Raw genomic sequence first — 60,948 nt, forward strand, 5'->3', positions numbered from 1 at the left:
GCACATGACTGAGTGACTGAACTGAACTGAACAGTTGCTGTTAGAACACCTGGAGCAGATTTTTATTTCAAGGGAAATCTAGTCTTCTTTCCACGGTCCTGTGACTTTCCTCATGCATATTTGATCTCATGAGCCTTTTTAGGGTTCCCTGGAGAAACTTGGGCACTCAAAAGTTGGTAGAATGATGTTTTTGGCTGTTGGCTGCAAGTTTCACAAAATCTATGAGGTATTAAAAATTAAATGAGATATTAAGATATTCAAAGTAATACTTGTCTCATTCTAGGGTTATGTGAGAATGCAAGATTCCTTCAAGTCACAAAGCATTTAAAACTTAAAATTTTAAATGGAAAAAAACATATCCTTGTGTTCCCTCAAATCCAATGGTTTTAATAATTAGGAAGAAATGACATATACATATTCAAAAGCCCTGGAAATGCAAAATTCAATCAACTAATTGAAGAAGGAAAGATTAGGAAATGTTCATATTTAACATAGGCTTGTTATCATACTCCACTTGAGGTTAATGAGTGCTGATTTAACAATTTTAAGGAGAGTTCAGTATTTCTGTGGTCATTCATAACTTCTGTAAATGTCTCCCTTTCTGGTCTGCATCTTCTCTCTCTCTCTCTCTCTTTTTTTATCCTAGTGGCATGCTGGATCCTGTTTCCCAGACTAGGGATCAAACCTGCCACCCCTTCAGTGGAAGTGCAGTCTTAATCACTGGACCACCAGAAAGCCCCTGCATTTTCTAAGTCTGGGACGTTTTAGAATTTAATATGGGAACGTGTAAGAGACTCAAACTGTGTTATTACCGTTTGTGAGTTAAGAAAGACCATACACCCAATTGATAGTTTATATACTTCTACGTTAAGAGAAATTAACTCTAGATTGAAAAAGCCTACCAAATGAATAAAAGAGGCTCACCTTAAAGCATATATTCTTAAAAAATCTCAGGTTACAGGGACTTTCCTGGTGGTCCAGTGGTTAAGATCCCGACCTCCCAATACAGGGGTCATGGGTTCAATTCCTGGTTGAGGAACTAAGATCCTGAATGCTGCATGGCATGGCCTAAAAAAAAAAAGAAAGAAAAAAAGAAGAAGAACTCAGATTACAGGCTATAAAAAGGAATTTCTAAAAGTTTCCAGAGAGAGGAGGAAAACAGATGACATTCTGAAATCATGATGTAACAGTGGAAGCTAGAAGATGATGGAGCAAGACTTTCCAAATTCTGAGAGGAAAAAAATGGAGTATCAACCTTGTTTTCTTCACCTTACCATACTGTGAAACATAATAATAAAATTAAGACATTTACAAGCTTTCAGTAGATTTTCCTTAAATGTCCCCTTAATAGAGAAACTACCGGAGGATGTGTTCCAGTAAAATAAGGGGATAAATCTAATGAAATAGATTTATTTTATTTCTAACGAAATAAGATGGAGGAAACAGAAGATGCAATACAGCAAAATGGTGGAAAAGAGTGCTATGGAAATAGTCTGTGTCAGATCTAGAAATCTTTGTCTTGTTTTTTTTTTTGGAAGTGCTGGGTATACATTGCTGAACAAAATTTTTTCTCCAGTTGTGGTGAGTGGGGCCTACTCTCTAGTCGTGGCACATGGGCTTCTCATTGTGGTGTCTTCTCTTGTTGCAGAGCATAGACTCTGTGACTTGCAGGCCTTCAGGAGTTGTGGTTCTCTGGCTCTAAAGCACAGACTCAATAACTGTGCTTCAGGGGCTAATTGCTCCGCAGCACGTGGGATCTTCCTGGACCGGGGATAGAACCGTGTCTTTTACATTGGCAGGTGGACCCTTTACCACTGAGCTACTAGGGAAGCCCCTAGAAATCCTGATCTTACTCCTGTACAGAGCAACAGAAATGAGGCTCTAGTAATGAGGTGTCTGGCGGAAAAAAATGAAGTTGGTAGAATATCTGATATGTTTGACCAGTTGAAAAATAATATTGATGGACATGTAGCAGACTCCATGGAACACTCAAAACAAGCTAATTTTATGACTATTGAAAGCTAAACAAATGTAAAAATGAAGCAATAACTGCAGGAAGAAACAACAGAAGAACAAGAGTATTCCCTAGTGGTCCAGTGGTTAGGCCTCAGTATTTTTGCTGCCGTGGCCTGGGTTCAATCCCTGGTTGGGGAATTAAGATCTTGCAAGCAGTACACCATGGCCAAAAAAAATAATAATAATTTAAATTTCAACCATTTATTATTCACTTCTGTTCCCCGAGGTGAATGGAGTGAGATCCAATAAATCATTTTCCCCAGTCTAGACCTCCACCATCATCAGATTTTCTTCTTTCAAGATTGCGCCCCCAACAAAATCAGTTTAACTAGACTTTTGCATATTTGCTGGAGCCAACCTGTAAGCAAAGACCATGGGAGCAAAGATTAGCACTTTGTCCTATAAGGAAAGAAGGAAGGAAATAAGATTTATCGTGAAGTTAATGAGGCTTTTTGGAGAAGGAAATGGCAACCCACTCCAGTATTCTTGCCTGGAGCATCCCAGGGACAGAAGAGCTTGATGGGCTGCTGTCTGTGGGGTTGCACAGAGCTGGACACGACTGAAGCGACTTAGCAGCAGCAGAAGCAATGAGGCTTAAGTTTCAGGGTCCCTCACTTGCAGAAGCCCCTATGAGAGGTGGGAGTTGCTGGGAACTGTAGCCTGAAAGTTGAGGAGGGGAAGTGGCTTGCAGTCAAGAAGCATTTCTGAAAAATTGCCTAAAGACCTCAGAAAAGAGGGATCTAAAACTGAGTCTTCAATAATTTGTCTTGACTTCTTTTCTCATTCTAAACAAACATTCACTTTCATACTTAATACTGTACTCATAATTTTGTATTCTTGGAGAGGGTCTTTGGGACTGTAGAAACTCATCTCCTACAAAACCTGGATCCACTGCTCATATAGACACACATCCTTCCCAAGCTAGATAATAGCTAGTGATCTGACTTCTTCACAGGAAGCAGAAGAGAAATAGCTCTCTTGCTTCCTTATCTTTGATCAGCATATCCAGGAAGGCATGCTCCACTACAGTAAAACAGAGCACATGGGTGACCAGCGACTCCTGCGTAGTCCCAGGTTATTGCAGCTATCTCACTGGGGACCCTGAGAGTCTCTGTAACTGATCATTCAAATAATTTATCAATTTCTTCTTTTGACCGTTGTTTTCAAATCTCTCTCTCCCCAGTTGTTTGCCTTCCTTTCTAATACATTTCAAAAGCAATGTGTTGGCTTTTCTATGCCTGGCACATTGAAAAGCATGCAATAAATAATTGCTAAATGAATAATTTAGAAGAACAAATCCTAGGCCTTCTGGTTCTCAGTCTCTGAGAAGAGTGCAAACAAGCTATAAAATTACAAAAATATGGGCAGGTGTAGGAAGGAGGAGTGTTTATTCACTGAACCAGTGACTTGGAAATTCAGTGTGTTTTACAGAGTCTTATTTTAAATGCAGATTCCAGGACTGTGGCCCTGGGGGTTGGAATCAGTAGTTTGGGAAGAGATTCAGGAGGGCACATTTTGATTAAGGACCCCTGGTGATTCTGATGTAGCCTACATCTTGAGAAATGCCACAAAAGGGACTGGGCCTGGCTAGTATAGAATTTAATTATCTCCTGCAACCACTCCCTACATTGCTAATTCTGGTCCAAGATCTGTCTGGAGATAGTTTCTGAGATTTGGCCCATGGAATTATGGTAATCCTTAATTTGTATTCTTCAGGCAAATATTCACAGCTACTATAGTGAAAACAATGCAGATTTGGGAATTTGGACAGATCTGGATTCCAATTGTGATACCTCTCTGAGCCTGATTTATCCATACAATAGGGATACTATTGCTATTCACAGTTAACATGAAGATTAAATACACCGATATATGTGAAAGTGGTGTATACAATGCCTAGTGTGGACCAGTTTTTCAGTAAAAGTTTGTTTTGTCTTATTTCTTTTTGCTGTCAAGGATTTAGAGTTTCCCCTGAGAACTGAGATACCCGGAATTCTCCCATTAAGAGATCCCTGGCTCAGATGGTAAAGTGTCTGCCTGCAATGCGGGAGACCAGGGTTTGATCCCTGGATCGGGAAGATCCCCTGGAGAAGAAAATGGCAACACACTTCTGTATTCTTTTTTTTTTTTTTGTCAGTGCTACTTTACATTTTTTTTTCCATTTATTTTTATTAGTTGGAGGCTAATTACTTTACAATATTGTAGTGGTTTTTGTCATACATTGACATGAATCAGCCATGGATTTACATGTGTTCCCCATCCCGATCTCCCCTCCCGCCTCCCTCCCCACCCCATCCTTCTGGGTCTTCCCAGTGCACCAGCCCCGAGCATTTGTCTCATGCATCCAACCTGGGCTGGTGATCTCTTTCACCCTAGATAATATACATGTTTTGAGGCTGTTCTCTCAAAACATTCCACCCCTGCCTTCTCCCACAGAGTCCAAAAGTCTGTTCTGTACATCTGTGTCTCTTTTTCTGTTTTGCATATAGGGTTATTGTTACCATCTTTCTAAATTCCATATATATGCATTAGTATACTGTATTGGTCTTTATCTTTCTGGCTTACTTCACTCTGTATAATGGGCTCCAGTTTCATCCATTTCATTAGAACTGATTCAAATGAATTCTTTTTAATGGCTGAGTAATATTCCATGGTGTATATGTACCATAGCTTCCTTATCCATTCGTCTGCTGATGGGCATCTAGGTTGCTTCCATGTCCTGGATATTATAAACAGTGCTGTGATGAACATTGGGGTGCACTTCTGTACTCTTGCCTGGAAAATTCCATAGACAGAGGAGCCTGGTAGACTACAGTCCATGGGGTCGTGAAGAGATGGACACAACTGAGAGACTTCACTTTCACTTTCTTAGGCTTCAGCCTTTAGTCCTTGTCTTCTTGGGGCTTCCTTGGTGGCTCAGATGGTAAAGAATCCGCCTGCAATGTGGGAGACCTGAGTTTGATCAGGGTTGGAAAGAACCCCTAGAAAAGGGAATGGCTACCTACTCCATTATTCTTGCCTGGAGAATTCCACAGACAGAGGAGCCTGGTAGGCTACAGTACGTGGGGTCACAAAGACTTGGACATGACCAAGCAACTAACACTACTACACTTAAATGAAAATAACCATGGAATTAGTAACTAGATGCCCTGCTCTTATTTATGACATAGTCAAAGTGGTTCATGAATTGTTTTGGGAAAGCAAAGGCAGGAGGACCTCTTGGGGGGTGACATGAAGGAAAAGGAAGGAGGGGGAAGAGAGTAGAGAAAAGGTAACTGAAAACAAATTTTTCCAACATTACAGTCTTATATGGGGCCAGGAAGCTGACTGAGAACAATGGTTTTCAGCTAATACTTCTGACTGTCATGTGAAGAAATGTTCAAAGAGTGCTAGACACAAAGGAATTTTATCTCATCTTTTGGTGAAAAGGATGTTCTTAGTGTAAAGGTGCGAAAATTTTTAACAGCTTTTCTAAGCAAAAGTTTTCTTTGAAAAAAAATCTTGATAATCCTCTTAAAGTAGAAGGTGAACCCCTAAGGGATGACTATGGCTGGATAAACCACTTCAAGCAAACTGGGGCGTTTGGTTTCACTCTTGAGAGGGAGAGGAAAGAAGAATGGGATGGGACAGAGAAATACGGAAATGGCACGAGGTTGGAAAGTATGTGGAGTAAAAATGGCTGGTATAAATTCCTTAGTGGTGGGGTAACCAAATGACATTAGAAAAAGGAATATCTGGTGTTCTCACTGAAATTTTTGGTGGTAATGTAATGAAGATGACAATGAATAGCCACTAAAGTATTGGATTTTCCCAGATCCATCATCTACTCTTAGGATGGTTGCACCCCATCTTTGGCAGAGACTGCTGATGGTCTTCCCCAAATCCAGCCTTCTCTTCTTTAATCTTTGTAGAAACTTTAGCTGAGCACAGAGCTGTCTACTATGAGACTACACTTCCCAGCCTCCCTTGCAGCTAGGTATGGCCACGTGACTAGGTTCTGGCCAATGGAATGTGAGCAGAATGAATGAAATGTGCAACTTCTAAGTATGTCTTAAAGAAAGAGTGTACTATCCTCTTTCTACTGAATGTGGATGCTGTGGCAGCCTCTAGAGCACCCATCTTAGTCATACAACAACCAAAACTTCCATTGTAGCCATGATGGCTACTTGTTAAATACAACTATCAGACAGAAGGAATCTGGGTCTTTTACCAACCTTGTAAAGCAAACTGCCCCATCAGCTCTGGACTGCTCTGTCTAGACCTTTTTGAGAGAAAGAAATTAATTTCTATCATGTTTTAATATTTTCATTTCTGTTATAACAGCAAAACTTACATCCTTAACAAATATATAAAAATGCATTGTTTGTTCTTAGAACTTTAAAAAGCATATTACTTTTTATTATAAAAATAACATACCAAACTCCAGGAGATAGTGAAAGACAGGGAAGCCTGGTGTCCTGCACCCCTGGCGTTACAAAGAATCGGACACAACTTAGCTACTGAACAACATACCAAGAAGTGATTAAGTACTCTTGAGGTGATAAGAATGGTACTCTATTTCTCTGCTCTTTCCTAAAACCTATAACTTCAGTTTAATTGGGAGAAAAACATCAAACAAAACTTATGAAACAACTGACTATCCCCTAAACTATCAAAGTCATCAAAAACAAGGAAAGGAGCCTGAGGAGACATAATGACCAAAACTATAGACAGCCCTCCATATCCATGGGTTTCATATTCACAGAGTCAACCAACTGCAGATCAAAAATATTTTTTAAAAATTAGAGAAAGTTCCTAAATAAATAAATAAAATAAAAATTAGAGAAAGTTCCAAAAAGCAAAACTTGAATTTGCTGTGCACTGGCAACTGATTACATAACATTTACTAATACATTGGATTAGGTATTATGAGTAATCTAGAGATGATTTAAAGTACATAGGAGGATATGTAGAGGTTATACATAAACACTACACCACTTTATGTAAGGGACTTGAGCATTGCTGGATTTTGGTATCTGTGGGAGTCCTGGACTATAGTATGTGGTATCCTGGATAGGATCCTAGAACAGAAAAAGGTAAAAACTAATGTCCTTTTAGTATGGAGCTAAATAAAATATAATTAAAGCATGAATAATACTTCATTTAAAGAAAGTATGAACTTTAATTCATAATAATGATCAATATTGGTTCATTAGTTGTGACAAATAATGTTAATAATAGGTGAAACTATGTCGAGTATAAGAGAACCATTTTTTTTCTGGCTGCGCTGGGTCTTCATTGTTGTACACAGGCTTTCTCTAGTTGCAGCGATGGTGGGGGCGACTCTCCGTTGTGATATGCAGGCTTCTCACTGTGGTGGTTTCTCTTGTCGCTGGGCACAGGCACTAACGTACAGGCTTCAGCAGTTGCAGAGCATGGGCTTCGTTGCTCAGCAACATGTGGGGTCTTCCTGGACCAAGGATAGTACCCGTGTCCTTTGCATTGGCAGATGGATTCTAAAACACTAAATCATCAGGGAAGCCCTAAGAGAATTTGTCTATGTTAGCAACTTCTCTGTAATCTAAATCTACTCTAAAATAAAGCTTACTGAAAAAATAATAAAATATAATATGCCTTAAAATGTTTTTAAAAAATTACATGCTACATTTCAGAAAATTTGAAATACAAATTGAAATTTTAAATTTTAAAAATCATCCCAAATTCCCCAGCTGTCCAGGGGTTAGTACTGCATTCTCACTGTGGAGGGCCTGGGTTTAATCCCTTTTTGGGAAACTAAAATCCCACAGTCATGCAACACAGCCAAAAAAAAAAAAAAATCCCAAACAACAAGATCCTACTGTAGAGCATAGGGAAGCATATTCGGTATCCTCGGCTGAACCGTAATGGAAAAGAATGTTTAAAAGAATGTATATATATATGTATAACTGAATCACTTTGCTATACAGGAGAAATTAATGCAAAATTGTAAATCAACTATCATTCAATTAAACAAGAAAATAATCCCCCAAATTTTGCTGTGTCTGTGTTTGTGTGTGTTTTTAATGAAAACTACCATACTATATACACAGTTTTCTGTCTTGATTATTTTACTTAACATTTATCACTAAGCATTTTTATACATATTCATTTTCGAGCCCTTCAAGAGCAACAGAAGCAATGACAGTACAAGAATCCTGAATATACTTGGAACCAGGAACTCAGAAAAATGACTGATCGCTGGAACAGAATGAGCCTGCAAATGTTTTGTTGTGCCAGAAACTAAGCAGTGCTCAAAGAATGATGCGATATTCAAAAGTACACATGAGCCAGCTTAAAGGAGCTTCCCCTGGTCAAATCTAGAATAATTTGAAAATCAATACTCATTGATTAGTCAATCATTAGTGACAGCAATGAAAAATAACTCAGGGAATAAAATGAGAAAGCAGTTCTAACAGTTTCCTCTATTTCCCCATACCCTTGCCAGTACTTGATAGTAGCACTATTTTATGTTTTGCCAACCAAAGGATAAAAAGTAGTAGCTCACTATTATTATAGTTTTAGAAATCACTACTTACTAGCGAGGAATATTTACTGAACATATGTGTTCATTTCTTCAGGGAATTTTTGATTCATATTCTTTGCCAATATTTCAACTGGATTATCTGTATTTTTCTTATTGATTTTAGAAACTCTTGCTGTTGTTCAGTTGCTAAGCCATGTATGAGGCTTTGTGATACCATGGACTACAGCACACCAGGTTTCCCTGCCCTTCACTGTCTCCCGGAGCTTGCTTCAAACTCATGCCCATTGAGTTGGTGATGCCATCTAACCATCTCATTCCCTGTCGCCCCCTTCTCATCCTGCCCTCAATCTTTCCCAGCATCAGGGATTTTTCCATTGAGCCGGCTCTTCATATCAGGTGGCCAAAGTATGGGAACTTCAGCTTCATACTACCTGATCAGTCCTTCCAATAAATATTCAGGGTTGATTGCCTTTAAAATTGACTGGTTTGATCTCCTTGCTGTCCAAGGGATCCTCAAGACTCTTCTCCAACACCACAGTTCGAAAGCATCAATTCTTCAGCCCTTAGCCTTCATCTCAGTCAGTTCAGTGTCTGACTCTTTGCGACTCCATGGACTGCAGCATGCCAGGCTTCCCTGTCCATCATCAACTCCTGAGGCTACTCAGACTCATATCCATTGCGTCAGTGATGCCATCCAACCATCTCATCCTCTGTTGTCCCCTTCGCCTCCTGCCTTCAATCTTTCCAGCATCAGGGTCTTATCCAATGAGTTGGTCCATTGCATCAGGTGGCCAAAGTATTAGAATTTCAGCTTCAGCATCAGTCCTTCCAATGAATATTCAGGACTGATTTCCTTTAGGATAGACTGGTTGGATTTCCTTATAGTCCAAGGGACTCTCAAGAGTCTTCTCCAACACCACAGTTCAAAAGCATCAATTCTTCGACACTCAACTTCCTTTATATTCCAACTCTCACATTCATACGTGACTAATGGAAAAACCATAGCTTTAATTAGACAGACCTTTGTTGGTGAAGTAATGTCTCTGTTTTTTAATATGCTGTCTAGGCTGGTCACAGCTTTTCTTCCAAGGTGCAAGCATCTTTAAATTTCATGGCTGTAGTCACCATCTGCAGTGATTCTGGAGCCCTCCCCCCCAAAAATAATCTCTCACTGTTTCCATTGTTTCTCCATCTATTTGCCATGAAGTGATGGAACCAGATGCCATGATCTTAGTTTTCTGAATGTTGAGTTTTAAGCCAACTTTTTCACTCTCCTCTTTCACTTTCACCAAGAGGCTCTTTAGTTCTTCTTCACTCTCTGCCATAAGGGTGGTGTCATCTGCATATCTGAGGTTATTGATATTTCTCCCAGCAATCTTGATTCCAGCTTGTGCTGCATCCAGCCTGGCATTTCACATGATGTACTCTGCATATAAGTTAAATAAGCATTTTGAAAATACATAGCCTTGACGTACTTATTTCCTGATTTGGAACCAGTCTGTTGTTCCATGTCTAGTTCTAACTGTTGCTTCTTGACCTGCATACAGATTTCTCAGGAGACAGGTCAGGTGGTCTGGTATTTCCATCTCTTTAAGAATTTTCCACAGTTGTTGTGATCCATACAGTCAAAGGCTTTGGCATGGTCAATAAAGCAAAAGTAGATATTTTTCTTGAAGTCTCTTGCTTTTTCAACGATCCAACGGATGTCGGCAATTTGATCTCTGGTTCCTCTGCCTTTTCTAAATCCAGCTTGAACATCTGAACATTCTAAATCCAGCCTTCCTCTAGAAACTCTTAATTGTTATAAATATTAAGGCTTTGTCTGCTACATATATTGCAAAATTTTTCTCCTAGTCATTTGATTATTTTAAAAAATTTTTTACAGTATTTTTCAAGGGTAACTGTAATACAGTGGTTGAGAACATGGACCCTGGAACTAGGCTGCATGAGATCTAATCTGAGGCTCCACAATTTAGTAGCTGATCTTGAGCAAAGTATTTAATCTTGTTGAGCCTCAGTTTCATTATATGTAAAAGGGAAATGATAATAGTGCCTGCATCATAAGATTATTAGGGTGCATAAATGCATTAAGAGATATAAAATGCTTAGAACAGAAGCTAGACCAATAAAGTGACATATAAGTGCTGGTTATTATTATTTTTCAGGTGGAAAATTCTGTGTGTGTGTGTGTGTGTGTGTAGTCAGTCTTGGCTTCTTGATTTTCTTTTTTGTATAGAAAGGTTTCATGCCCTCCAAGGATTTAAAAATAAATGTTTTCCAATATTTCCTTGTATTATTTTTATAGATTGTTTTCTATGTTTAAAATCTATAACAACATACTAGGCATTGTGTTGGTTGCCATGGATACAAGGAGAAGCCAAGACTGAAGACCTGTTCCTTGCCCTCCTGGAGCTTATATTGTAGTGGAGTAATGGATGAAACCAAGAAACCAATGACTAAAAAGATAAATTAGATATGCATCAGGAAATAAACAAAAACATTATTAACTTTTCTACATATTTGAAATCTGTTACCTCCTCCACAGAAAGGTCTCTCCTCTTTGTAATGTAGTTTATACTTAGCATTAAGAAAGCAAATAGAAGAACAACAAAGACCTACTTTATAGCACAGGGAACTATATTCAATACCTTGAGATAAACCATAAAGTAAAAGAATATGAAAAAATATATAGGTATAACTGAGTCACATTGCTGTACAGCAGAAATTAACACAACATTGTAAGCCAACTATATTTCAATTGAGAAACAAACAAAAAAAATCAAGGACTGCCCTGGTGGTCCAGTGGCTAAGACTCCATGCTCTCAATGCAGGAAGCCCAGGTTCGATCCCTGGTTGGGGAACTAGATCCCACATGCTGCAATGAAGGCCCAGAGCAGCCAAATAAATAAAATAAATTTTTTAAAAAAGCAAATAGAAAAAAAAAAAGGGGGGGGGGTGGAGAAAGTAAGTCTGGCCCAGCAGCTTTTGGTAGACTTCATCCCTTTTGCTCCATCTTTTCTGGCCTATGTATTATCTCCATTGTTTTTTGTTGTAGTAAAGCTTCTTTGTAACCTTCAAAAGATTTTTTTCATTGAAATATAATTAACATATAACAGTATATTAATTTCATGTGCACATAATAATTTGATTTTTGTATCTATTGTGAGGTAGTGCTAGTGGTAAAGAACCTGCCTACCACTACAGGAGACATCAGAGACATGAGTTTCATCCCTGGGTTGGGAAGATTCCTTGGAGAAGGAAATAGCGACCCACTCCAGTATTCTTGCCCGGAGAATTTCATGGACAGAAGAGCCTAGCAGACTACAGTCCATGGGGTCACAAAGAATCGGACATGAATGAAGTGACTTTGAAAGAAAGTGAAAATGAAGTCGCTCAGTCATGTCCGATTCTTTTCGACCCCGTGGACTGTAGCCTACCATGCTCCTCTGTCCATGGGATTTTCCAGGCAAGAGTACTGGAATGGGTTGCCATTTCCTTCTTTAGAAGTGACTTTACACACACATTTATTGTGAAATGGCCACCACAATAAGTCTATCTAACATTCATTACCACACTTAGAATTTTTTTTCTTATGATGAGAACTTTTACCTTGTAACCTTTCTTTCTTTTTTTGACCTCACATTGAGGCTAGCTGTCGGGAGCCATTATGGGAGGTCCCGCCCGTGACAAGGTCATGAAGAAAATACCGGGCAGGCAAGGCCGTCCAGGACCCCATCCATGATGAGGTCATGAGGAAAGAACCTGACAGGCAAGGCCGTCTAGGATAAGGGACCCTCCAGGTTGGCCTCGGCCTCTACCTCACCCTGTATCCTCCCCCCTTTTTCTGCTGTTGTTCTTGTTTGTCCTGTTGCAGATTCTTGTGTTGCCTGCCAAGAGCTCTCCTGCTCCTCTTTCACTGAATGAAGACTAACTTAAAACCCTAATTAATAAATCTCCTGGACGCTGGTACCCTATGAAGGGGCCAGGGATGAAGGAAATGCTTCAATTCAAACCCTTTTGCTGGCATTCTGGCTTGTTTGATAAATATGTGCTCTCATTGCACAAAATGCTCATGATTGTTCTAAACATCCTAAGCACAGTACGCTAACAAAAGAAACTATTAAGCATAGGTCCCTCCGCGGGGTGAGAAAAGCCCCACAAATGTTATAGCCACATATACGCCCAATAAAAAATAGTTTAGATAGAGATTAGCTGGTGACTTCTTGCAGGTATTTAACTTTTGGACTAAGAGCCTGTTTTGTGCCATATCTGCTGTTTTTGCAATCCTTTGCATTTCTGTTCTGTGAAAATGTAATCCTATCTAGTTCCCTTGGAGATGACACCTAATAGAAAGAAAATAGATTAACCACAAAAAAGACAGGGTCGGCTACTGAAGTTGCTTAAAGTCGCACCAGGTGCAAACCATAAATTGTCAACAGGCCTGAAAGCCAAAAGATATTATACATAGAGATTAACCATAAAAAAAGGCCCTAATAGGCACAGAGCCCTTTGGGGGGTGAGGAAGCCCTATTAGAAAATACAAAAAATATTGATTTAAAAGTGGTTATTGGATCAACGTTTGATTGATGTTAATGTGCTGAGGTTGTGCAGTGGAAACTATTGTTAATATAGTTAAAGATATAGTAAAATAAGAGTTTAGCCCTAGTGTAAAAACAATAAGATAGTGCTCGCTTCGGCAGCACATATACTAAAATTGGAACGATACAGAGAAGATTAGCATGGCCCCTGCGCAAGGATGACACGCAAATTCGTGAAGCGTTCCATATTTTTTGACAACCAAAAAAAAAACAAAAAAAACAATAAGATAATTGTTAATTTTAACCAAGAGCGCTAAACAGGGGCTGTCTCATCAGAGCTGCAGAGTCTTTGTGTGTTAAACTTTTTAGATAAATTTAGCTGAGAATTTCTGCAAAAAGACTGACTTTTATGTTAACAGGATTGTATTTCTATTATGTTGCAATTTGCCGTACCATGAGACTGCCAATTTTCTGTTTTCTGCTAACCTCAAGGCCAAAAGATAATGTACAAAAAATCTATGGGAAAAGACTCTCATAAACAAAAAATACACAGAGCACACCTGGTTTTGTGAAGGACAAGCTGATGTAATGTTAAACTAAGTCTGTATGCTTATCTGCCCCTTAGAAATGTACCAACTTAGGGTATAAAGGCGATGGTAAAAAATAAAGCAACTGCCAGACTCTGCTGCACCTTCCTGGTCTGGTCTCTCTCTCTCTCTTTTTCTTTCTCTCTCTCTCTCTCTCCCTAGCAGACTTGGCCTTATCAAGGCCGGTCCTACGTGTCTCTCTCTCGCCGACGCCGTTCATCCTGAGGGTTCCCCTGGATCCTGCTGGGGCAGGACCCCGGCAGCTAGCCACTGCAGTGAAAACGCTGAGTCCTAACCACTGGACTGCCAAGGAATTCCCCCTTTCTTGTATCCTCTTGCCACGGTCCCATGGCTCGAAGGCGTTGGTGCAGACTCACAAAGAAATTACAAATACTGAAGAAGGATAAGAAGTAAAGAAAGGTGGGGACTGCCTCAAAAGGGACATCAGTGACTTTTTCAAAGTATCAGAAGCTGAATTTCAAGGCATTGAAACTCATCTTTTGTTTGTATGATTATGGATTCTGTGGATGCTTCTAATTCACAGGTCAGTCCTTTGTCTTCCTTTTGAGAGCTGCTTTTCATTCAACTCTGCTAACGATCTCATTTCCATAAATTGAAATCTCTTCAAACCTAGAAATGGAGCCACTTCAGTTTCATCAAAACAGAAGTTCTGACCTGGAGGGGTTCATTTCTCTTCTTTCAAGGGTAGAAGGTACTTGACTCTTGAAAGAACAAGCATTCAGGTGGCCAAGTAGGAGAATGGTAAAAGGTTTGTATGAATTTATGAATTGAGAATGATGGTTTGTCACAAAGTATCAGAGTGGCTGAGCATTTAAAGATCTAGAATACAAGTCCCAGTTGTCATCTATATATAACAGAGTTCAAATCTACTTTCTAGTAAAATCATAGACTATGTCTTTATAGCAGGTCTCATGTACTGTTCTATATGCTTTAAAATGTTCCCTTAATCCTCCTAATTCTAAAAATAAGTATCAATACCATTATTATCATCCCTGTATTACAGATAAGGAAATCTCCCTCAAGGCCTGGAGAGGTTAAGAGACTTGACAAACGCATGTAACTAGTGAGCAGCAGACGCAGGATTCAAACACACAGTCTGGTTTTAGAATTCTATGTACTGCTTAAAAGCTATGCTGACCTCTCAGGAGTGAGTTTTGTCTGTCCTGAAACATTGTTGGTTTTGTTGTTGTTTTTCTTTTATAAAAAAGGAATAATAAAAAAAAAAGAAACCGATTTCTTTTAAAAGACATACAAAAGACATCTAGGGTAGACAATTTCTTGTGAATTTTAAGAGAATGAGAAACAAGGGATAGAGCAATTTTCTTATGGAGTTGGACAAACCTTCCCAAGAAAAGATGCTAATATTTCAGATAAGAACTAAGAGTTTTGAACTTTTCCAAAATCACTCTTTCAGACTTGTGAGACTGAGGTAACTTTCTGAAAGAAAAAAAAAAAAAAAATTGAGTTTTTAAAATTTATCTATTTTGGCTGTGGGTGTGTGGGATCTTCAGTTTCCCAACCAGGGACTGAACTCAGGCCCCCTGCATTGGAAACATGGAGTCTTAACCACTGGTCTGCCAGGGAAGTCCCCTGAACATCTTTATAACTTTGTAAAAGACAATAAGGTAGAAGAGGCCATTCTCCCCTGAAGGGCAGTGGGAAGGCGATGGGAAAGGGAAAGGGGGTAACGGACACTGGCAGATGAGTCCCAGAATGATAACCCACAAGGGTTGGGAGAGGGTGACAGATCTAATCCAGTTTTGTGAATAAACTGGTCAGAATTTTAGCCCATTTCCTCCTAGCATCATCTCTTGCGTGACTGCTTCGTTTCCCCCCAAATAAACGGAGCCGATGGTCGAAAACAGAAGGCTGTTCGTGCAGTGGATTCCCCGGCTGCTTCAGAAGCATCCTATTCTCACTCCCGCGAGGATTCTCAAGAGGCAGCGGGCACAGCACGTGGTTCGGGGTCTAAATTCAGCAGCCGTGAAAAGGCCGTGGGGGAGGGATGGCAGGTGGGTAATGCAAGACCTGGGGAGGAGCTACCGAGCAACCTAGGGATCTGGCCTCCATGGGCACTCTGAGGAATCTCTCTCCGTTTGCCTGTCAGGCTTACTTTGCTGCTCATCTTTTATCCTCTGTCCAATAGGATTCGTGTTTATTTAAAGTCCCAGCCCTTGCAGTAGCCATTCACCAGGCCTGATGAATCTTGAGTCATATTGCCAGACTTGTTCTGGTTTAGAGAAGCCCCAGGCGGGGAGGAGGACGCGCTTACCAGGGTTTATTAGGGTATGTGAAGAGATGTTGCTGCCTGAAGTGGGGGAGTGAAGCTCCTGACCAGGCTTTCCCTCCTGAGAGGAGTGTTCCTTGAATTAACCCCAAGGAGAATGTATTTTCATCCATTATGGTAGAATAGCAGAGAAGACTTAATTAAGCTCAGTAATAACACATTAGACTCTTCTTCAGCTAAACACCCATTGTTTAGCCAGAGACATCATTGCATTACTTTACATTTATCTCATATCTCCTTACCTCATGAGAATTTTACAAATGAAGGAGACTTTAGGGTCCAGGTTTGCATTTTCATTTCTTTACTGTATTAGTGTAATTCAGTTTACAGTAGGAACTCAGATACTGAGCACCTAAAATTGGCCAGATTTTGGAGGGGGGGAGTATATTTTTTCTCACATTATTCTACTTAATCCTCACAACAATATTAGGAGGGAGTTACAGGTCACCCTTCTTTTGGGGATAAGGAAAGGGAAACTGTGAGCAAAGTAACTTACTAGGGACAAACAGCTTTATTCCCAAGGTTAGGATTCATATCCAGATCTATAAAAATTCCACAATGCATACTTTTTTCAATGTACTTTGCTTTATTTAACAGTCATGAAATATTCATAATGCATCTAAGATATGATTTCACAGGCTGAATTCACAGATAAAGGATGTAGTCTCAGACTTCAAAGAACTCACAGCCTTGTGGAGGTAATCTGCAAGTCAGCAGACCATAGAAATGCAATGCAGAGTGATCAAGCACAATGACAGACCCAGAACAGAGTGTTTAGGAACAAAAAACGAGCAAGTGACAGGCCCTGCCTGAGAAAGGCCAGGGAAGATGACCTTTAATCAACCAATGTCTGCTGCATTCAAGGTCGTGGAGCATGGGGATGCACAGGAATAACAGCCAAAATTTTGTAGTGGGCATTGTACTAAATATGCATTATCTATCTCATTTAATCCTTATAGCCTTGAGCCCGAGTTAAACTTTGAAAAACGGCAAAGGGAAATGGAGGCAGCCTCCTCCAGCTCTCTCCTGCCCATGGTACTAACTCTAGGCTGTTGGGAGAATATGAAAATCTTGAATAGTGGGACTTAACCTAGAGCAAAGGCCACATTCTGGGCTTGTCTGAGGGCAGGCAGATGAGACAAAGGCTCTTTGGCTGCTCATGCAGTTCCAGTGACTAGCAGGGGAGGGCCAGTACCCAAGCTGGCTTTCACTAGTGTCAAAAGTCCAGGAAGATATTGTGGTCTGAAATATTAAAATTCACTCCAGCTTGCCCCAGATACACCCCGGCAGTGTGTAGCATGCCTGCCAAAAACCAACCAGCCTTGATGATCTTGCCTGCTTTGTCCTACCCTTCTAGATCGTTCCTTTGCGTTCTGTTGGGGAAACGTCACTCAAGCTGTGCTTTCACTGTGCTCTTTACTCAATGAAGTACTCAAAGCCGAGAGGTTATTTTCAAAATTGTTCCTGTCTAACCAGGGTCACCACATAAGAGCCCAAGTTGGGTTCCCACAACTTAGATGTCACATAGATAATAACTAACTTCAATTGAGAACTTACCAGAAGCCAGACTCCATGTTAAGACTATGACCCACTTTACTTCATCCCGGGTGGTATTATTACCCTTATCCTTTTACAAATGAGGAAACTGAAGCTCAGAGAAGTTCAGAAACTTGCCTAGGGACAAATGACCTGAGATGGAACTGGAATGGAAACTTGAATCTGCTTCATTCCATAGCTGACCTATGCTACTTTCAGCATCTGAGAATGAAACTAGGAAATGTCAGCACATAATGGATGAGGCATCTACAGCCAATCTTTAACATGAGCTGTGGATCTGTAGCCGAGGTGACTTGGAAACACTCAAACCCATGAAAGGGAATTTGATTGGCTCCAGTGTAGTAGTATTCAGACTGGTAAGGTATACCAGTATACCAGGGTCCCCTTTAAGGAGGTAATTTAAAATTTGTCCTTTTGTAGTATATGATTTTTTTCTTTAGGTGACTTGAAGTTATTAAACAATTTATTTTAGATTAACAGATAATTAAAACTAGCACTAAACAGTTGTTTTTTATAAATTCTCAATAACACTCATAAAGTATTTTTTACATTTAGCTTCCCTTGTGGCTCAGCGGATAAAGAATCCACCTGCAATGCGGGAGACCTGGGTTCAATCCCTGGGTTGGGAAGATCCCCTGGAGAAGGGAAAGGCTACCCACTCCAATATTCTGGCCTGGAGAATTCCAAGGACTGTATAGCCCATGGGGTCCCAAAGAGTCGGACACGACTGAGCGACTTTCACTTTCACTTGGTAATGCATATTGTTTAATTCACTTTAAATTAATTAATCATGTAAGAAAAATATTATTTATCCACCGACACATGTTTTTTTTTTGCCACAAGGCATGTGGAATCTTAGTTTCCTGACCAGGGATTGAGCTGCGCCCCCTACAGTTTAAGTATGGAGTTTTAACCACTGGACCCACCAGAGAAGTTCCTCTCCCAACGCATTTAAAACAGGTATTTTAATCAGGTGTACTTAATGTGTGTTGAAATTTAAATGGAAATATAAATATATATTAAAAAGGACATTCATAACTTTGTGTTTGGAATTCTTACAGTTTATTTATAAATTTTTGCATCTTAAATTTCTAAAAAATCAACTCTTTTATAATGTGTTTCTAATTAGCGTTCTTAGAAAATATTATGTTTCTCAGAAATAAACGGAGACCTTTTGGGGCTATTATTTGTAAGCACTTTTCAAATAACATTTATGTAGGTAGTCGACATTCCCCCATAAATGAAAAACAAGCTCAGTTGAATATAGTTGTCCCTATGGGCAGGATACTGTAGTGTTTAAGGGTATGGAGATAGATTGCTTAGGTATAAATCTTGGTTCCACCGCTTGGTAAATTTGTGACTCTAAGTAAGAAATCTCTCAGTACTTCAATTGCCTCATTTCATTGTTTTTTAAAGATAGAGGGAAAAAAATTATAGGTATATCTTCCCTAGTGACTCAGATGCTAGAGACTCTGCCTGCAATTCAGGGGACCTGGCTTGCATCCCTGGGTTGGGAAGATCTGCTGGAGAAGGGAATGGCAACCTACTCCAGTATTCTTGCCTAGAGAGTCCCATGGACAGAGGAGCCTGATGGGCTACAGTCCTTAGGGTCGAAAAGAGTCAGATGCAACTGGCAACTAAGTACAAGCACACCTCGGAGATATTGCGGGCTTGGCTCCAGACCACTGCAATACACACAATACTGCAACAAAGTGAGTCACATGATTTCTCTGGTTTCCCAATGCATCTAAAAGTTATGTTCACACTAGTCTGTTGTCTATTAAGTGTGCAGTAGCATTATGTCTAAAATAAAGTACATTTTAATTTAAAAAATGCTAACTATCATCTGACAAGGCAGGGTTGCCACAAACCTTTAATCTGTGAAAAGCATAATAAAGTGAAGCACAATAAAATGAGGTATGCCTTATAAAGTTGAGAAAATTAAATGAGTTAATGCATGTAAAGCCCCATATACATAGAAGATATTTTATCTTTTCATTTTAGAAAATCCAGAAATTATGGAAAAACAGAGGCAACACCAGAGATCACCCTGTCTCAGTAACTTGATCGGCAGTGGCTAATCCTAGTGGTGCGTTTGTACAAAGTAAAAAAGCTGACCCTTCCTCAAAATACTTCACTGCCATCCGTCAGGAAGTTGTCAAAATGGGGGCACCATTTAATAATTACTCTGGGACATCAGGCATAAACCAAGAGTGTCAGGAGCAAAACAGGACATTTGGTTACATTGTCTACAGATGAAAATGTAGGATGTTTTCAATCTGAGGCTATTACTGATCATGTTGACATGAACAAAATTGCACATAAAGTTTTTTACTGTATTTAGAATTTAGGCTAGATTCCAGCGCTTAGCAGACATACAAAGGGTATTTGTTGAATAAAAATGAATGAATGAAAGAGGGGAAGGGAGCTTGGAGGAGAGGAACACTGAGATTGATGGAGGAGAAAGGAGAGGATGAATTTGCTAAATGGTATGCTACATTATTTTCCAAAAGGGTTGTATCAAAAGTGACTGTTTCAATTTGTGTTAATTTTTTAAATTTTAAATTATTTTTTATTTTATTGTTATTTTCAAAATTTTTGGCCATGTTACACGGCTTATGGGATCTTAGATCCCTGACCAGGGGTCAAACCTCTTCCAAATCTGTCAGTGGAAGCACAGAGTCCTAACCACTGGAAAGTCCACAATTTGTGTTAACTTAGATGAGAAATGGTATCTAATTTTTATCTGCATTTTTGAAATTATCAGTGAAGATGAATACTTTCCATATGTTTGTTCATTTATTTTGGCTATTTTTTACTGAGATCTTGGTGATTTTATAAAATTGTATAAATTACTTATATTAATATATTAAAGATGTTCACCACTTATAATTTTTCTTTGCAATTAAGTTTTTCAGTTTAACTTTTAATTTTTGTCTTTTTTTTTCACTTGGTGATTTCTAACCTTCATGCATAGAAATTTATTGATATTTTGTTTTTGTAATTTATTTGTATCATATTAAATCTTAGAAATTTCTCTTCCTGACAAAGATCTGATATTCATATACATTTTTTTCCTCATTATTTCTTTCAGGATTTGATTTAAAAGTGTATTTATCTCTTTAATCTACCTATCCAGAATTAGTTTGGTAATTTTTTCATAAACTAGTTATTTTAATACTATTTATTGACTATTCCTTTCTCATTGATCTCTGATGTTCTCTTGTGGTTAAAAATTCATATATATGGAACTGTATCTGAGCTATCTTCCTCCATTTGATAATTCTTTAAACTCTCAATTTTTTTGATGTTTAAAATCAATCCAGGAAAATAATATGAAAAATAATATATGTATATTATAACTCAATCATTTTGTTGTATACCAGAAATAACACAACCTTGTAAGTCAGCTATATTTCAGTTCAAAAAAATCAATCCAAGTGGTCAATTTATGGCTTCCCTGATAGCTCAGTTGGTAAAGAATCTGCCTGCAATGCAGGAGACTCTGGTTCAATTCCTGAGTCAGGAAGATCCACTGGAGAAGGGATCAGCTACTCATTCTAGTATTCTTGGGCTTTCCTGGTGGCTCAGCTTAGCTTCAGAGTGATGATACCGTCAAGTACCTGTGTGGAGAGGGCCTGGAAGGACATGTAAGTCCATTGTAGGGGTGAGAGGTGATCAAGGTCAGGTAGAACATCATAATCACTTCAAGCCAAGTCTCCTTCCTCTCCCCCAACCCATTAACAAGTAAACAGAGAGAGAAATAAATAAATAAACATTCTACCAACACAGCATGTTTTCCCTTAGCAAAGGAAAGCCATACTGAGTGAGATACTTTGGTTAATCCAATGTTTCTCTTATTGAGAGAGGCGATCTAGATTCTGATTAGATCTGCTGGAAGACTTACTCAGGTATTGAAACCAACCCTTACTATACGATATTTGCTTGAAGGTTCAGTAACAGAGTACTGGAGTTTCTGCAGCTGGCCGCTTTCCAAGGAGATGGAGGAAGTGGCATAGCCACTGAGACACCTAGTGGGGAGTATCTTTACTGCACTGTTAGAATTTGCCATTTGGGCCTACCTAGCTTCCAGTGTTTGGAGGAGGAAATGGCACCCCACTCCAGTGTTCTTGCCTGCAGAATCCCAGGGACAGAGGAGCCTGCTGGGCTGCCGTCTATGGGGTCGCAGAGTTGGACACGACTGAAGCGACTTAGCAACAGCAGCAGCAGCAGCTTCCAGTGTAGGAGAAGGCAATGGCACTCCACCCCAGTACTCTTGCCTGGAAAATCCCATGGATGGAGGAGCCTGGTAGGCTGTGGTCCATGGGGTCGCTAAGAGTCGGGCACGACTGAGCGACTTCACTTTCACTTTTCACTTTCAGGCATTGGAGAAGGAAATGGCAACCCACTCCAGTGTTCTTGCCTGGAGAATCCCAGGGACGGGGTCGCACAGAGTCGGACACGACTGAAGTGACTTAGCAGCAGCAGCAGCAGCAGCTTCCAGTGTTCTTGCCTGGAGAATCCCAGGGACGGTGGAGCCTGCTGGGCTGCCGTCTATGGGGTCGCAGAGTTGGACACGACTGAAGCGACTTCTCAGCAGCAGCAGCTTCTCAGGACAGAGGAGCCTGGTGGGCTACAGGCCATCGGGTCGCAAACAGTCAGACACAACTGAATGACTAACACTTTCTTTCACTTAGGAACCCCTTATTACTGGGAAGAGTGGGTTTGGGGACCTCAGGTGCCCTCTTTTCTGCTCTAAAATAACTTGAGGCCTCTATTGCGTTTGTGAAGCTACAGAGATAAATCTGTGCTGATAGATCTGGAAACTGAATAGCCTCTGCAAAGTTGGAACTACAAAGCTAATTAACACAAATTAAGCTGACCAACATGGCAACTCAGGCCCCGGGATACAGTTGAAGATGTAAATTTAGCCAATTCAATTAATATTCTTTCAGTTCAGTTCAGTTCAGTCGCTCAGTCGTGTCTGACTCTTTGCGACCCCATGAATCACAGCATGCCAGGCCTCCCTGTCCATCACAAACTCCTGGAGTTTACTCAAACACACGTCCATCGAGTTGGTGATGCCATCCAGCCATCTCATCCTCTGTCGCCCCCTTATTCTCCTGCCCGCAATCCCTCCCAGCATCAGGGTCTTTTCCAGTGAGTCAACTCTTCGCATCAGGTGGCCAAAGTACTGGAGTTTCAGCTTCAGCATCAGTCCTTCCAATGAACACCCAGGACTGATCTGCTTTAGGATGGACTGGTGGGATCTCCTTGCAGTCCAAGGGACTCTCAAGAGTCTTCTCCAACACCACAGTTCAAAAGCATCAATTTTTTGGCGCTCAGCTTTCTTCACAGTCCAGCTCTCACATCCATATATGACCACTGGAAAAACCATAGCCTTGACTAGATGGACCTTTGTTGGCAAAGTAATGTCTCTGCTTTTTAATATGCTATCTAGGTTGGTCATAACTTTCCTTCATTAGGGAGTGGCAATATGTTTTATCAAGCATATTATCTCCACCCCCTACTTTCTATGCCTCATAAAAAGTCAAACCAGAGAATTATTATACTTTTTATTATTGAAATTATAGTTTGAATTATAAGTTCATCCACATTCAGAGTATCATAGACTGAATATTGTTCTACATGCCATTCAGCATAATTTTCCACATATTTGAACTATGGAGTTGTGTTTAATATCAGAAATTAGTCATTTATGACTGGGGTCATTCTTCAATAGCTCAGAAAAGGGAGACTAATGGATTTGTTCATTCATTCATCCAAATATATGTTGAGTATCCACCACCAGGTTGCAGGGATTTGGTGGTTTAAGGAGAATCTCAGTCATTGCCCTCATTATCTTACAGACTAAAGAGTACAATTTAGAAAGTCTGTATAATAGAGTGAGATGAGTGTTATGAGAGTGAAAGTTCAGGATGCCAATCAAATGAAGCAACTTGGTCTTTCTTTGGGGTCACAGGAGGCCTTCAGGGAAGGGTAGGTAGAAGTTAAGTCTTAAAAGATGGGTAGGAGCTAACCAAAAAGTGGTAAGAAGGTAGCTAGAGAGAGATTATTTCAGGTGAGAGCAAGTTAAAAGAACTAAAAGGTAGCCAGTATGACTGCAGCAAAGAATGCAAGAGGGAGAGACAACTGGAGAGAAATGTGATGGGAATGGAGGTTCATCTTAGGAATTTAGGAGCTTATATTTTTTTTTCCTACAGGCAATATGAAGACAACAAGGGGTTTTAAAAAGAAGAGTAAGAAGCATCAGATTTACGTCTTTAAAAGATAATTTTGATTGCTACCTGGAAAATAGAAAGAAAGGGCAATAGTGACACCATTTTTAGGGCCCACTGCTTTGGGAGCATGGTAAACAAAATAAGTCAGAAAGAGAAAGACAAATACCATATGATATCACTTATATGTGGAATCTAAGTATGACACAAATCAACATGTCTATGAAACAAAAACAGAGTCAGGTATAGAGAGCAGACTGGTGGCAATGGGGGTGGGTGGTGGGTAGGGAGGAGGGGAGGGAAGGCATGGGTGTTGAAGATCAGCAGAGGCAAAGTATATACAGGCTGGAAGAACAACAAGGTCCTACTGTGCACGCTCAGTCTCTCAACCGCGTCCGACTCTGCAACCAGTGAACTGCAGCCTGCCAGGCTCCTCTGTCCATGGGATTTTTCTGGCAAGAATACTGGTGTAGGCTGCTATTTCCTTTTCCAGAGGGATATTCTCATCCCAGGGCTTGAACTCACCTTTCCTGTGTCTCCTGCATTGCAGGCAGATTCTTTACCCATTGAGCTATCTGGGGAGCCCCTACTGTGTAGCACAAGGAACTATATTCAGTCTTCTGTGACAAACCATAATGGAAAAGAATATGAAAGGGAATAAATATATGTATATATATGTACAATTGTTGTACAGCAGAAATTAACACAACATTGTAAATAAACTATACATCAATAAAATTTCTTAAAAAAATAAGAGCCATTACTAACCTTGCCTCTTTGAAAATACACTAACCAGACATTCGTTACTGAAGTCAATTTGTCTTCTGGCCTATAACATTCAAGAGCTTCTGATTTTTTTCAAAACAATAACTAGTATTTATTGAGCACTTAACAACTATAATAACACTTCACCTAATCTTCACAACTTCCCTAAGGAGTGTGTCAGAAAAGGACAGAACCTTGGGACAAGGCCCTGGAGATGGAACCAGAGCCTTAAAATGTTATGCTTCATTCATTCATTTAGCATAGTAAGCATTTCTGTGCTCTTGTTTGTTAGGGACCAATGGTACAGACTTAAAGAACTCTGACAGAATCTCAGTGCAATAGAGGAAACAGACAATAAACAAAAGAAAAAAACAAGATAAATACTAGAAATTGTAAAGAGAACTCTCATGTATATTACATCACATATAGAATGGCATTACAGAGAGGGGAGAAGACTTTTGAAGTGACATTCAAACCGACATAGAAGAATGAAGAAGCCATAACTGCCGAAAGTTGGGGGAAGAGCACTTTGAGCTGGGTAAACAGCAAGTCCAAATACCTTGAGGCAAAAACCATGCAGACAAAGTAACTTGATAAATCCTAAGATAGGGGCTTCCTGTGGATGGGGTTTGGGAACCAGAAAGATAAGAATGGGGAAGCAGACGTGGGCGGGGGGCACTTTTAAATCTTGGTAAGGTGTTTGGATTTTATTCTAAGAGCAACGAGAAACCACTGAGGGCTTTTAAATAGGGGAAGGAAAATGACATCTGAATTATTTTTTCCTAAAAGTTCACTCTAGCTGCTGAATGGAAAATGAACCAGGACCCAGAAAGAAAGCAAGAAGAAAAGTTATAAAGTGGTTGCAGTGAGACTTCCCTGGTAGTCCAGTGCCTAAGACTCTACACTACCAATGCAGGGGGCCAGGATTTGATCCCTGGTTAGAGAACTAGATCCTACATGCCACAACTAAGAGCCAGCATAGCTAAATAAATAAACATTTTTTTTTTTTAAAAAGGTGGTTACAGTAATTTAGGTGAGAGATGGAGGTAGAAAAGATTAGGTTGTAGTGATATTTGATATATATTTCAGAGGTAGAAATGACTTTTTAATTTCATGCAGAGGATAAATCCCTGTTATTTTTAACTCTATGATGCCATTTACTATGCTGGGGAAGACTGGAAGGAATAGGTTAGGTTGATAAAGTCAAGAGCTCCAGATTGGACATATTCAATCTGATACGTGAGCGAGACCTCTGAATGGAGATGTCTAGTAAGCAGTTGGATATATAAGCTGGGAACTCAGAAGAGAGATCTATCCTATCAAGTAAGTAAAAATGTAAAGATTATTAGTATTTAGAAGGTGTTTGAAGTTTTGAAAAGACTATCTAGATCAAAAGAGAGCCTGGTTATTAAAGTGAGTCCAAAACTGAGATGTGAACCATCTTATCATTTAGAGGTCTGAGGAGGAAGAAGTCAGCAAAGGAGACATCACTGAGGCAAGAGGAAAATCATCTGAGTGTGCTGTCACGGAGGTCAGTGAGAAAGCGTTTCATCAAAGACAGAGTACCATCTATGTTGAATGTTGCTAACAGGTAAAAAGAAATAGTATAGAAAATTTTTATTGAATTTGGCAATATGTAGCTCATTGGGGGGCTTCCCTGGTGGCTCCATGGTAAAGAATCGACATACCAGTGTAAGAGACGTGGGTTCCATCCCTGGGTCTGGAAGATGCCCTGGAGAAGGAAAGGGCAACCCACTCCAGTATTCTTGCCTGGGGAATCCCACGTGGACAGAGGAGCCTTATGGGCTACAGTCATGGGGTTGCAAAGAGTTGGACACAACTTAGCGATTAAAACAGTAGCAGCTTCTCAAAACAAAAACAAAAGCAAAAACAGCAGCAGTGGCAACAGCAGGCTCATTGGTATCCTTGGCAAGTTTAGCAGAGGGTGGACCAATTGAGGTGGATTGAAGACACAACAGAGGTAAGGAAACGGAGACCGTCAGCATAGACAAGACCTTCTAGAACTAACACCAAAAAAAGATGTCCTTTTCGTCATGGGGAACTGGAATGCAAAAGTAGGAAGTCTAGAGATACTTGGAGTAACAGGCAAGTTTAGCCTTGGAGTACAAAATGAAGCAGGGCAAAGGCTAAGAGTTTTGCCAAGAGAATGCACTGGTCATAGCAAACATCCTTTTCCAACAACACAAGAGACAACTCTACATGGACATCACCAGATGGTCAATACCAAAATCAGATTAATTATACTCTTTGCAGTAGAAGATGGAGAAGCTCTATATAGTCAGCAAAAACAAGACCTGGAGCTGATTGTGGCTCAGATCATGAACTCCTTCTTGCAAAATTAAGACTTAAATTGAAGAAAGTAGGGAAAACCACTAGACCATTCAGGTATGACCTAAATCAAATCCCTTATGATTATACAGTGGAAGTGACAAATAGATTCAAGGGATTAAATCTGATAGAGTGCCTGAAGAACTATGGAAAGAGTTTTATGACATTGTATAGGAGGCAGTGATCAAGACCATCTCCAAAAATAAGAAATGCAAACAGGCAAAATGGTTGAGGAGGGCTTACAAATAGCTGTGAAAAGAAGAAAAGCAAAAGGCAAAGGAGAAAAGGAAAGATACACCCATTTGAATGCAGAGTTCCAAAGAATAGCCTTCCTTAGTGATCAATGCAAAGATATAGAGGAAAACAATAGAATGGGAAAGACTAGAGATCTCTTCAAGAAAATTAGAGATACCAAGGGAACATTTCATGCAAAGATGGACACAATAAAAGACAGAAATGGTATGGACCTAACAGAAGCAGAAGATATTAAGAAAAGGTGGAAAGAATACACAGAAAACTATACAAAAAAGATCTTTATGACCCAGATAACCATGATGGTGTGATCACTCACCTAGAACCTGACACCCTAGAGTCTGAAGTCAAGTGAGCCTTAGGAAGCATCACTATGAACAAAGCTAGTGGAGGTGACAGAATTCCAGCTGCACTACTTCAAATCCTAGGAGATGATGCTGTTAAAGTACTGCACTCAATATGCCAGCAAATTTGGAAAACTGAGCAGCAGCCACAGGATTTGAAAAGGTCAGTTTTCATTCCAATCCCAAAGAAAGGCAATGCCTAAGAATGTTCAAACTACTGCACAATTGCACTCATTTCACAATCTAGCAACGTAATGTTCAAAATTCTCCAAGCGAGGCTTCAATAGTACGTGAACTGAGAACCTCCAGATGTTCAAGATGAATTCAGAAAAGGCAGAAGAAGCACAGATCAAATTGTCAACATCCATTGGATGATAGAAAAAGCAAGAGAGTTCCAGAAAAACATCTACTTCTGCTTTATTGACTACACCAAAGCCTTTGACTGTGTGGATCACAACTAACTGGAAAATTCTTAAAGAGAAGGGAATACCAGACCACCTTACTGCCTCCTGAGAAGTCTGTATGCAGGTCAAGAAGCAACAGTTAGAACTGGACATGGAACAACAGACTGGTTACAAATTGGGAAAGGAGTACATCAAGGCTGTATACTGTCATCCTGCTTAATTAACTTATACTCAGAGTACATCATGCAAAATGCTGGGCTGGATGAAGCACAAGCTGGAATCAAGATTGCCAGGAGAAGTGTCAGTAACTTTAGATATGCAGATGACACTACCCTTATGGCAGAAAGTGAAGAGAAACTGAAATAAGAGAGTGAAAAAGTTGCCTTAAAACTTAACATTCAAAAAACTAAGATCATGGCACCTGGTCCCATCACTTCACGGCAAATAGATGGGGAAACAATGGAAACAGTGACAGACTTTATTTTCTTGGGCTCCAAAAATCACTGCAGATGGTGACTGCAGCCATGAAATTAAAAGACGCTTGCTCCTTGGAAGAAAAGTTATGGCCAACTTAGACAGCACATTAAAAAGCAGAGACATTACTTTACCAACAAAGGTCCATCTAGTCAAAGCTATGGTTTTTCCAGCAGTCGTGTATGGATGTGAGAGTTGGACCATAAAGAAAGCTGAGCACCAAAGAACTGATGCTTTTGAACTGTGGTGTTGGAGAAGACTCTTGGGAGTCCCTTGGACAGCAAGGAGATCCAACCAGTCAATCCTAAAGAAAATCAGTTCTGAATATTCATTAGAAGGACTGATGCTGAAGCTGAAACTCCAATACTTTGGCCACCTGATGTGAAGAACTGACTCCTTGGAAAAGACCCTGATGCTGAGAAAGATTGAAGGCAAGTGGAGAAGGGGATGGCGGAGGATGAGATGGTTGGATGGCATCACTGACTCGATGGACATGAGTTTAAACAAGCTCCGCGAGTTGGTGATGGACAGGGAAGCCTGGCATGCTGCAGTCTATGGGGTCGCAAAGAGTCAGACACGACTGAGCGACTGAACTGAACTGAGCATAGACAATTTTAGTGCTGTTGCAAAGAAGAGTGGAAGAAATGAAATGATAGCGTAAAGAGAGAGTTTTGTTTAAAGATGGAAATGATTCAGTAGAAGTAACTGATGATACAGCAAAGAAAAATCCCTGAGATGGCATGGGGCGGGGGGGGGGGGGCGGGTGCAGCTTGGAATCCAAATCACTGGGGCAGGAGTAGTGGGTGGGGGCCTAGGGCTTGCCATTTGGTAGGGGCAGAGATACACTTTTCATGATATCAGGAAGGAAGTCAGAGATGATGGGTGCAGATGCAAGTAGTTTGGTGGCTTCTAGCTGGATGAGAATGTTCCTATCTAGCGATTTTTATTTTCTCAAAGAAATATGAGAAGTCATTAGTTATGGGGAAGTGACAGTAGAGTGTTGGAGTTTGAACAGAGAAAGCGTGAAATACACTATCTCTGGAAGAGAGAAAGTGAACTCACTAGGGAAATTCGGTAAGATTGACAGGAAAAGCCTAATGCCCTTTTGAGATCTGTGGTCAAAATTTAAAGTGAAAGCCTCAGCCCTTGTTAAAGAAGGTGAATTCTTTGGTCCAACCAGAAACGGAATTTTACCAGGTGAGTATAATGGAGAGAGTTATGGCGGCAATCGTAATATCTAAACTAGGTGACACAGTTATGAATGTGAAAGTGAAAATTTTGGAGTTATTTTTCTTTTTCTAGCTGTATGGCGTATGAGATCTCAGTTTCCCAACCTGGGATCAACCCTGTGAACCCTACAGTGGGAGCATGAAAGCCTAACCACTGGACTGCCAGGTAAGTCCTGGTTTAGTGGTTCTGATGAAGTCAGACTCAGAAGTTACTATGTTGACTGGGATTCCGAAGTAGAAATTTTTTTATAAGGGATGTTATTCCTGGCAATAACAAACAGGATTAACTACGATGTGGGTGGGGTGGCTAACATAGGATAGAAGGAAAGATGGCTGGAGGTGAGGAGTTAAAGGATTGACAGACTATTATTGGGTGGTCATCCATTCAGATGGTGAATGATGTACAGAATTAGAAAAGAAGACATGAGCCACAGGCTAATATTAACCAGAGGAATGATCCACCCAAAGGTCTCTGCAGTTCAGTTCAGTCGTTCAGTCGTGTACGACTCTTTGCGACCCCATGAACTGCAGCACGCCAGGCCTCCCAGTCCATCACCAACTCCTGGAGTCCACCCAAACCCATGTCCATCAAGTCGGTGATGCCATCCAGCCATCTCATCCTCTGTCGTCCCCTTCTCCTCCTGCCCTCAATCTTTCCCAGCATCATGGTCTTTTCAAATGAGTCAGCTCTTCTCATCAAGTGGCCAAAGTATTGGAATTTCAGCTTCAACATCAGTCCCTCCAATGAACACCCAGGACTGATCTCCTTTAGGATGGTCTCTAGATGACACTAATTAGGAGAGGTATTAAGGGAAATGGCTCATGCACTTCGAAATAAGAAGGTTGTCCATTGGTTGATTTCATATATATATTTTATATGGTAATTTTATATCTTATCTGCTCATCAAGTGTTTTGTGGTAGAATTAAGAAAAATGTTTAATTCCTTCTGTGTTTTGTGTTTGTAAATAGTCTATATATATACCACAAAATCAAGGCCTTTTTGAGTAAAGAGAACACTCACTTAAGCCTATTGAGACATTTATACTGCTAGAACCAATACTCCAATGAGGTTCCAAAATCAAATCAGTAAATGCTACGAAATCTGTAAAATTTTCTTTAATTCCATTGGCCCAGCACAAAGCTAATTTATGCTTTTGAACTGGAGACTACTGTTCTTTCTGGGGAAAGATACCAGTAGGCTGCTCATAAGGGCAATCAAGAAAGAAAAGGGTCTTCTAACATCTCTCCCCAGGAGCTGATAGGGCCCTGGCTATTTGCTTTCACGGGAAAATTGCTCTGGCGAACCCTTTCAAATAACTCCCAGCAAATCACGGTGGCCTACAGACAACTCCTTTTCTGCTCATTGGCCGACTGCAATCTTCAACCACTCCATTCCTCCCGCCTCTCATTGAGAGCCAATAGGAGAGATGAGATCTTCGTAACCTAGCGTCACCAAGTACAGTACTTGCAATTGGCTATTGGAGCTACATATCGAGAAGTAGGCGGGGCCATGCCAGCCGCCCTATATAAGAAGAGGACAAAGGCGGCGCGCCGCCTGTGTCATCCGCCATCTTGTGCGAAGCAAGGTGGCATCCACGTTCCCTGAACGTCTTCTCCGCTTTTGCCTCGACCGCCCCTTGATCACAGACATGTCTCGGGACCGGTTCCGAAGCCGGGGCGGTGGCGGTGGTGGCTTCCACCGACGCGGAGGAGGAGGCGGCCGCGGCGGCCTCCACGACTTCCGCTCCCCGCCGCCCGGCATGGGCCTCAATCAGAATCGCGGACCCATGGGGCCCGTGCCGGGCCAAGGTGGCCCCAAGCCTCAGATCCCGCCACCGCCTCCGCACCAGCAACAGCAGCAGCCACCGCCGCAGCAGCCGCCACCGCAGCAGCCGCCGCCGCTTCAGCCCCCGCCGCACCAGCCGCCCCATCAGCAGCCGCCGCACCAGCAGCCGCCGCCGCCGCCACAGGACTCATCTAAGTCTGTTGTTCCTCAAGGACCCGGTTCGGCTCCCGGAGTAGGCAGCGCCCCTCCAGCCACCGGCTCGGCGCCGCCCGCCACACCCCCGACCTCGGGGGCCCCCACGGGGCCAGGCCCTACCCCGACCCCGCCGCCCGCTGTCACCTCGGCGCCCCCAGGTGCGCCTCCACCGGCTCCGCCGAGCAGTGGGGTGCCCAGCACCCCCCCTCAGGCTGGGGGCCCGCCGCCTCCACCACCTGCAGGGGGCCCGGTGCCCGGGCCTAAGCAGGGCCCGGGACCCGGCGGCCCCAAGGGCGGCAAAATGCCAGGCGGGCCGAAGCCTGGCGGCGGCCCGGGCCTAACTACTCCTGGCGGCCACCCTAAGCCACCGCACCGAGGTGGCGGGGAGCCCCGCGGGGGCCGGCAACACCATCCGCCCTACCACCAGCAGCACCACCAAGGGCCGCCGCCCGGAGGGCCCGGCGGCCGCAGCGAGGAGAAGATTTCGGACTCTGAGGTGAGTATCAACCTGAGCTACGCGTCGGTTTTCCTAAGATGGCGGCGGTCCCCCTCCCCACCCTCCATTTTGTCGGAGACCGGAAAGGGCGCTTGCGCGCGGGAGGCGGGAGTGGGTGGGCGGGGCTGCGGGATTGAGGGGCGGACGGCGCGGGTCCGCAAGCCGCATCCCTGGGGAGGCCTCCGGGCTGGCAGAGGGGGGCTTGAGGAAAGTTTGATGGGCCCTGTTAAAGCTAACGGATTCTGGGGTCCAGAGTAAAGAATACAGCGTGAAATTTGGGATTGACGAGATCGGGCGATTTTTTGTCCTAACGCGTAGCCACAGGTTTCGTCGTTGACAACAGTTTTAGTCGCTTTAATAATACCCTTCCACCCTTTTAATTTTTGTCCACTGTAGTTTTGATGCTGTCAGGGACGTTAGGTACAAACGGTTGACGAGGTTCCTGATACAGAACCTACTCTCTGGAGAGACTTGTCGTCTCAAGAGTATTCTGATGGTTTAGGCTCTTTAATGTTATGAGTGATTATTTTGGAAGTTCGGTTAGGCATGTAATACGATCTTTAAATGCAACAGAAGAGCAACCCGATTGGATTGGTAACATATTCAGTTTGGGGAAAAGACTGTTGCTTTTTCCTACTTGCAGAGGTACCTTGTATTTGAAAGTCGCCTTTTTTTTATACCAGGGGTTTAAAGCCAACTTGTCACTCCTGAGGAGGCCTGGAGAGAAAACTTACACTCAGCGTTGTCGGTTGTTTGTTGGTAATCTACCTGCAGACATCACGGAGGATGAATTCAAAAGACTTTTTGCTAAATACGGAGAACCTGGAGAAGTTTTTATAAACAAAGGCAAAGGATTTGGATTTATTAAGCTTGTGAGTTTGGTTTTTGTGTTTTTCTGGTGGACTTCTGTTTTTACTACTACATAGTGTTTTTTGAACCAACAGTTTTATAAAGTTTTCATCTCTCACAGAAAAGTTGTAGCTGCTGTGTAGTGCATAATATTTAAAACGGGGGATTGTGTGGGTAAACGTCAGGGAAGACTTCTTGGAGATAAGTTGAACTGAGCTGGCAGAAGAATAGGATTGTGGGGTTAGACTTGCGGCAATTTTAGGGTGGGCATTAGCCAGTTTTGAGGTCATTAACTTTGAGTGTATATCTTGATGGTTGCAGGAATCTAGAGCGTTGGCCGAAATAGCTAAAGCTGAACTTGATGATACACCCATGAGAGGTAGACAGCTTCGGGTTCGATTTGCCACACATGCTGCTGCCCTTTCTGTTCGAAATCTTTCACCTTATGTTTCCAATGAACTGTTGGAAGAAGCCTTTAGCCAGTTTGGTCCTATTGAAAGGGCTGTTGTAATAGTGGATGATCGTGGAAGATCTACAGGGAAAGGCATTGTTGAATTTGCTTCCAAACCAGCAGCAAGAAAAGCATTTGAAAGATGCAGTGAAGGTGTTTTCTTACTGACAACGTAAGTTTTTATGTTTATCTTAGTAACTCTTATTTTATTAACATTTCGAAGAAATTGCAATAAAGCTGGAACGAAATTAAGATGAAACCATTTTTGTTGCTAGAACTCCTCGTCCAGTCATTGTGGAACCACTTGAACAGTTAGATGATGAAGACGGTCTTCCTGAAAAACTTGCCCAGAAGAATCCAATGTATCAAAAGTAAGAACAATTTCTTAAAAGTACAAAGGAGAACTTGTTCATTTTTTTTTGTTTTAAACTTTCAATTTTGTTTTGGGGTATAGCAGATTGACAGTGTTCAATAGTTCCAGGTGAATGGCACATGGACTCAGCCATACATGCAGATGTATTCATTCTCCCCCAAACTCCCCTCCCATCCTGTTTGCCGTATAGCATTGAGCAAAGTTCTCTGTGCTGTACAGTAGGTTCTTGTTGGTTATCTATTTTAACTAATAGGAATGTGTGCATGTCTTACCCAGCTCTAACTATCCTTTCCCCTTCAGCAACCATAAGTTCGGAAAACTTGATAATTTTTCAGTTTTGTTTAAAATGTACAAAAATCTTAGATATGGTTAATGAAAACTTCAGGTTTAGAAAGCTAGAGGTTTTGAAGCAGTCATTCAAATACCTAGTGTTTCTTTCTGTGGTAGGTACATTTCATATGCAGTCTTGTTTTGTTCTTAACAGTTGTTAAGATGTGTTGTAGATATCTGGTTTTTCAGAGTTGGAAAAATATTCTTTGAATTGAAACTGGCTTGGGAAGTGGGCTTAGGACAGTGAGAAAGGTAGGATTGATCTTCATTGCCCATGTTACTGTCTAGTATCATCCTGGAATGTAAAGACTACTAAGAATCAAGGTAATTTTTGCCTTCCAGTGTTTCTTAGAAGTGAGAAGCCAGTGGAAGGACCAGTGTTTTTTAGGGGACATCAGATACATATATTTCTTGTGTGCATCCATAAATTGGTTCATATTTAAATATTGTCAGGGAGAGAGAAACCCCTCCTCGTTTTGCCCAGCATGGGACATTTGAGTATGAGTATTCTCAGCGGTGGAAGTCCCTTGATGAAATGGAAAAACAGCAGCGGGAACAAGTTGAAAAAAACATGAAAGATGCAAAAGACAAATTGGAAAGTGAAATGGAAGATGCCTATCATGAGCATCAGGCAAATCTTTTGCGTCAAGGTAAAATACCTTCTGAATTTTGCCAGTAGGATCATTTGCCTTTTGAGCTTACTGGAATTTGTTAATGTGAATCTATAACAGAATTTTCCAATGTTCAGATCTAATGAGACGCCAGGAAGAATTAAGACGCATGGAAGAACTGCACAATCAAGAAATGCAGAAACGTAAAGAGATGCAATTGAGGTACAATTTTGTTAAACCTTTAAGTGTTAAGTGTACCTAAATTTTGCAGGTGAGTCGGTTGAGGTACAGAGATGTTAAATACTATGTCAGTGTTGGTTTAATGCTTAAATTGTGAAATAGAGATTTCTGTTATATGGCTCATTTACTTTGTTGGAATACATTTAGGGCTTTTTTTTGTTAAGTCGCTGTCCCAACCTTCCATTTGCTGTAATTCTCTTAAATAAACTACTAGTTTGCTTCAAGTTGAATTTTTTTAATGTGCATAAAAAACTTTTGTTTTCATACTTGATGAATATTTCCAGGCAAGAGGAAGAACGACGTAGGAGGGAAGAAGAGATGATGATTCGTCAACGTGAGATGGAAGAACAGATGAGACGCCAAAGAGAGGAAAGTTATAGTCGGATGGGCTATATGGATCCAGTAAGTAAACTTTTGCAGTGTAATCGGAGTTTTCTACAGAATTTGGATATCTAGGGTGCAGTTTTATTCAGTTAAATATGACTTTCCACATGGTAGCTGTTCTGCCTTTTTTTTTTTTTTTTTTTCCTTTTTAACCCAAGTGTTTATGATTGATGTGCCTTGAGTTTTGCCTTCTTGGGTGGGCCAAAAGATTTCATTGGTTAGGAAGAAGCTTGCTCTAGGTTTTTTGGCGTCTTTTTAAAATTGCCTAATTGGGTTTCTTTCTTTAAGTTGAAAACAATTTTTGTTAAGCTTTGGAAATTTGGTAGTTAAGAATGCTTGGTATGGGTTTAGTACAAGAGTAGTAAAGGATTTTTTTTTTAATTTCAGAGAGAAAGAGACATGAGAATGGGTGGTGGAGGAGCAATGAACATGGGAGGTAAGAATGAAAATTAAATTAGTAATACTAATGAAGGGCAGTATTTTGATTTGAGTGGTAACCAGCATTTTTGTTTCCTAGATCCCTATGGCTCAGGAGGCCAGAAATTTCCACCTCTAGGTGGTGGTGGTGGCATAGGTTATGAAGCTAATCCTGGAGTCCCACCGGCAACAATGAGTGGTTCCATGATGGGAAGCGACATGGTAATGTATCTTGTGGGACATAGTGCAAAAGGAAGTTCTCATTCTCACAACTTACGTGTGTGTGTTTTTTTTGTTTTTGTTTTTTAAGTAGGTGACTGGACTTCTTTTAGTTCCCCTATCGTGTAAATCCGTAATATTGATGAATACCTTGGCAACATAGAAGAACTCAATGTGGTAACCTCACCTGATAAGGTTGCCAACAAAAAGTCAATACTGTTAGTAGTATGTTGGGAGTTATCTTTGGCAATAAGTAGACTTAGGTGCTTTCCATTATATTGCTTGTGTACTTCTGCACAATAGCTCATGGCAAATCCAAATTCTAAATGTTAGATACTGATTATTCTACATCCAAGTGAGAGTAATCAAATGGCAAGCTGTCATTCATTAAGCTGGTATTTGCCATAAGTGTGAATCAGACTTGTTTGTAGCTTGTAGCTTTAGGCATGTTTTAGCAATGTGTAGGACTTTGACCTACATTTGGTGTGGCTTTATCCATGAAAAGGGAATTGTTTAGTCTTCGGACTCGTCGTTTCCCTCCTGTTGGGCCTGTCTTTAGGTGTACTTTCTAAAATAAACGGACATCTCTCTTTTGCTACAGAATAGCAAAAGTCAGTGTTATTTTTTAGCGTACTAGTTGTGTGCATTTGATCTGAACCTTCTTGATGGGGTCATATTTTAGCTGTACAGATAGCCTGTCAGGATCCTTTAGAACAACCAAGAGAATTGGTCTGAATGGTGATATCGGGATTTTACAGTCCTTAAAGAAGTGAATTGGCTGTAGGAGGTGGGTTTGGAGAAAAGTGCTTTGTCACAACTGACTTGAATCTAATTAGTTCATCCACAGTCTTTTGGCAAAGGGAGAGAAGCTGCAGCATATAGCTCACTAGATTCATTGTGCAAATAACAAGGATTTAGAATGGGGCCTCATCTACTTAAGGCTTTGAAGATTAGAATCATAAGTAGTTGGAGGGTTAAATGTAGCGCTGATAGCTTCAAAATGAATTTTAAAAATAATGTGGGTTATGTTTTGGTTTATATGCTTCCTAATAGTCAGATGTAGGTTATATATCAAATTTGTAACTAATTTGACACGATGTTCCCACAGTTCAGATCTACAGTCCTTGTGACATGTAGCTCCTGGATTCTAAGATGATGTGGTAACAAACCCCCAAATTTCCTTTTCACCTTTTAGAGATAATACAATGCGCTGAAAACCTAAAATTGTTAGGATTTTGAAATAGTTTGAAGGATTAGGATTTAGTCTTAAGTAGCCCCATAGTATTTTGTAGGAAGCATGTTGAAATTATTTATAATAACAGTTTTAAATCCTGATGCCTTTTTTAATTTCTGGGGGGTTTTGTTGGATTTTTGTTCTGTTTTGGGGTTTTGTTTTGTGTTTTGAGCAATATTCTTAATAATTGGTCTGCTTTATATGAATTTGCAAGATGGTTCAGGCTGCTGTGCTTGCATATCTGTAGGGTTACTCTGTTCGGGATCACAGGTTTCTAGGTCTAGAATTAACCTAAAACTAGATGGAATAAAGGCCTGCTTTATTGCAGTCACTTAAGCTTGGTGTTAATGCTGTTTGGGAGACACCCGAAACACGGAATCATAACTGTTGGGACTTTTCACAGACATAAGGGAAAATGAAAAGTTGGGCTGTTACGAGGGTGGGCTGTATGTTCAGTTAATTTGCAACTATAAAGAACAGTACTGTGAACATAATTCCTCTGGTTTTATGTAGTGATGGCTGTGAAGGTGATATACTTGGAGAGAATATGGCAACACTTTTAAATCAAAATTACTGTGCCGGTTAAGTGACTAAACCTATTAGTCTTCTATTCTTTTTCTTTTTGTAGTCTGGTAGCATTTTATTAAAAACTTTGAACCTTTTAAGATTTCTGCAACTTAGCAGATGTGTCTTAAGATCTTGAAAAGCACAAGGTTTCTTATGCAGCACATACCACTAACTGGTGAGTAGGTCTTTGTCACTTCATTGAGTGAATTGAATCTGTCTGGTTGGGCTTGTTAGGCTTACTTGGAAATTAAATTTCCTGTTCAGACCTTGAAAGCAAGAAGTTTGTAAGCTTTTCAGTGGGTTAATCTGATGTGAAATTTCTTTAAACTCATTTTGGAATGGGTTTTCACATCTGCACTAATTCTTAAATTTCTTAGCACTACAGGGAAGATCTGTTCTTTGAAACAGGTGTATGAGAATGGCTCAAGTGGGAACATACCACAAGGCATGTGTTACCGTAAACTAATTTTCAAATTACCCTTTTTTCCTTTCTATGTTCCCGGTGCCTGTGGATCGACTCATTGGTGATTGTATCGACGAACGTTGACTACGGAACCTTCTAAAATATTTACTTAACACACATGGACATCAACTACATATAATGAACTGTTGATTACTGTTCCAATAGCGTACTGAGCGCTTTGGGCAGGGAGGTGCGGGACCTGTGGGTGGACAGGGTCCTAGAGGAATGGGGCCTGGAACTCCAGCAGGATATGGTAGAGGGAGAGAAGAGTATGAAGGCCCAAACAAAAAACCCCGATTTTAGATGTGATATCTAGGCTTTCATTCCAGTTTGTTTTTGTCTTTTCTTGTTTAGATACCAATCTTTTAAATTCTTGCATTTTAGTAAGAAAGCAACCTTTTTATGGATGTTAGCAGTTTATTGACCTAATATTTGTAAATGGTCTGTTGGGGCAGGTAAAATTATGTAATGCAGTGTTTGCAACAGGGGAATTTTTTTTTTTTCCTTTTCTTTTTTTTCCTTTTTTTTTTTTTAAACTGTATAATGTCCCTCAAGTTATGGCAGTGTACCTGTGCCACTGAATTTCCAAAGTGTACCAATTTTTTTTTTACTGTGCTTCAAATAAATAGAAAAAATAGTTATGATATTGATCTTCAACTTTGCCATTCATGCTTCTATGCACATTAGGCTAGGTATTCCACTTGGAAAGCATAAGAGTGTCTAGGCCTTTGAATGGCATATGCCATTTCTGGGAAATGTTATTTGTAGGCTAAGTATTGCTTTCTACTTATAAGTACCCCCTTGTTTTAAAAAGAAGAAATGCTTATTGAAGTAGTTTCATGATTTGATTTGTTTGGCAAGGAAGCAAGCTGGTGCTAAGTATTTTTAAATGGCTATGTAAGCAAAGCTGAACTGTAAATCTTCATTCAGGAATGTGTATCAAGATTATGGAATGGGTGTAAGACTATTGATAGGGGGAGAAAGTGGGTATGACTTAAATGGATCTTTTATGGCCCTATGATCTATTCTTTCCTTGAAAGTTTCTGAAGAAAAAGTGGAAAGATCATTTTGTTGCATTCCTCCATTCTTGTTTTTTAAAAAACGAGTCCCAAGCCCTACAAACGGCTTGTATTGAACTTTCACATTTGAATTAAAGATTGTTAAACATGAAGCCTTTTCATGTATTACTTTTAAGTGATTTATAAAGGTGGAGTTTAGTGTGAATAATTCAATTAAAAAATAAGAGGTATAGTTAATCATGAAGTAGGTTAGAAGTGTATATACTTGTACTCTTTTACATCTCCTTGTGCTACTTCTATTGGGCAAAATCTGTAGGACTATGGAGAAAGCCTATTCTGTTTTCTAAGAGCTTGTAGTGACTGTTAATAACATAGGGTTGCAGAGAACCATTGTTACGAAACATTTTTGTTTTTCATAGTTTCCTTTTGATGTGGCACAAAATCTGGAGAGAGTTGCTCGTGCTACACAGTGCAGATGTTCCTTTCTCCCACCATAAAGCTTTTGGAGTGTTTCGATGGTGTTGTCAGTTTAACGTCAACTTCATTGACTCTCCTTCCATCAGAGACATTTTGACTTACTAATGAAATAGTTTGTTACTGGTGTCTGTTAGTACATTGGGAACACCTGCTTTCCCAGTGTATATATAAGCAGAGGAACAATTTCCTAAAAGTAGGAAAAGTAATTGAATGGTTTGGCTTTGATTTTCGCTATGTTTCCATTCAAATTTGTACATTATAGAACTCTTACTGTGGAATGTCTTCCTCCTTTTCACCTCTTAGTGTTAATTGGCAAAAGTAAAATTCTAAATCAAGTCTTTGTTTAAATGCTGAAGTAAGTTTAGTATTGTGCCTGAGTACAAAGGGAAACCTATAGTTGAAACCGCTCAGCCCTGTGCATAGGGAACCTGTTAATAAATACTAGTGGAGTATAAAGGCATGCCACCAAATTCTGGTTGTGTGACTGACAGGTACCTGGTGTGGTAATTAAGGGAGAGAATCTCATTAGAAAATGTTCATTATTTCTGTTCACCAAGACACTTGGAAATGAGTAGTTCTATCATAATTATATCATAGGAAGTTTTGTCCCAAGTCATTAATTGGTGATAATGTATGAGATTTTCTGTACTGGAAACAAGGGTCTTGATTTGAAAGGAGTCCATTACAATTTGAATTGTATGGTAGGGACTCCCGTTAATGATAAGAAAATAAGGGGTGTTCATGGGACACCCACAGAGGGTGAACTTGAATGTGTGGGTGGGGGCTGGTGGGGAAATGGGAAAATCTGCCTATAAAATTAATGTTTCAGTTTATTTTTCAGATTACATGCCTTTCTTTGTAAGGGATGCTGGCACAGACCCCTAAAATAAGCTTTTCGTAGTACTGTACCTTTGAAGAGTGGTGAAGGATGCTAATGGATTATCTCCTGAAAGTTGTGGTTTTGATAGCCTTATTGTGTAGAATTGCTAAACATTGTTTAGCAAGTAATGTTGCTTAGTTTTAACTACGTTTTGACTTTTATCACTGAAATAGCAGTGTATCAAGGGTTGTAAGCTACTCAGACTTTCAACAAGTCTTGCAATGTATATGATAGCCTAATGTGAATTTAAATCATCTTAAAAAGTAGATTCCTAAAAGCTGATTTACGAAACTTGGGGTGGGAAAGGGAAGGTAGTAGTTGAGAGGTATTTTGGCCATTCTTCTCATTTAAAGAAAGCACCTGCCCCCATTTCCTCTTCTCCACTTTCTCTCATAATTTTAAGAGGAACACTTGATTGTTTTAAAACTAACTGCTCCTCTTATTACTCCTTATCTTTAAAAACTGCATTCTCTACGAGATCCCAGTGTATTTAGTAGGTACTTTAGAAACTTAACCCATTGGCTCATGTTTAGTGAAACCATAATCCTCTTCGCTTAAAACACTAATTAAACTTCTAAGAAGTACTGTAAACCCCACCACTCTTTATTAGATGTATTATATCACTAATATAAATAGACAATAATTTGGGAAATTGTAATGTTACGCCTGTGCAATTTTTGTAAGTGGCATATCATGGCAGATAAAAATTTAGATACTTGGCTTTTCTTGGGCAAGCCACTACGTTTGTGGCGGAATATTCTCTGGTGTTCTTGGACTGCAATTGTGCACTATTAAAGTAGTGGCCTGCTACATAACTGCATTTAGCCAGCATTTCTGCAGTGCGTAACTGTGAGGAACGTAGTACCGCAAATGGCAATGGACATTAGGACCCGGATGTAGTATTCCTGCTTGCTCCGAGATTCTCATTGCCGACTGCATACAGGTAGGTAACAAGCAATATAATCTAACTTGGTGACTTGCTATGTACTTTTATTCCGTGGGCATTCTGACATCATACCTCTGACAATGAAATTACAGTGCAGTACCTAACACGTGTATGATAAAGCTAGCTTATATCAAAACTGTGTGGGTTTGGGTTTAGAGCTGTAATTTGTCAGGCAGAATTCAGTGCTGTTGCAGTTCTCAGATAAAAAGTGCAAACTTGAGTATTTGGTATGTATCTGATTCAGTTGTGTGGTTTTTAGTTGCATCGTAACTGAAGATAACAAACACATCAGTGGTGTGGGGGAGAGGGGACCATACCATATTTGGAAAGTAGAGTACTTTTAGCATCTTGACATAGACTGTATATAGCATGTGACAATTAGTTTCTGTTACAGCAAACTGACCTCCCCACAGGTCAGCAATATCAATTTCAGAGTGTAATCTTGGCTATTACTCCACAGGGTTGAGTGAATTAAAACTAAAAGTACAATTTGGCAATGTGATTTGAAGATTTTTTAAATGGGCTCCATGGGAACAGCTTTGTTACTAACTGGGGGCATAGATGGGATTCTAACATGAATAGTTCAAGTTCTGTGATTTGTCTAAATATGTCTATACTCTAAACCTGGGGGAAGATGGTGTGGCATGTTGACTTGCCTATTGAATACATGTTGGGAATCATTTCCCAATTGTAAGACTTCGTCGTATTCTGTAGGATAACTGCAAATGTTCAGGGTAGCTTTTTGAATTTGGTTCCCTTAGCTTTTTAGGGATGAGATGTTGCAGTCCAAACTGTTTGATTACCAAAATAAGTCTTCAAAAGCACCCTCTTTGTTGTTCAGGATTTAAGATTTGCATCGACAGTTGTTCCAGACCTCAATTCAACTGAACATTGGTCTATGAACTGACTTTTAGCTAGCATGCATGAGAAATAGCTTTCATGTATAATGTTTTCTGCTCTGTAACTGGAAAGTTTGGCTTACTTCACATAAATGTTGGCAAAACTCTTCACAATTATGAGAATTTCTTTTTGTAGCAAGAAAAATGGCTTGCTCTTTGGCAAGCAGTTCACATGGTGGGGACAGACTTGTAATTTTAATATGTAGTCCATTCAACCAAATGACTTGACTTCTGCTAGATGAAAGAACAAATGGTGACTAGTTTAGCTCTGTATCAGTAATACAATGTACATCCAACATAATGCTCAGTGTTAGTGACAACACTGTCATGAAATTGGCATGCAATTCTGACGGGGTTTTCCTATGGCATAATCCATGCAGTTGGTAGCCAACACTTGGCTCCCGTGGCTCAGTGATTGTTTAGAAATAAAAGATCAGGTTTATTTCTTAACAGTCAATAGCACTTTTGAGAGAATGTACTTGATATATGGACATCATTGGGTTGGGGGGTAATTTTGCTTCATTCTGCTTATTTCAAGATGAACAGGCTTTTGCACTTTAAATGAGAAACCTGTGACTTAAGATGATTCTTACTAGTTTTGATTTGTATGTAGCTGTAATTTGTGAATTTTAGTGCAGAGGGTCTTTTTAAAAATCAGTCAAAATGGGATAAACGGGTTTCAATAGTAACTATATCCCAGGTGCTTGCATTGTATTTCATAGTCTTTTCTTATTACAAACAAAAATTGTTTTTAATGACAGTGGTCGCAAGTTCAGAGGTGTGATGCCAGAATGCATTTTCGTACTGTTAGGCCCTTGGGAATAGATACCGGTGCTTTATGAAAGATGAAAGAAATGCAATGGGTGCTCTTCATATAAGGTTGCAAAACCTACAAAGAATGCATAATAGTCTCATTTTTCCCGATAAAGAGATGCGTGTGACTAGTTTTGGACTTTTAACCTTAATGGGGGTTGCATGTTTCTTATTGTTAATCATTGTCAGCTGCAGTGACATGATCCACAGTCCTGCATTTACTGCTTTAACAGTAATGATTTTGGATAGGTTTTAGAGAGCTGGGATGTTTGTTCTGGGCCTTTATTTGGTTTGGGCTTTAGCTGATAACGTTTCAGTGCTCTGTCAGCTAGTGCAGTTCTCAAATGGCTGCCTGTTAGGGAAAGAATTCAGAGGATTTGGCTGCTCCTAATCATCTGTCATTGCTGCTAGATAATGATTGGCAATTTCTAAGACTCAACTGTGGAAATCACACAGTTGTTGGTAAACCATCAAACATAAATGTTGCTTTTGAACACCAGTGCTGAAAAGATTTTATTCAGAGGGTGAAAGGGGGGCTGGATGCAGAATAGGATAATCTGAAGAATGGAGGAAGAATGCAAAACGATATAGTATCCCTTATGGATGGTACATGTGCAACAGGGAACTATTTCATATACCCTTGGCAGTCTCTGATAATCAGGGAGGAAGAAAAACCTGGAATTTGGATTAAGGCTGATCTTTCTGGTTTTTGTGCACTGTGGCTCTGCCAGGCATATATAGTGAAGGTGAATGTCTTCTCCCTCAGAAAAACTCAGGTTCCTTGCTGTCCTGATAAGGCATAGCTTCCCTGCCATAACTTAAAACTCAGTGAGGACTTAAGAGGGAAAGAATGAGGCAAATATATAGGATTGCAGGATAACAACTGCATTGTTGTGTACTGTGGAACGGGGAGGGCACTCTTGGAGGATTCCTGCTGAAGGTGGTCAGTCCACCTGAGAATGGAAGACATACTTGGTGGGGAGCAGGGTATGTGCTTTTCTATGAAAAGAGCCGATGTTAAAACTCATTTGGTAAGGTAAACGTTGTCACATACCTTCACATAAGGGATAGTATATTTTGGGTTGCAGTCAAACTTCATTGTGCTCAGACTGGTGAAAATGCAGTTAGGCTTTTGTAAATACAAAGAAGATACAGTTCTCATTCTAATTCAGGTGTCTACTGCTACTTCAGAATGATTTTAGATTCCACCCCCACCCCCCCCATGAAGTTTCTTCCTATTTTTTATGCTGTAACTTGCCCCCAATCTTTGTTTCTGGAATTTTACTCTTTAAATTTTGAAATTAACTAGCATTTCAAATCTTCATGCCCTTGTCTTTTATATTAACTATTTCCTATTATTCTTTAGGTAAGAATGATTGATGTTGGCTGATAACTGGAGTGCTCATTCACTTGAAGTAAGCTGCCTATTAAGGATTTGGGGGTTTGGTTTCCATTTAATGGTTAAATGATTTAACTGTGTGGGGTGAAAGCTATTTGATTTTTAAGATGTTGACCTCTTCATACCCCTGTATTTTTGTTTTTTTTTAAATAGATGTGTGTGGGTGTGTATGAGTTGGAAAGAGAAACAGCTGGGAATATTTATTACAAAAATGTTAAACAATAGAAGAAAAAGATGGTGTTAGATCAGAAAAGGCTTGAATTTATGGAGAAATGCTGTATTTTATGGTACTCTAAAATCAACTTCAGACGAATTAAAAAATCTCCTTGAGATTCCTTTTACATTATAAATTGTGAATAACAATTGTTTCATTACTGGTAGGGAGAATTCCTTAAGTACATCTGACCCTTGAACAACATGGGTTTGTGCTTTAGGGGTTCACTAAATGATGCAGATTTTTTCCAGTGGATACATACTACAATACTATGTTTTACCTAAACAGTAACAATGAAAGTGAAAGTTGCTTAGTTGTGTCCAAGTCTTTGCAACCCATGGACAGCAGTCTGCCAGGCTCCTTTGTCCCTGGAATTATCCAGGCAAGAGTACTGAAGTGGGTAGCCGTTTCCTTCTCTAGGACATTTTCCCAACCTAGGGATCGAGCTCAGGTCTTCTCCTTTGCAGGTGGATTCTTTTTACTGTCTGAGCCACAAGAGAAGCCCATAGCCAAAAAAAAAAACCAAACCACTATTGAAATCCAAACCTATGCTAAAATATATATACCTATTGATGTCAGAATAAGGTGTACATGTTAAAAATCAGTTCAAAAATGTTTAAGATATGCCAAATACGTTATCATAACAAAGTTTTATTTTAATGATAGGTGGATATAAGTTGTCAAGATGTCACACAGCATGAGCTGATCAAGAAGGAAAGCCACAACTTGTTACACTGATGCAGTATCGAGGTTAGTTGAGATTCTTAACTCTAAACTGTCCTCAGGGACTTCCCTGTCAGTCCAGTGGTTAAGACTTTCCAATGCAGGTGGTGAGGGTTCAATCCCTGGCAGGGAGTTAAGATCCCACATGCCTTGGGGCTAAAAAACTAAAGCATAGAACAGAAGCAGTTTTGTAACAGATTCAATAAAGACTTTAAAAATGGTCCACATCGAAAAACATCTTAAAAATTGTCTTCAGAAGGAATCTTGGGTGGTGTAAGATAACTACTTATGTGGATATCATTTTAATTTCTTCTATGTTAAAACTTTTTTGTAGCAAGTATGTTTTATAACATTTACTTAAATATTTAATTTTTTTTTTTTTCAAGTCTTCTGAGGTGTGGTAGGTCTTAACTTTAGTCTTGTTTGGCTAAAATCTCAGGAAAGACAGGTGCTTAAGTTTTTAATAAAAATATATATAGCTATATTTATCTTTGCATCCATACAACAATGCAGAGGAAGATGCAGAAGATTTGAAGTTCTATTTTTCATCCAGATAGTTAAATGGTGGAGTCACTGATAGAATAAATGGAAAACAAAATCCTAGAGGGTTGGCAATTTTAAAGGGCAATTCAACTCTGCTTTTCTGGCTAAAAAGCAGTCATAGACATTATATAGACAAATGGACAATGACTGACTGTGTTCCAATAAAGCTTTTTTTACAAAATGGTCTGTAGACAGTAGCTTACCTGTCTCATGTAATAAAAATTGCATTTGTTCATGGTATCACATAGGTATAAAGGGCTATCATAATCAGTTGAATTTTATTTTAATTCAGTTGAATTTTAAGCGGAAATGGGAGAATTGAGAGCTATGTCTTAAACCTTTGAAAAGTATTAGTTGCTCAGTTGTGTCTGATTCTTTGCAACCCCATGGACTGTAGCCCACCAGGCTCCTTTGTCCATGGGATTTCTCAGGCCAGGAATACTGGAGTGGGTTGCTATTGCCTTCTGCAGGAGATCTTCCTGACCCAGGGATCAAACTTGGGTCTCCTGCATTGGGGGTGGATTCTTCAGTGCCCGAGCCACCAGAGGGTGCCAGTTAATGGGAGTGTCTTGAAGAGATCTTCCTTTTAAGAGTTTGGTTGTAACTAAAAGTTCTTGTAGAAGATGGAAATAAAATTTAATAAACTTGCTAGGTGAGTCTGGAATTATTTGTGCTGTTTAACCCTTACTTATCTAAAGATAATGAAATACTTCTGCTACCACATTCTTTGATTAACGTTTACTTGATTGTTGCTGATAAATATTTGAGACCTTGATACCTAATTATGATTTTTGGAATAATTGTTTCCTTTTAATTGGCAGGATCACGTGAACTGTGTCCTGAAAACCAGTGAGGAAAAGAGCAAAGAGAGGAATCAACCTGTTGAATAAAAATGTTTTAAGATGGGATTTTGTTTTGATTTTGTTTTTAAGTAGGATTCTTCTATTTTGTAGAATTTTCCATAAGTGTCAGCAACTTATTTCTCGGTGGCATTGAAGAAGTCATTTCATATTATAAGTTTAAAACAAATTGCATAATTCAGGACTTCTATTTCTTGAGGCCTTTTTGGCAGAGCTGCTTCAGCCTCCTTCCCCCCCCCCCCCCCACCTCTTAATAACTAATCAACCTGATGGCCTTATTTATTCACGGGTTTAGCTGTCAGTATCTTAAAAATGGCCTTTAGGGATTTCTCTGGCTGTCCAGTGGACCAACGTAGGGGGCACAGGTTTGAGCCCTGATGGGGGAATTAAGATCTCATAGGCTGCCTGGTGTGGCCTTAAAAAGAAAAAATTGCCTTCAGTCTTCATAAGTTTTAGTCTTGGAGTTACCATGTGATTGGCAATTGTTACTTGCTACAGAGGTGGCATAGGATGAGATAGCATCACTGATTTAGATGGACATGAATTTGAGCAAGCTACAGAAGATGGTGGAAAGACAGGACCTTGGTGTGCTATATAGTCCATGAGATAGCAGTCACAAAAGATTCTAATGTGACTTAGTGACTAAACATCAAAGCAATTGTTAAATAGAATTTTGTATAACACTTGTGTATTACAAAAATTACCAAATTATGGTTATGAATAATTGGGTGTTATTTCACTCACAGACTGAATTGCGTGTTGCCAAATATTTTGGTTGTCCTGAGTAGCCATTTCTGTAAAATAGAGTTGAATTTTATATACAGTGTAATGGGCAAATTCTCAGATTACCTATAAGTGTAAGGGAAATACTGCTGTAATTTACTATAAAGTCTGCTTATCCCCTTCATTCTTGAACCTCATTACAATTTGACAAGCTGTTAAAGGACTCTTTCATACCAAATTAATGAGGTATATATTCAACAATAATTTTTAACTTCTTTTGACAAGTTACATATTCAGTTAAGTGATGTCCCAACTCTGCAACCCATGGGCTGCAGCACACCAGGCTTCTCTGTCCTTCACTGTTTCCTGAAGTTTGCTTAAAAAAAACTCATGTTGATGCCATCCAACCGTCTCATTTTCTTGCCCCCCTCTACCCTTTTAGCTTCCTAGCATCAGGGTCTTTCCCAGTGAGTTGGCTCTTCATATCAGGTGGCCACAGTATTAGAGCTTCAGCATCAGTCCTTTCAATGAATATTCAGGATTTATTTCCTTTAGGATTGACTGGTTAAATCTTGCTGTCCAAGAGACTCAAGAGTCTACAGCACCACAGTTTGAAAGAATCAGTTCATCAGCACGGTTCAACTCACATTCATATATGACTACTGGAAAAACAGCTTTGACTGAACCTTTGTGAAGTGTCTGCTTTTTAATATGCTATTGTATTTGACAAGTTGTTTAACCTCATGCTGTAAAAGGTTCAATAAGAATCCCTGCCTTGCAAGGTGTACTGATAAGTTGCTATTTTTAAGTGTGTATGTAGGGAAGTGAGGGGGAGCTCAAGTTTAGAACAAGTCAGCGAGGTATTGAACAAATTGTGTATGAGGCATGTAATTTGCACACCTTGCATCTTTGATGTTAAAATGGATTGGGAGACTTGCCCGGTGACCCAGGGTCTTAGTCCATCTTCCAGTGCAGGGAATGTATTGATTCCATATGAGCGACTACCTGTGAGCTGTAGCACCCGTGTGCAGCAACAGGAGAAGCTCATACCTGTGCCACAGTGGAGACCCAACCCAGCCAGATTTTAAAAAGTTCCAGACATACTTGAGGTCAGAGTGAGAGGAAGAAAAGAGTTCAGTTGCTCAGTTGTGTCTGACTGCAACCCCGTGGACTGCAGCACGCCAGGCTTCCCTGTCCATCACCAACTCCCAGACCCTACTTAAACGTATGTCCATAGAATCGGTGATGCCATCCAACCATCTCATCCTCTGTCTTCCCTCTCTCCTACCTTCAATCTTTCCCAGCATCAGGATCTTTTTTAGATGAGTCAGTTCTTCGCATCAGGAGGCCAAAGTGTTGGGAGTTTCAGCTTCGGTGTCAGTCCTTCCAATGAATACTTGGGATGGACCTCCTTGCAATCCAAGAGTCTTCACCACCACAGCTCACAAGCATCAATTCTTTGGCGCGCAGCTTTCTTTATAGTTCAACTCATATATCCATACAGGACTGCTGGAAAAACCACAGCTTTGACTAGATGGACTTCTGTTGGTTGAGTAATGTCTCTGCTTTTTAATATGCTGCCTAAGTTGATCATAGCTTTTTTTCCCAAGGAGCTAGCATCTTTTAATTTCATGACTACAGTCACCATCTGCAGTGATTTTGGAGCCCCCAGAAATAGTCTCATTGTTTCTGTTTCCCCATCTATTTGCCAGAAAGTAATGGGGCTGATTCTGAAGCTGAGGCTTCCAATACTTTGGCCACCTCATGTGAAGAGTTAACTCGTTGGAAAAGACCCTGGTGCTGGGAGGGATTGGGGGCAGGAGGAGAAGGGGACGACGGAGCATGAGATGGCTGGATGGCATCACCAACTCGATGGACATGTTGGTGATGGACAGGGAGGCCTGGCGTGCTGTGCTTCACTGGGTTGTAAAGAGTCGGACATGACTGAGCAACTCAACTGAACTGAATGGGACTGAATGCTATGATCTTAGTTTTCTGAATGTTGAGTTTTAAGCCAGCTTTTTCACTCTCCTCTTTCATTTTCAACAAGAGACTCTAGTTCTTTGCCTTCTTCCATAAGGGTGGTGTCATCTTCATAACTGAGGTTACTGATACTTCAATCTTGGTTCCATCTTATGCTTCATCCAGGCCAGCATTTCTCACGATATACTCTGTGTATAAGTTAACTAAGGGTGAATATATGCAGCATTGATGTATTCCTTTCCCGATTTGGAACCAGTCTGTTCCATGTCCAGTTCTAACTTGTTTCTTGACCTGTGTACAGATTTCTCAAGAGGCAGGTTGGGTGGTCTGGTATTCCCATCTGAAGAGTTTTCCACAGTTGATAGTCAAAGGCTTTGGCATAGTCAATAATGCAGATGTTTTTCTGGAACTCTTGCTTAATTGATGATCCAGTGGATGTTGGCAATTTGATCTCTGGTTCCTCTGCCTTTTCTAAATCCGGCTTGAACATCTGAAAGTTCACGGTTCACGTACTGTTGAAGCCTGGCTAGGAGAATCTTGAGCATCACTTGGCTAGCGTGTGAGATGAGTGCAATCGTGTGGTCTGGGGAGAGACTCAGAAGAATACGAAATGCCAAATACGAAAACATCCTGTTTTTAAGAATTTAAAGATTTAACACAGCATGGTATTCCCCAAATTACTTAACAACTCAAGTGTTGAACACCTAAATGTATGAGTAAAATTACACTTAGAAAATGGGTAAATGTCTATGACTTTGAGTTGGGCAAGAAATTATTAAATATGACACCAAAAAGGTGTTCAAAAAATGGGCATATTGGGTTTACCAAAATTAATCACTTTTCTTCAGAGAACATGGCAGTCCAGTGGTTAGGACTCCACACTTCCAATGCAGGGGCCCAGCTTCCATCCCAGGTTGTGCAGCTTGGCCATGAAAAAAATATATATATACCCTGAGATACCACTTCAAACTTTCAACTATAGAGTATCTGAAGATAACATGGTGTTCAGTTCAGTTGCTCAGTCATGTCCGACACTGTGTCCCCATGAACCACAGCACGCCAGGCCTGCCTGTCTGTCCATCACCAACTCCCGGAGATTACTCAAACTCAGGTCCATCGAGTCGGTGATGCCATCCAGCCATCTCATCCTCTGTCGTCCCCTTCTGCCCTCAATCTTTCCGAGCATCAGGGTCTTTTTAAATGAGTCAGCTCTTCGCATGAGGTGGCCAAAGTATTGGAGTTTCAGCTTCAACATGAGTCCTTCCAGTGAACACCCAGGACTGATCTCCTTTAGGATGGACTGGTTGGATCTCCTTGCAGTCCAAGGGACTCTCAAGAGTCTTCTCCAACACCACAGTTCAGAAGCATCAATTCTTCATAATATGGTGACTAGTTCATAAACACTGCATTATAGAGTTGATATTTGCTAAGAGAGTAGAACTTAAAATGTTTTCAAACAAAGAAGCACTTGATGGGTGCTTTCATAATGTATCCAGTCACAATGTACACTTAACTATACAATTATATCTTGTCAATAATGCCTCAATAAAAGTTGGGGAAGGAAAAAAAGATACCACTTCACAACTACTAGATTGTCGGCAGAAATGTGGAGAAATCAGAAGAGCCCTTATACACTATTGGGAGTGTAAAATTGTGTAGCCATCTTGGAAGATGGTAGCAGTTCCTCAGTTACCATATGACCCAGCAAGTCTAATAACCTGAGAGAAAAAAAAAATGCTCACAAAAATTTTTACATGAATGTTTATAGAATCATAACAGCCAAAATGTGGAAATAAAAGTCATGGAAGCAACCTAGATGCCCATCAGCAGACGAATGGATAAGGAAGCTATGGTACATATACACCATGGAATATTACTCAGCCATTAAAAAGAATTCATTTGAATCAGTTCCAATGAGATGGATGAAACTGGAGCCCATTATACAGAGTGAAGTAAGCCAGAAAGATAAAGACCAATACAGTATACTAATGCATATATATGGAATTTAGAAAGATGGTAACAATAACCCTATATGCAAAACAGAAAAAGAGACGCAGATGTACAGAACAGAATTTTGGACTCTGTGGGAGAAAGTGAGGGCGGGATGTTTTGAGAGAACAACATCGAAACATGTATATTATCTAGGGTGAAAGAGATCACCAGCCAAGGCTGGATGCATGAGACAAGTGCTCGGGCCTGGTGCAATGGGAAGACCCAGAGGAATCGGGTGGAGAGGGAGGTGGGAGGGGGGATCGGGATGGGGAACACATGTAAATCCATGGCTGATTCATGTCAATGTATGACAAAAACCACTACAATATTGTAAAGTAATTAGCCTCCAACTAATAAAAATAAATGGAAAAAAAAAAGTCATGGATGAATGGATAAACAAATAGTGATATATCCATACTATGGAATATTAGCCATAAAAAAAATGAAGTAGTGATATGTGCTACAACAGAAGTGAAACCAGTCACAAAAGACCATATTTGTATAAAGTGGCCAGAACAGGGAAATCTATAAAGTAGGTAAGTGGTTGCTTAGGACTGGGGGAAAGGTGTTGAGAAATGGGAAAGTAGGAACAAGGGTGTAACTGCTAAAGGATACAGAGTTCCTTTTTGAGGTAATGAAAATATTCTAAAGTAACTAGTAATGGATGCATGTATCTGTGAATATACTAAAAACTATTAAATCATATACTTTGGAGGAAATTGGGTGGTATGTGAATTACATCCCAATAAAATGGTTTTTAAAAAAAGACTGTTGTGTAAGAAGAGGCCTGAGCAGTAGGCAGAGGTAAGATCATTTGTAGGCCATTATTAAGGATTTTGATCATAACACTTTTCTTCTGTTCTTTGCAAGCAGCTTGAGCAAGAGACACTGAGATGACCCAGATTATTAAAATTGCCTCCTAAATTGTCTGACCCCTTGCCCACTGTTGTCCATTTCAGCAGTTTCCATTATCTAGTGCGTCATAACAGTTCAGTTCAGTTCAGTTGGTCAGTCGTGTCCGACTCTTGGCGACCCAATGAATTGCAGCACGCCAGGCCTCCCTGTCCATCACACTCCCGGAGTTTACTCAAATTCATGTCCATCGAGTTGGTGATGCCATCCAGCCATCTCATCCTCTGTCGTCCCCTTCTCCTCCTGCCCTCAATCCCTCCCAGCATCAGGGACTTTTCCAATGAGTCAACTCTTCGCATGAGGTGGCCAAAGTACTGGAGTTTCAGCTTCAGCATCAGTCCTTCCAATGAACACCCAGGACTGATCTCCTTTAGGATGGACTGGTTGGATCTCCTTGCAGTCCAAGCAAGGGACTCTCACCATCCCTGAATGTAGTGACTTGGGACAACAGATTATTATGATGTTGAGAGTTGATGGGCCTCAGCAAGGTGGACAGACACTGGAGCCTTTTGTCTTCTGAAGACTTGGACCAAGATGGCTGTTTCACTCACGCATCTGATGCCTCCGCTGAGGTGGTTGGAACTTTGTATTTGTTTCCACAAAATAATTAAATATGTCTCAGTTCCTAAAAGCAAAAGGGACTGGTGTATGTTTTGAGGCCAGTGGGAAAGAGGGACTTTAGAAAATGTTCAACTCTGAGCCTGTGGTGTGGAGAGACATTTAAATGACATTCTGTGATAGCAATTCCAACAGACTAGAAAGCCAGTCTGTGTCTGAGAAAAGCGTTTTGGATCGGGCGGTAGAATAACACTTTGCCCTTAGCTGTAATAGACAAAAAGGAAAAGTTTTGCATGTGAGGATTCATTGATATTTTACTTTGTGTTTTAGGGAAACCAGCTCTTCATTTATATATTTATTTGGAACCAGGGATTTATTTTCATCAAATAATGAGATGGTGAATTTAACAAGGATATGCTAGCACCACAAGGACTGCTGGATAAATTATGAGTTAACCCAACAGGGTTCAGCTAGATAGCTTATCCTGTTCTCTTTCTGGTTTCAAACTTTAAATTCTAGGGACTTCCCTGGTGGTCCAGTGGTTAAGGCTCCAAGCTTCCAATGCAAGGGGTATGGGTTTGATCCCTGGTTGGGGAAGTAACATTCCACATGCCACACTGAAATAAGTAATAGTGTAATTTTTCCATTAGAGAGTCAAACCAAATTTTTCTATTCTGGGCTAAACCAGATGAAAGTAGCAATACAGTTCCCTTTTATATGGAACCAAGTAATAGATATTATAGGCTTTTCTGGTGGCTCAGTGGTAAAGAATCCATCTGCTAAGGCAGGAGACAAGGGTTCAATCCTGCATCGGGAAGATCCCCTGGAGAAGAAAATGGCAACCCACTCCAGTATTCTTGCCTGGAAATTAGTTTGGACAGAGGAGCCTGGTGGGCTACAGTCCATGGGGTTGCAAAGAGTCAGATACTGCTTAGCAACTAAACAGCAACATACAGATGTTACTCATTTTTCTTTCCTTCATTTTATACTTTTTAGGTTCTCTGATATATGGTTGTATTATAGACTTGTATACTCTTGCCCCTCCTTGTTTTTTACTTTTTTTGGTGGAATTTTATTTAATATTTTACATGAGACATTAAAAAATAAACCAAAGCAAATGTTATTTTTTTTCTCATGACTTTATGGTAGAATTTAAAATAGTATTATTTTACATTCCCCTCCCCTTTTCTCAGGCAATTGTTCTTTAAGTACTGTAGATTATAGTTCCTAAATATCTGATGCAAGCCCTTTTCGCATCTGCCAAAACCAGCCTAATTCAGTGCTTCAGTATATCCCACTTGGGCTCTGCTCCCCTTTACCGGTCTCCCTGCCTTCACTGGCACTTTCACTGCTGTCAGTTTTTTCCCCAGAACTCTAATTTTATTTATCCTGTGTTCAGAATCCCTTTCTCTTGTACTGTGTTGGCCAAAAAGGAAAAATCTGAACGAACTTTTTGGCCAACTCAAGATGAAGCTGAAACTCCTTACCAGGTCACATAAATCTATTAATAGCTCTTTCTTTAGTTACACCTTTTATTAAAATGCTTTTGAAACAATTGTTCAATCAAAGCAAACTATTTGTACTTCCCCAAGTGTATCCTGGGTTTTCTACCTCTTTGCCTCTGTACACACTGTTCCAGCTTCCTAGAAAGACCTTTGGTTTGTCAGACTGTTACCAAACGGTGTGTAGTGGGTCTGGCGGCTCACCAGTCAAAAGCCAATAAGCAGGCCGGGTTGGTGGAAAAGAAAGTTTGCTTTATTTCAGATGCCAGCAACTGAGGAGGCAGGGAGGGTGGCGGATGTCTGTCCAAAGGCCAACTCACTCCCCCTCTGACAAGCAGGGAGTGACAGCTCTTCTAGACCGAAGAAGAGGGGGCAGCGCCATGCGGAAACTGCACAGTCATCTCTAACAGTCATCTCCAGATTGGTCGTCGGTGGTCTGACTAGCATCATTTAGGTTGTTTCAGGTACAGTTAATGTTTATTTCCAGGGTCCATTTGTTCCCACTTCTCTGCAGCCAATTCTCGAAATTGTGGCAGCTCATGTCCTGGGTAGATTCTGATCATCATGTAATTAACTTCTCTGCTTAGTGTTGTATCTATAAGACAGCTCACAGGATGTGGCTCAAAATATTATCTATAGCCCTTGGGAAAAAACTAAAGGTCCTTGACTATGTTTAATGACTACATTATAATTATTTAGTCTCCTCTGACTGTTTTCCTTTGTTTCAGCGTTTCTCACTTCTCTGATTAAACTTGTTCTTTGACTAAAGTTATCCACAGACAAAAGGCAGGCAGAGGACATGGTGGGGGGTAGTGGCAAGGACCATAGGGTCCTGCTCCATTTCAAGACTAGCAAATATCAACTTTCAAGACACTCTTACTTTTCTTTTTCTTATAAAACAAAGTTGTTTTTTTTTTTTTTTTCTAATTTCCACAGCTCAGAGGTACACACACAGATGCAGACACACAAAGAAAAATGATGATTCCTTTGGGGCTCCTTTATTGTTACCCACTGGATTTATTTGTCTACAGGTCTGTTTCACCCACTAGACCTCTGAGTGGCAGGGAGCATGTCTTACTGGACTTTGAATCCTCTGTGAGAATCCTGCTATAAAATAAATTTAAAATAACTGTATAATTATTTTATATATTATATTAGAAATAATTCCTATTTTCCCAAGGAGACTGAGCCTAAGACAACATGGCTTATCCAAATGGCAGAGCTGACACTCAGATACAAAATTTTTTATTCCAGATTTGGTGTCTTATCCACTATATCTAGGGCTTCCCTGGTGGGTCAGCAGTAAGGAATCCACCTGCAATACAGGAGCTGCAGGAGACATGGGTTCAATCCCTGGGTCAGAAGGATCCCCTGGAGGAGGGCATGGCAATCAACTTGAGTATTCTTGCCTGGAGAATCCCATGGGCAGAAGAGCCTGGTGGGCTACAGTCCACAGGGTTGCAAAAAGACAGACACGACTGAGCACGCATGCACACATGCCACTATAACTAAGATATTAATGATACCTTACATTTTACTCAGTCAGGGAACATTTTTTATGGTCTACTAAAGTGAAGAATGGTTTGCCTTGGAAACGAACAGAGATCATTCTATCGTTTTTGAGATTGCATCCAAGTACTGCATTTCGGACTCTTTTGTTGACCATGATGGCTACTCCATTTCTTCTAAGGGATCCCTGCCCACAGTAGTAGATATAATGGTCATCTGAGTTAAATTCACCCAATCCAGTCCATTTTAGTTCGCTGATTCCTAGAATGTCAACATTCACTCTTGCCATCTCCTGTTTGACCACTTCCGATTTGTCTTGATTCATGGACCCAACATTCCAGGTTCCTATGCAATATTGCTCTTTACAGCATCAGACCTTTCTTCTATCACCAGACACATCCACAACTGGGTATTGTTTTTGCTTTGGCTCCATCCCTTCATTCTTTCTGGAGTTATTTCTCCACTGATCTCCAGTAGCATATTGGGCACCTACCAACCAGGGGAGTTCCGCTTTCAGTATCCTATCATTTGCCTTTTCATACTGTTCATGGGGTTCTCAAGGGAAGAATACTTAAGTGGTTTGCCATTCCCTTCTCCAGTGGACCGCATTCTGTCAGAGTAGCCATCATGGTCAACAAAAGAGCCCAAAATGCAGTACTTGGATGCAATCTCAAAAATGACAGAATGATCTCTGTTTGTTTCCAAGGCAAACCATTCAATATCACTGTAATCCAAGCCTATGCCCCAACCAGTAACACTGAAGAAGCTGAAGTTGAATGGTTCTATAAAGACCTACAAGACCTTTTAGAACTAACACCCAAAAAAGATGTCCTTTTCATTATAGGGGACTGGAATGCAAAAGTTGGAAGTCAAGAAACACTTGGATTAACAGGTAAATTTGGCCTTGGAGTACGGAATGAAGCGGGACAAAGGCTAATAGAGTTTTGCCAAGAGAACGCACTGGTCATAGCAAACACCCTCTTCCACCAATGCAAGAGAAGACTCTACACATGGACATCACCAGATGGTCAACACTGAAATCAGATTGATTATATTCTTTGCAGGCAAAGATGGAGAAGCTCTATACAGTCAGCAAAAACAAGACCAGGAGCTGACTGTGGCTCAGATCATGAACTCCTTATTGCCAAATTCAGACTTAAATTGAAGAAAGTAGGGAAAACCACTAGGCCATTCAGGTATGACCTAAATCAAATCCCTTATGGTTATACAGTGGAAGTGAGAAATAGATTTAAGGGACTAGATCCGATAGACAGAGTGCCTGATGAACTATGGATGGAGGTTTGTGACATTGTACAGAAGACAGGGATCAAGACCATCCCCATGGGAAAGAAATGCAAAAAGGCAAAATGGTTGTCAGAGGAGGCCTTAGAAATAGTTGTGAAAAGAAGAGAAGCGAAAAGCAAAGGAGAAAAGGAAAGATATTCCCATTCAATGCAGAGTTCCAAAGAATAGCAAGGAGAAATAAGAAAGCCTTCCTCAGTGATCAATGCAAAGAAATAGAGGAAAACAACAGAAGAATGGGAAAGACTAGAGATCTCTTCAAGAAAATTAGAGATACCAAGGGAACATTTCATGCAAAGATGGGCTCGATAAAGAACAGAAATGGTATGGACCAAACAGAAGCAGAAGGTATTAAGAAGAGGTGACAAGAATACACAGAAGAACTGTACAAAAAAGATCTTCACAACCCAGATAATCACAATGATGTGATTCACTCACCTAGAGTCAGACATCCTGGAATGTGAAGTCAAGTGGGCCTTAGAAAGCATCACTACGAACAAAGCTAGTGGAGGTGATGGAATTCCAGTTGAGCTATTTCAAATCCTTAACGATGATGCCGTGAAAGTGCTGCACTCAATATGCCAGCAAATTTGGAAAACTCAGCAGTGGCCACAGGACTGGAAAAGGTCAGTTTTCATTCCAATCCCAAAGAAAGGCAATGCAAAGAATGCTCAATCTACCGTACAATTGCACTCATCTCACATGCTAGTCAAGTAATGCTCAAAATTCTCCAAGCCAGGCTTCAGCAATACATGAACCATGAACTTCCAGATGTTCAAGCTGGTTTTAGAAAAGGCAAATGAACCAGAGATCAAATTGCCAACATCCGCTGGATCATTGGAAAAGCAAGAGAATTCCAGAAAATTATCTATTTCTGCTTTATTGACTATGCCAAAGCCTTCGACTGCATGGATCACAATAAACTGGAAAATTCTGAAAGAGAGGGGAATACCAGACCACCTGACCTGCCTCTTGAGAGACCTATATGCAGGTCACGAAGTAATAGTTAGAACTGGACATGGAACAACAGACTGGTTCCAAATAAGAAAAGGAGTACATCAAGATTGTATATTGTCACCCTACTTGTTTAACTTATATGTGGAGTACATCATGAGAAACGCTGGGTTGGAGGAAGCACAAGCTGGAATCAAGACTGGCAGGAGAAATATCAATAACCTCAGACATGCAGATGATACCACCCTTAGGGCAGAAAGTGAAGAGGAACTAAAAAGCCTCTTGATGAAAGTGAAAGAGGAGAGTGAAAAAGTTGGTTTAAAGTTCAACATTCAGATTTGATCATGGCATCTGGTCCCATCACTTCATGGCAAATAGATGGGGAGACAGTGTAAACAGTGTCAGACTTTATTTTTTTAGGCTCCAAAATCACTGCAGATGGTGATTGTAGCCATGAAATTAAAAGACGCTTACTCCTTGGAAGGAAAGTTATGACCAACCTAGATAGTATATTAAAAAGCAGAGACATTACTTTGCCAACAAAGGTCCGTCTGGTCAAGGCTATGGTTTTTCCAGTGGTCATGTATGGATGTGAGAGTTGGATGGTGAAGAAAGCTGAGCGCCAAAAAATTGATGCTTTTGAACTGTGGTGTTAAAGACTCTTGAGAGTCCCTTGGACTGCAAGGAGATCCAACCAGTCCATCCTAAAGGAGATCAGTCCTGGGTGTTCATTGGAAAGACTGATGCTGAAGCTGAAAAGCGAATACTTCGGCCACCTGATGCGAAGAGTTGACTCACTGGAAAAGACCCTGATGCTGGGAGGGATTGGGGGCAGGAGGAGAAGGGGGCGACAGAGGATGAGATGGCTGGATGGCATCACCGACTCGATGGACATGAGTTTGAGTAAACTCCGGGAGTTGGTGATGGACAGGGAGGCCTGGCATGCTGCGATTCATGGGGTCACAGAGTCAGACACAACTGAGCAACTGAACTGAACTGAACTGAGTGGGTATGAACGCAAAGAGTCGGACACGACTGAGCGACTTCATTTCATTTCATTTCCGTGGGTATGAAATGGTGCTTCACTGTGGTTTTTTTTGTTTTTGGCTACCCTGTCTTTTGATTGGAGAGTTTAAACCATTTTTATTTAAAGTAATTACTGGTAAAGAGGGACTTCTGTCATTTTGCTATTTTCTGTATGCCTTATACATCCCTCATTTCCTGCGTTACTGGCTTCTTTTGTGTTAATTTTTTTGTAGTTAAATACTTAGATTCCTTTATTTTCTTTTTATTTGGGGTATATTCTCTAATTGTTTTCTCCAACCTACCTTTTCTGTTCTTTATGTCAATTATTATACATTTTTGTACCCAGTATTAAGTTTCCCTTCGTAACTCTTTATTCTTGCTTCATGCTTTCAATTGACTTCCCAGGTGGCTCAGTGGTAAAGAGTCTACCTGCTAATGCAGAAGCTGGAGGGCCGGGTTCGATCCCTGTATTGGAAAGATCCCTTGGAGGAGGGCATGGCAACTTACTCCAGTATTCTTGCCTGGATAATCCCATGGCTAGTGGAACCTGCTGGTCTACAGTCCATGGAATTGCAGAGTTGGACATGACTGAGCAACTGTGCATGAATGCATGGATGTTTTCAATACTATCCCTTCTCTCTTTGAGGCTATTGCTTATGTATGTTTAAATTTTTTGTTCTGTATATTTCTTTATATCTTCTTTTTTGTACTGTAATTTAGTCAGTTTGTTGTATTGCTTCAATAGTTTATGCTTAACTGTGTAATCTTTTCCTGAGTTCCTATTTCTGTGGGACTATCAGCTCTGTTGACTAGGTAATGGGCACCATGGAGAAAGGCAAAAGGCCAGGCTTGGTATTGGTCATCTTCTACCTACCTCAGAGAGAACTCCTTGAAGATGAAACCAATATGGAACAAAGAGTAAAAGCTTAATGATAAAAAGGAGGAGCTGTGGTAACATTATTTTCATGGCTTCCAGTTCTACCTGAATTCAGCTTCACAATTCACCAAAGTAATGTTTCCTTAAGCTAGGTTGAGTTACTTCTGCCTCTTGATAATCAAAATAGCCTTCAGTAGTTCAGCTGCCTTTATCATATACTAAATTTCATTATATATCTGATCCAGTGAGCTAGCTATTCCTACACAAATATCATATTTTAAATTTGTTTTAGATATGAGTTCTAGTACTTTTTTTTTTTTTTCCCAAGAAAAGATTGTCTTTGGTTTTCCATGCACTCATTTTTTTTTAACATCCTTAATTTCTTATTTGGCTGCACTGGGTCTTCATTACTGTGCATGGGCTTTCTCTAGTTGTGGTGAGCGGGGGCTGCTCTCTAGTTGTGTGGTACACTGGCTTCAGTAGTTGTGGTTCGTGGGTTCTAGAGCACAGGCTCAGCAGTTGTGGTACATGGGCTTAGTTGCTCCACGGCATGTGGAATCTTTGCAGACCAGGAATGGAACCTCTGGCTCCTGAACTGACAGGCAGATTCTTAACCACTGGACCACCAGGGAAGTTCTGCACTCATTTTCCTGAGTG

At 40.4% G+C, this 60,948-nt stretch overlaps 1 protein-coding gene and 1 non-coding gene across 3 annotated transcripts; both read left to right on the forward strand.

Moving 5' to 3' along the window:
• Positions 1-13,202: 13,202 nt before the first annotated feature.
• Positions 13,203-13,309, forward strand: LOC133041731 (U6 spliceosomal RNA). The gene has a single exon (XR_009689308.1). It is a non-coding gene; the product is annotated as a U6 spliceosomal RNA (small nuclear RNA).
• Positions 13,310-31,112: 17,803 nt separating this feature from the next.
• Positions 31,113-47,001, forward strand: SFPQ (splicing factor proline and glutamine rich). Of its 2 annotated transcripts, XM_061122432.1 has the most exons (13): positions 31,113-32,042; positions 32,726-32,914; positions 33,213-33,514; positions 33,618-33,713; positions 34,499-34,695; positions 34,794-34,878; positions 35,181-35,298; positions 35,668-35,716; positions 35,798-35,919; positions 38,346-41,499; positions 44,581-44,629; positions 45,494-45,577; positions 46,915-47,001. In XM_061122432.1, exons 1-10 carry the CDS (start codon positions 31,215-31,217, stop codon positions 38,481-38,483), a joined length of 2,124 nt encoding a protein of 707 aa, XP_060978415.1. In that variant the 5' UTR covers positions 31,113-31,214; the 3' UTR covers positions 38,484-41,499; positions 44,581-44,629; positions 45,494-45,577; positions 46,915-47,001. The 2 variants fall into 2 exon arrangements, with proteins under 2 accessions (XP_060978415.1, XP_060978416.1); XM_061122433.1 differs by lacking the exon at positions 38,346-41,499.
• The last annotated feature ends 13,947 nt before the right edge of the window (positions 47,002-60,948 follow it).

This window comes from Dama dama, chromosome 20 (genome assembly GCF_033118175.1).
Source record: "Dama dama isolate Ldn47 chromosome 20, ASM3311817v1, whole genome shotgun sequence".
NCBI classification, from domain to species: Eukaryota; Metazoa; Chordata; class Mammalia; order Artiodactyla; family Cervidae; genus Dama; species Dama dama.

Bases quoted from the DNA above. Each gene is read 5' to 3' on its own strand.
- SFPQ (XM_061122432.1), top strand. From the start codon at position 31,215: ATGTCTCGGGACCGGTTCCGAAGCCGGGGCGGTGGCGGTGGTGGCTTC. The intron at 33,515-33,617 runs GTAAGTTTTTAT...TTTTGTTGCTAG, and splicing joins GGTGTTTTCTTACTGACAAC to AACTCCTCGTCCAGTCATTG. The intron at 34,696-34,793 runs GTAAAATACCTT...TCCAATGTTCAG, and splicing joins GGCAAATCTTTTGCGTCAAG to ATCTAATGAGACGCCAGGAA.